Source organism: Rutidosis leptorrhynchoides, chromosome 4, assembly GCF_046630445.1.
Source record: "Rutidosis leptorrhynchoides isolate AG116_Rl617_1_P2 chromosome 4, CSIRO_AGI_Rlap_v1, whole genome shotgun sequence".
Taxonomy (NCBI): Eukaryota; Viridiplantae; Streptophyta; class Magnoliopsida; order Asterales; family Asteraceae; genus Rutidosis; species Rutidosis leptorrhynchoides.
The window spans coordinates 226,716,499-226,788,587 of NC_092336.1; the positions used below are offsets into that span (position 1 = coordinate 226,716,499).

At 33.4% G+C, this 72,089-nt stretch overlaps 2 protein-coding genes across 2 annotated transcripts in view; both read right to left on the reverse strand.

The window, feature by feature from the left end:
* Positions 1-5,886, reverse strand: part of LOC139843346 (flowering time control protein FPA-like) — a 9,635-nt gene extending 3,749 nt beyond the window's left edge. The window contains exons 1-4 of the mRNA XM_071833424.1: positions 5,470-5,886; positions 4,197-4,439; positions 3,331-4,082; positions 2,056-3,014 (exon numbers count right to left, since the gene is read on the reverse strand). Coding sequence (XP_071689525.1) covers positions 2,075-3,014; positions 3,331-4,082; positions 4,197-4,439; positions 5,470-5,694 — 2,160 coding nt within the window. The 5' untranslated portion in view covers positions 5,695-5,886 and the 3' untranslated portion in view covers positions 2,056-2,074. The remainder of the gene's footprint in view (positions 1-2,055; positions 3,015-3,330; positions 4,083-4,196; positions 4,440-5,469) is intronic.
* Positions 5,887-50,897: 45,011 nt separating this feature from the next.
* On the reverse strand, positions 50,898-58,065 carry LOC139845194 (glucan endo-1,3-beta-glucosidase-like). Its single transcript, XM_071835436.1, has 2 exons — positions 58,011-58,065; positions 50,898-51,871 (listed from the first exon to the last, which is right to left on the reverse strand). Exons 1-2 carry the CDS (start codon positions 58,063-58,065, stop codon positions 50,898-50,900), a joined length of 1,029 nt encoding a protein of 342 aa, XP_071691537.1.
* Between the last annotated feature and the right edge of the window lie 14,024 nt (positions 58,066-72,089).

Below are 72,089 nucleotides of genomic sequence, written 5' to 3' on the forward strand. Positions count from 1 at the left end.
TTTTTTGATCCTCACACACCAATTTAAAGAAATGGGGTATTATTAGAAGAGTAAAAGGTTAAAATAGGTGTGTGAGAATCAAAAAATAGTGTGTTAGAATCATCCCCCATAATTTAATGATTACATAAATAAATATATATTTTCTAATATATTACGATGATTTAGAGTTATAAATATGAACGATAAACGTAATTATCCGGCCTATTATTCTAATCATTGTTCCTGGATGCCAACGGCAATAGAGGTGATGCTTACACAACTTTTTGTATGTACGTGTTAAAATAATGAATCGAGAAATAGTATTCAAAACTAGCAATATAAACAATTGTGATTGAACAGTCGTATACGCAAAGTTACCATAAATGGGTAAAAAATTGTAATGTAGTCAGAAAGCTTTTGACCCATATTTACTGGTTATTTAAAACATACTGTGGTACTTTATGGAAAACCACCAGGTTTGGAGGGTAGTTTATGAGATCTTGTAAAGTATCGAGAAAAAGGCACCGTTGTATCAGTTTGCTTAATTGAATTAGATCAAGTGATCGAGACAAAAAGAAAATTAAGAACACGTGATCTAATTAACTAGAGTTGTTTAATGAATTCATGTTTCCATTCAAAAACTTTGGTAAAGAGATGCATCACGTGAAATGTTTCCATTCAAAAACTATGGTGAAATCACGTTGACCATTTTCAACCCTCAAATGAGCTTGTAAAAATGTATCATGTAGACTGTTTTGAACCCTTTAATCGTGAAAATATTTATTTTGTAACAAGTTAACGATTTCTTTATTTTACTTGCACTCTGCTTACGACGAGCAAAGGTTACAAAAACAAGGGCAAACATCAACTGACGGAAGATTTTGGGTGTAAATTATTAGCCTAACCATGTATGAGGTTCAGTTCCGAGTTTTCCCAAAGTTTTTAGGGTTCATTGATCTAATATACGACCTATGTTTAACTCCCATTTGAACAATAAAGCATTAAAATTATCCCATATCCTAGATCCATAATATAATTATAATTTATAATTTATACTCCGTATTAACATAATAATGTCTACATACGTGGAAGGGATATATATATATGAATATTATAACAAAATTACAACTTGTACGTATATCTATAGCTAAAAGTAAAAAAATTCAGAAAAGATAAGCGAAAAAAATACCAGCTTTGAGAGCGCTATTGGAAGCAACACTATGCAAGATGACAATATGCATAATATATGTACTAGAAGCTAAACAAAAAACAAGACATACATGATGCATTTATATCTAATAGACTAGTAGCAGATTAGTATAGAGAGCATATGATATCGAGATTAGCATTAACAGCATATCAGAAAGAAATTTAAGGGAAATATCGGTAAACCTGAAGAAATCTAGCACGTCAAAAGAATTGTTTAACTATGGCAAAAAAAAATTGAAAGAAGGCAATAGCTTCACTTTTTAACACACACCTACGCCTACGCCTATTATTTACTCGATAATTAAGATTTCTATAATCAACTTCAACCCATTCTAATGAGCAACTTTAATTAATATATTAGTGATTTTTTACCATTTAGAGTACTGGCTTAACTTTTAACTCTGCTTTCTACCATTTATCCAAGCATGACTCACATGAGAACTATAACAAGTATCTAAACGCTACAATGACCAACTTAGTTTAGACACACAAACTTATAAATCGGACAGAAAATACTAAGATTACCATGGTCAACAAGAAAGTCAAGGTTGGAAAAGCTACAAAAATCAATGCCTGGTGTGTGTACATTGTGCATATCTATATTATGTTTTCCATAGAAAATTTAGACTTCTTCTAATTTGAGTGTGAACTTATATGGATGTAGTTTATATTTATCCTTTAGTATTTAACATGTTATCAAATATGTTATAACTTTTTAGGCACTAATATCTTTAAATTCCCAAACAGGACGTAGAGGTTGGGGTCACAATGAGAATTTTCATCCATGCACATGCATATCTAAACAAGTCTAAACTAATTCATTCACAGATATATATATACGTAGCAGAAAGATGGGGTCAGTAATACCTTGACGAAAGAAACCACATTAGCGGTTCCCATCCGTTTCCGTCCCCGAACGCTTCTGTATCTGAAGCAACAGGTTAGCTGCAAATTGTAGCGTCGATTGATACCGCTCATTCTTATTGGCATCTAACTCCGACGTCTGCTGATTTGCTCCCATTAACGCCGATTGAACTTGCTGCATCTGTTCAGATATATCCATACCAGAGTTCACAATACTTTGTTGTTCATTAACATTAGTACCATATACCTGTTTTGCAGATTGAACACCATAAGATCCAGCATGAAACCCAGACGGACTATCCGTCTGCAAATAATCGGGCGGGTATTGCTGGGCGGCCTGCATGGGATGTTGATTAAGATTTACTGAATTAACAGTATTTGATAAATAAGCTGGTTTTTGCATGAACGGTTGACTCAAATTAGATGTATCATCTTCATATCTCTGTCCATTAAATTGCCTATCATTCACTAGTTGACCATTAGAGTTGACTTTGGCTAAAGACGCAAGAGTAGCAACAAGTTCAGGTGTCAAAGAAAGTCCATGTGAGGATGCTGATGTGGCAGTAACGGGTGGTACAGAGTACACAGGTTTGACATTACTAGTTACAGGATCTTGTAAATTTCCAGCATATTGAGGCTGGCTGATTGTGGGACCGGATGTTGTGTCGGGGTCGTTTTGTGGGAACTTAAGAACCACACCATAAAGACGTTCCGGACCAGAAACTTTTAAAACTGTTCTTAAAAAGTCAGATGGTGGAACCAAAAATAAGGTTGTCCCGTCATCAAATTTAACAACACCCGCTCGATCCCGGTCACCCATGAACTGTAAAAATTCAGTATATGACGCGAAATCTTCTTCACTGTCGGGTAGAAAGTAAACAATATCGAAACCGATAGCATCTGTGTAATGTTTAGCCAGCATATCCAATCCTGTTCTAGCAGAGCAATTTACGATTTCGGGGCTACATGACAAAATTTCAAAATGTCAAAATAAAATTGAGGTACTTTAATTTTGATAAGAATATAGACAAAATATCACAGATGGTCCTTGTAGTTTGTATCAGATTACACTCATGGTCCCTGTGTTTTTTTGTCATGGACGGTCACATGGACCATCCTTGACGGAAAAATGCACTATAGGGACCGCCGGTGATTTAGACCATCCTCGAAGGAATAAAAGCACAGGGACCATGAGTGTAATACGACACAAACTACAGGGACCATCCGTGATATGTTGTCAAGAAAATATAATCAAACATAAAAACAAGAAACGCTTACATCTCATATCCAATCCAATCTCCAACAGGAACACAACGTGCACGACAAACATGATTTCCCGCCTTAGCAATAACCCCTCGCCAAATATAGTTAACATTTGGTAGAGCAATGTTTGTGAATCTTGTGTTTGTTGCAACAACGCCTCTAGATGTTTGATCGGGTAGCAAAAACTGATCATTCAATCCATTTAAGGGCGACGTAACATTAGTTCTCAACCTTTTGGGATCCCTTTGAATAGTAGTCGGATCTAATCGTTTCTGACTCAAAGGAGAAGACATCTGATTAAGATTACCTATTGGAGTAATAAGATTAGGGTAAGACCCGCCCAAACCTAAATCTTGACCGGGGAGTATAGAATTAAAGCTACCCCCATGGAAGCTATTTAGCACTAATGGTTGACCAAATGAATCCAATTGTACTGGTTGGAATGATGCATCGGGCATTGGGCCTGTGGGTACAGTAAAATATGGGTTTAGTGATGGCTCGTTTATTGAGAACGAAATTAAAATTCTGGGATCGTTAAAAAGTCTTCCCTGCAGCCCATCTTTAGCGAGCTGAGCTTCTTCTACGCTTCTAAATTCAACAAACGAACAGTATTTTGATGGGACACATTTGATCTTTTCGATCTCGCCAAATAAAATCATAGCATTGTGCAACATTTGTTCATCGATATGAATAGTAGGAGGATAAGATATAAACAAAACGTTACTTAGTTGTTCATCTCCTTTTTGGCTTTCTAATGGCAGAATATTCTGTATAAAACATTACAGATGGTAAAAATATGGTTTACTTACCTTTTAACCGTCTAAATTTGTTAAATAAATATAAAAATTTAGATTTGATAGATGACAATATATATAACTTACTTTTCTGGAGTGAGATCTGGAATAATCCACACGAATTACACTTCCACCTTTAAACTTGCCATGCATACCTTTAAGAGCCTTTGAAGCATCTTCTACACTAAAATAATCGACGTAGGCACATCTTTTTTCCAATTGAAATGTGAAGTTCTGGATTTTGCCAAATTTAGAGAAATCTTCGAGTAGCTCTTCACTTGAAACGCACGTACTGATACCACTAACCCAGAGGCTATTACAAGGTTTAGCCTGCCACAAATTAATAATATTTAGAAAAGAAAAAAAATACAGCAAGTTAGTCACGAAGTAACAACACCAAAAAAGTAGAATACTAAATGCTTGGACCAGAGTAGTCCGACATCAGTAAAGACCTAATTAAAGACAAGAATTCAGTTGTAAATCAATGTGTGAAAGACAGGATAAATTAAAGAGCTTCTTTGATATCATATTGATCAGTTTAACACTGTATTTGTTCATTGAATCGGTTGAACATGTTTTATGGTCACGGTATGGTAGACATGTCCGTTTCTGCCCTCATTCAAATTGGGCAAATTTATGTATTCGGATACACATTAGTTAGTTACACAAATGTCGATGTTATATCATTTTATTTGGTCTTGTAATGTGATCACCAAACTTCCATCAATGTATAATCCATGGCCGAAGAAAAAGATGACACAAACGTATACGAAGATAGTTGTGTTTTGAAAATAAAATTACTAATTTGGTACATCATTTACGAACACTCAAATGGCCAAATACAATACGCTCTTGTGCCTTTGAAAAATATCATATCTTGGGCCATTTAGGCGTTGTTGAAAAGAAAAAAAAAATGGTATTAATAACATTACGTTTGAGCGTGTAACTCATTGCCTCCTCGGAATGAAATGTCGTCATTAACTAATTTGCACAATTCTCTTTGAATATTGTTTGATTTAAATTAATATTGTTTGATATATTGAAAAGTAATTGTACGGGTATATTTTGTTAAACAACAGTCTCGTTCTATAGATTTAATATCTGAAACGTGACGCGACGAACAAAATTTGCAACTACAAGAACTTCCTTCCTCCTCTTATCATATATTGCAATTTGATTTTGATTGCAGTGACTTATCTAATAAAATTTTATTGTTGATTGATTTTATGGAGTTAAATTTGAATAAGCAATTAGTCATCCGTTTCAATGACATCAACCAAACACTAATAAAAACAAAAACGCAAATACAAATCAATACATCCAGATTTGAAAATAATAAACCTAACAAAATAACACAAACCGATTTAGCAAATTCAATCTTCAACGGGCTTCCATGAAGAACAAAGCCTTGTAGATTATCCCTAGCCTTCACAGCATCTTCTGCATTCTTCAAATAAACAAAAGCATAATTCCTTGAAGGATAACACGATACGCTATCAACACCGCCGTATTTCGCAAACAAATTCTTCAACTCTGATTTCGTTACATCTGTGGACAAACTACCGACCCATAGGTTGTTAGACATCGCTTTCAATCACGTTCTTCGATACGATTCTTTCGTTGTAAAATTCGCATACGCCAAATCAAGGTTAGATGTTAATGAAATTGGAGAAACTGAATAAAGAATCGTCAAATTACGGTTGATAATTAAAGGATATTAGATGGATTACTTGTATTTTTTTAGGTTTTGTAGGCTTGAAATTGAAATTAGGGTTTGTAAATGGGGACGAAAGAGGTGAACGGGGGAGGATTAATGTGATGGTATATATACATCGCGTACTAATATATTTTCACGTGCACGACACGTGTGGTCTGACCTGTTAAGATGAGGGAATCCTAACACATAATCCATCTATCTAATCACCTATTACACCATTAATTATGTTTATAATAATAAAAAAATTCAACTCTCTAGATTAATATAAAAATATAACTATAAGTTTATAAAATAAAAGTATACATGAATCAAAAAGTGATGTGCAAGAATCACATCCTTTTTTTATAATGTTAGTTTTAATTTAAATTTTAGATTTTGATTACATTTTAGCATTAAAATTAGAATTTTTGCTTTTTAAATACGGAGGTGATTCTCATACACCATTTTTTGATCAATGTACACTTTATCTCATTAAGTTACAGTTATGCCCTTAGATTAATCTAAAAAGTTGAACTTATATTATTATTGTACGTATACGGGTACGAGTACGAATACGGGTGCATACGAGTAGAATTTGTTGATGAAACTGAACGAGGATGTAATTGTAAGCATTTTTGTTAAGTAGAAGTATTTTGATATGTGTCTTGAAGTCTTTCAAAAGTGTAAGAATACATATCAAAACACAACATGTATATACATTCTAATGGAGTCGTTAAGTCTTCGTTAGTCGTTACATGTAAGTGTTGTTTTGAAACCTTTAAGTTAACGATCTCAATTAATGTTGTTAACCCAATGTTTATTATATCAAATGAGATGTTAAATTATTATATTATCATGATATTATGATGTATGAATATCTCTTAATATGATATATACATTAAAATATCGTTACAACGATAATCGTTACATATAAGTCTCGTTTCGTAATTCTTGGGTTAGTAGTCTTGTTTTTACATATGTAGTTCATTGTTAACACACTTAATGATATATTTAAATATCATTTTATCATGTTAAATATAGTGTATCAATATCTTAATATGATACATATGTATTTAGTAGACGTTATCATAACGATAATCGTTATATATATCATTTCGAGTTTCTTAACTTAGTAATCTAATTTCTTATGTATATCACACATTGTTAATATACTTAGTGCGATACTTACTCATCATAATCTTATGTCAACCATATATATATGTCTATATATATACCACAACATGTAGTTTTTACAATTTTGTAACGTTCGTGAATCGCCGGTCAACATGGGTGATCAATTGTCTATATGAAACTTATTTCATTTAATCAAGTCTTAACAAGTTTGATTGCTTAACATGTTGGAAACGTTTAGTCATATAAATATCAATCTCAATTAATATATATAAACATGGAAAAGTTCGGTTCATTACAGTGCTCTAATACCAACTGAAATACAGTTGGGGACAACCACCGTCCCACCCAGTGCCTTCCATGCTAACCGCCTCGTGACCACTGAGTGTACCTCAGATACTGATTTTAGGGTCTGCCTCTCGGCTACTGCCAACCCTCGTAAGGGATCGCAATGAGTAAGAGCCAATGCTTCGTCACAGGTAACACTGTGAGAACCTCCTTTACGACTAACCAGCCACACATGGACGGCGTTATACCGGCTCTGACCAACTGAAATGTCCCGTTCATATTGATTATAAACGTTCCATATTAATTGATTTCGTTGCGAGGTTTTGACCTCTATATGAGACGTTTTTCAAAGACTGCATTCATTTTTAAAACAACCATAACCTTTATTTTATCAATAAAGATTTCAAAAGCATTACGTAGATTATCAAATAATGATAATCTAAAATATACTGTTTACACACGACCATTACATAATGGTTTACAATAGAAATATATTACATCGACATATGTTTCTTGAATGCAGTTTTTACACAATATCATACAAACATGGACTCCAAATCTTGTTCTTATTTTAGTATGCAACATCGGAAGCTCTTAGTATTCACCTGAGAATAAACATGCTTTAAACGTCAACAAAAATGTTGGTGAGTTATAGGTTTAACCTATATATATCAAATCGTAACAATAGACCACAAGATTTCATATTTCAATATACATCCCATACATAGAGATAAAAATCATTCATATGGTGAACACCTGGTAACCGACATTAACAAGATGCATATATAAGAATATCCCCATCATTAACAAGTACTAAAGCATCCGGTACTTTGGATGGGGTTTGTTAGGCCCAATAGATCTATCTTTAGGATTCGCATCAATTAGGGTGTCTGTTCCCTAATTCTTAGATTACCAGACTTAATAAAAAGGGGCATATTCGATTTCGATAATTCAACCATAGAATGTAGTTTCACGTACTTGTGTCTATTTTGTAAATCATTTATAAAACCTGCATGTATTCTCATCCCAAAAATATTAGATTTTAAAAGTGGGACTATAACTCACTTTCACATATTTTTACTTCGTCGGGAAGTAAGACTTGGCCACTGGTCGATTCACGAACCTATAACAATATATACATATATATCAAAGTATGTTCAAAATATATTTACAACATTTTTAATACGTTTTACTATTTTAAGTTTATTAAGTCAGCTGTTCTTGTTAGTAACCTACAACTAGTTGTCCATAATTAGATGTACAGAAATAAATCGATATATATTATCTTGATTCAATCCACGACCCAGTGTATACACGTCTCAGGCTAGATCACAACTCAAAGTATATATATTTTTGGAATCAACCTCAACCCTGTATAGCTTACTCCAACATTACTGCATATAGAGTGTCTATGGTTGTTCTAAATAATATATATACATGGGTCGATATGATATGTCAAAACATTTGCATACGTGTCTATGGTATCTCAAGATTACATAATATATTAGAATACATGTATAATACAATATAAGTTAGCTAGGATATGATTTGTATAGATTTGTTAAACATTTCCCGTAGCTAAAAAGATCAAAAATATTCAATCTTGTTTTACCCATAACTTCTTCGTTTTAAATCCGTTTTGAGTGAATCCAATTGCTATGGTTTCATATTGAACTTAAGTTTATGAATCTATACAGAAAAAGTATAAGTTTATGGTCGAAATTACAGGTTACAAGTCATTTTTGTAAAGGTAGTCATTTCAGTCGAAAGAACGACGTCTAGATGACCATTTTGGAAAACATACTTCCACTTTGAGTTTAACCATGATTTTTGGATATAGTTTCATGTTCATAAGAAAAATTATTTTCCCAGAAGAACAACTTTTAAATCAAAATTTATCATAGTTTTTAATTAACTAACCCAAAACAGCCCGCTGTGTTACTACAACGGCGTATATCCGGTTTTACGGTGTTTTTCGTGTTTTCCGATTTTAAATCATTAAGTTAGCATATCATATAGATATAGAACATGTGTTTATTTGATTTTAAAAGTCAAGTTAGAAGGATTAACTTTTGTTTGCGAACAAGTTTAGAATTAACTAAACTATGTTCTAGTGATTTCAAGTTTAAACCTTCGAATAAGATAGCTTTATATGTATGAATCGAATGATGTTATGAACATCATTACTCCCTCAAATTTTCTGGATAAAACTACTGGAAATGAGAAAAATGGATCTAGCTTCAAAGGATCCTTGGATGGCTTGAAAGTTCTTGAAGCAGAATCATGACACGAAAACAATTTCAAGTAAGATTTTCACTCGAAATAAGATTGTTATAGTTATAGAAATTGAATCAAAGTTTAAATATGAGTATTACCTTGTATTAGAAAGATATCTTACTGTAAATAAGAAAGATTTCTTGAAGTTGGATGATCACTTTACAAGATTGGAAGTAAGCTAGCAAACTTGGAAGTATTCTTGATTTTATGAAACTAGAACTTATAGAATTTATGAAGAACACTTAGAACTTGAAGATAGAACTTGAGAGAGATCACTTAGATGAAGAAAATTGAAGAATGAAAGTGTTTGTAGGTGTTTTTGGTCGTTGGTATATGGATTAGATATAAAGGATGTGTAATTTTGTTTTCATGTAAATAAGTCATGAATGATTACTCATATTTTTGTAATTTTATGAGATATTTCATGCTAGTTGCCAAATGATGGTTCCTACATGTGTTAGGTGACTCACATGGGCTGCTAAGAGCTGATCATTGGAGTGTATATACCAATAGTACATACATCTAAAAGGTATGTATTGTACGAGTACGAATACGGGTGCATACGAGTAGAATTTGTTGATGAAACAGAACGAGGATGTAATTGTAAGAATTTTTGTTAAGTAGAAGTATTTTGATATGTGTCTTGAAGTCTTTCAAAAGTGTAAGAATACATATCAAAACACAACATGTATATACATTCTAATGGAGTCGTTACATGTAAGTGTTGTTTTGAAACCTTTAAGTTAACGATCTCAATTAATGTTGTTAACCCAATGTTTATTATATCAAATGAGATGTTAAATTATTATATTATCATGATATTATGATGTATGAATATCTCTTAATATGATATATACATTAAAATATTGTTACAACGATAATCGTTACATATAAGTCTCGTTTTGTAATTCTTGGGTTAGTAGTCTTGTTTTTACATATGTAGTTCATTGTTAACACACTTAATGATATATTTAAATATCATTTTATCATGTTAAATATAGTGTATCAATATCTTAATATGATACATATGTATTTAGTATACGTTATCATAACGATAATCGTTATATATATCATTTCGAGTTTCTTAACTTAGTAATCTCATTTCTTATGTATATCACACATTGTTAATATACTTAGTGCGATACTTACTCGTCATAATCTTATGTCAACCATATATATATGTCAATATATATACCACAACATGTAGTTTTTACAATTTTGTAACGTTCGTGAATCGCCGGTCAACATGGGTGATCAATTGTCTATATGAAACTTATTTCATTTAATCAAGTCTTAACAAGTTTGATTGCTTAAAATGTTGAAAACATTTAGTCATGTAAATATCAATCTCAATTAATATATATAAACATGGAAAAGTTCGGGTCACTACACTTATGAATTTAAAATGATTCTAATTTCATTTTATTATTTGTCTATGAATAGAAATTGATTATGATGATGATTTATGTTGTTCATCTTTTGATAATAGAAAATGTCAAATTTGAAAAGGCTTAAATTTGCTCCTTTAGAATCAAGTGGGAACAACTACCTAACATGGGTTATGAATGTAGTAAAACATCTCGAATCAATCGGTATTTTAGAAACCCTGAATGAAAATAACAATTGTTCCGAAAAAGAGAAAGCAATAGCAAGTATTTTTCTTAGCAAACATATTGACGAGTCCTTATAATCTACATATTGTATGATCGAAGATCCACGTGTATTATGGAAAATACTCAAAGATAGATACGATATTAATTATCAAGAAATAACGGTGATCCATGAAAGAATAAAATTGAAGATGTTAGTAGACGCTCTTATAAGAATCCCGGAGATTCTTATTAATGATCTGGTAATGTGGATCATCAGTCTAGTATTTCTTGAATACATGAACATCTTGTTTAGCTCTACAAATAAGTCATAAAAGAAAAGAAAACGAGAGTAAATCTGTTGAAAAATCTTGATTAAATAAACCCTAAGCTACCTTGAGACTTGAATGGTTTGAATTTTCTAAGATGCCTAGCTTGTTATGTATCACTCATAAATAAATGGTTTTAGACCATAACGCATATGTTTATTAGGTGTTATCTTTTATGTACTTCGGATTGTAACTTGTTTGCAGGTAATATAATTTGATTATCTGGCTGAAATATTACTCATTATTTGCTTATCTTATTTGAAGTTTTAGTATGAATCTTGCTGAAATACATCATCAATTAAATGATAAAGACCTATGTATTGCAGATAGTAGTAACATACACACTATGATCAAATCTAAGAAATATTTCATTGATTCAAATCAAATGAAGGAATTATAAATACTATATCAGGTCTTGCAAACTTGATATAAGGAACGGAAAAGGCAAAAATTCATATTACCAAATGGTACGAATTTTCTGATAAACAATGCCTTGTTTTCTCCCAAATCAAAGAGAAATTTGTTAAGTTTCTCTAATATATATCATAATGGATATGATTATCAGTAAATGATAACCGGAAATGAGAAATATCTATGTAGCACCGAAAAGCGCATATGATGAAAAGCGCAGCGCATATGATTAAAAGCGCATATGATAAAAAGTGCATATGATGAAAAGCGCATATGATGAAAAGCACGGCGCATATGATGAAAAGCACAGTGCATATGATTAAAAGCGCATATAGTGAAAAGGATATATGATTAAAAGCGCATATAATGAAAAGCGCATATGATGAAAAGCGCATCGCATATGATAAAAAGCGCATATGATGAAAAGTGCATATGATGAAAAGCGCAGCACATATGATTAAAAGGGCATATGGTAAAAAGGATATATGATGAAAAGCGCATATGGTGATTAATGAAAAAGCACATATGGTGATTAATGAAAAACACATATGGTGATTAATGAAAAGCGCATATGGTGATTAATGATAAAGCACATATGGTGATTAATGAAAAGCACATATGGTGATTAATGAAAAGCACATATGGTGATTAATGAAAAGCACATATGGTTATTCCAAATAATATATATAGATGCGTCGATATGATATGTCAAAACCTTGTATACGTGTCCCGATATTTAAAGTGCGTAAATTAAATAACAGGAATTAAATGACGATAAATAAAATTGCGAGAATTAAAATTGCGATAAATAAAATGTAATCAGTTAGCTAGGAACAATTAGCTAGGAATAGTTAGCGTGGATTCTTAACAAAAAAAATTCTCATAGTTAATTTGTTTGTTTCTAGCAATTTTTATTTTGTCCAGTGTTTTCTTCATTATGCCACTTGTTGGATTCTGATAAGTCAAAATCCAATATGAAATTGAGTGAAAATGGTTATTCTGCGGTGAACGGATACGTATATCTGTGGATGTAAGTAGGATAGTAAATGACTGTTGAATCAGATTCGAAGAATGTACAGTGTAACTTATTAATGTGAAATCTAAATATTCCTCGGGTATTACCTACCCGTTAAAATATTTTCATCATTAATAGTTTGTACGAAAGAATTTTCAATTACAATCTTTATGAAAAAATATATATACATATATATTTTCTTCAGAGGTAATTATGGATTTAATGAGTCAATATGATATTAAACTCATTTGATTTTCGGTTTGAGCTAGAATAAATAATCTCTAAAACTTTTAGAAACCACATATTCTTCGCAGAATATTTCTTCAATGAAGTTATGAATTAATACTTCATCGTTCATTGTTGTTGGTACTCCTTGGTATCTATGGTGCGTATGACGTTGATGTTCGCGTGATAGATTGTAAAGTTGAGGTTTGCGATGCGGTTGTCGTTGGTGGTGGTAATGGTACTGTTGGCGTTGATGATGGTGGTACTGGTTATGCTGCTGGTGCTGTTGCTGGTGTTTGTAACCTTTGCACCATATTCTCCAAAGCTACTACCCGGGCGCGAAGCTCGTTGACTTCTTCTATTACATCGGGGTGATTGTCGGTTCAGATGAGCGGATAAATATGATCTAGAATTTGGTATAGTATATAATCGTGATGAGATACTCTGGAAATGAGAGAGAAAATGGTGTTTCGGACAGGTTCGCCGGTAAGTGCTTCAGGTTCATTGCCAAGAGGGCAATGTGGTGGATGGAAAGGATCACCTTCTTCTTGTCTCCAATGATTGAGGAGGCTACGAACCCATTTCCAATTCATCTAGAATAGATTATGGCTGATTAGTTGATCCATTCCGGTCACACTGCTTTCGGAGCTTGAATGGGATTCCATTTCGGAATCTGAGGGACTTGAACTAACGACGAATTTCATTTAGTACGGTTGAATAAAAGATTTTTTGATATGAAATGATTTTTCAGCTATCGGATGGTATTCAAATCACATAGGATATCTATATATATAGAGTAAAAGATTGCGTAGATTACGGATGAAATTACGAAATATGTCAGGCAAAGTTACAGTAACAGATACGCTAAGATATGAATTAGTAGATACGCTAAGATATGAATTTTATCTATATACTATTCATGCAATCAATGCAATAAGATGTGTCTAGACTAAGAATGATAAGCAAGTGATTCCCTAAGAATGATAAGTAGGTAATTTTTGACACAAAATGATAAGCAAAACTTTTGACATGCAGACACGGTCGAAGTCCAGACCCACTAATGCATCTAATCAACTATCAGTTAGACACACTAATGCAAGAACTGGTTAGCTAAGACCACCGCTCTGATATCAACTTTAATGACCCGTCCTAATCCATCTAGACGAATACATTACATTTGGTTTCATCGCGAGGTTCTGACCTCTATATGATACATTTTACAAACATTGCATTCGTTTTTAAAAGACAAACTTTCATTACATCGAATGTTGACGGCATGCATACCATTTCATAATATATACAACTATAATTGACTTAATAATAATCTTGATGAACTCAACGACTCGAATGCAACGTCTTTCGAAATATGTCATGAATGACTCCAAGTAATATCTCTAAAATGAGCAAATGCACAGCGGAAGATTTCTTTCATACCTGAGAATAAACATGCTTTCAAGTGTCAACCAAAAGGTTGGTGGGTTCATTAGTTTATCATAATCAATCATTATCATCATTTTAATAGACCACGAGATTTTTATTTTCATTTCTCATAAATATACGTCCCATGCATAGAGACAAAAATCATTCATATGGATTGAATACCTGGTAACCGACATTAACAAGATGCATATAGAATATCCCCATCATTCCGGGACACCCATCGGACATGGTAAATCGAAGTACTAAAGCATTCCAAATTCCAGAATGGGACTTGTTGGGCCCAATAGATCTAACTTTAGGATTCGCGTCAATTAGGGGGTCTGTTCCCTAATTCTTAGGCTACCAAGCTAAAAGGGGATATACGGCTTCGATCCATTCAACCATATAATGTAGTTTCAATTACTTGTGTCTATTTCGTAAAAACAGTTATAAAAGCGCATGTATTCTCAGTCCCAAAAATATATATTGCAAAAGCATTTAAAAAGGGAGCAAATGAAACTCACTATACTGTATTTTGTAGTAAAAATACATATGATGACATTGAACAACTGAACAATGCAGGGTTGCCCTCTGTAACATCCCGCATTTTTCCGTTAAATTTATTTTAACACCGTCTTTTTTTTAATAATACCTTTCATTATTTAAATTTGTAGTCTCCGTTGGCTAATGTTCATAATATTCCCGTTATTTAATTATAACATCACTCGTTTACTCGAGCGTTTTTAAAATATTCGTTTGGTTAATTCTCGCACCCGCTTTCAAACTTGAGGGACCAAAGTTGCAAAGGGGCCAAACTAGTTGACTAGGTCAACTAGTCAAACCCCACTCTCCACCATTCATTCACTCCATCCTCCACCTCCCCATTTTCTCTCTACTTCCATTTTATGAACTCAAACACCCAACTCACAAAATCATCATCTAAATTCGAATCAAGAAGCAAACATCAAAACAAATTACATTTTCGTGATCCTCTCTTCATCCTCTACATTTTGGTACCAATTTCATCTCGTTTGGGTAACATTTCTAAAACACTAGATTTCTCTAAATTCGTTTTATATACTTGAAATGGTGTTAGTTAGTATCTATGGATCGTGTATAACATGAATATATGTTTTGTTTTCTCGATTCGTTGTCTTGAGTAACTAGTTTGAACATTTGAAATGGGTGTGCTTAATATTTGATTTTGGATGAGTTAATGTTGTTAAATTGTTAAAGTTTATGTTTTAATTGTGTTACTAGTATCACTAGCTTCATTTTGATGCGTAGGTTGAGTAAGAATAACTTCAAACACATGATTATTGATTTTTGTGAATTTTAGTTAGGGTTTGATAGGCTTAAAACGAACTTTTGATGTTTCGAATGCCATGAAATGTTATTAGTAAGTGTTTAGTTGTAATGTATGTTTCATTACCTTCAAAACGGCATATCATATGTGTGAATTGAATTCCCGAATCTTAAAATGCATTTTGTAAACTTGAAACGATGATTTTGAACATTTAATGATCACTTGACGAGATTTCAGCTATTGTAAATGATGTTTTTGCTTGATGAAAAGTGGTTAGTTGTATTCCTTATCAAAATACCTTTCCAACGATATAAGATACTTGTTTTGGATGTTTACGGTTTATGATTTATGTGTATTTGAAGTTGGATTCGTGCTTGAGTGTGAAAACTGCCAGACTTGCTGATCAGTTAAATGGAGCGGCGCGCCATTTGGGTCTGTCCCAACTACTTTTTTTTTTTCACGTTTTCACCCCCGCTTACTCGTAACTCCGATTAACATGAAACTTGGCAAACATGATTATATATACTTTTAAATCACGGGAAATTTGTCGGATACCCGACCCGACCCCGTTGACTTTGAATTTGACTTGACCAAGTTTGACTTTTAGTCAAACTTAACCAAACACTTATGCAATCGTTTTAATCGTATTTTATACTTGATTCTTGCATGAAACTTGACAACGTGATTTACATGCTACATAATCGAGTCGTAACGAGCCATATGACTAATTGAACATCTTTGACCTATCGTGTTTACCGTTATTGATACGACCTATTTGTTTAGGTCAAGACTAGCATTGTTCTTTGCACACGTTACTTGTTGAAGTACTTTTATACTCGTGTACTCGAGGTGAGATCATAGTCCCATCTTTCAAACAACTTTTATGCTTTAAACTATGGGATGAGAAACATATACGTATCATACTTTTACACTTTGAACACAAGTACAAAAACGAACATTCCATGTACGGGTTTGAACAAAAATCCTCAATTCAATTATCATTAGTTACACTTGCAGGGTGTAAACGAGAACTTATATTATGTGATCACATGGGCTTGACGGGCCTCATTCGGACGGTTCGCTACCGTTAGCGGATGAAATATATTTTCGAGTATAGTGTATGTTCTAACACTATGTAACAGGGTACAAAACAGTTAAGTTTGATAATTGGGTGCCCGCGATACAAACAACAACTTTGGAATGCAAATGATTTTGATAATCATCATATATTAAATCTTGTGGTTCAAATACAACGTTTACAAACACCTATGATTTCACCAACGTTTTTCGTTGACAGTTTTCTATATGTTTCTCAGGTTCATACTTGGCTATTTGATACATGCTTCCGCGTACACTCATACTTGCTTGGGGTCAAGCATACTTGCATACACTCTGATTTCATGCTTGGGGTCAAGCATACATACATACATACATACATACGCTAGTGATAGTACTTTTGATTCAAACATATTGTTTACATACATACACTATTTATAGCAACCGTGATTTTAAACTTATTATGTCGCAAGTTATTTCATTTATACTTTATACTTTTGTAAACTTAAACTTGTTGTCGAACCGTTTGGTAAACTAAACTTTGCAAGTCTTGTGCGATTCAAATGAATGCGACATAATTTTGGTCAAACGAGTCTCATATAGGGACTACGACCACGTAACGGGACCTAAGTTAGCGGCACCGTCAATGACGATTTTTTCGGGTCGCTACACCCTCGGATTCACGAACCTATATCATGTATATATATATTAACACATATAATGATAATTGAATAAGTTTATATATATATATATATATATATATATATATATATATATATATATATATATATATATATATATATATATATATATATATATATATATATATATATATAATTTACTAATTATATCATTTTCATATTAATAATATATATGTCTTATATATTCATTTTGTATATAAAATCAGTAATTTTGTTATGTTATATGTATTAAATATATTTTTATATAAGTATATATCGTTTGTTTGTTAAAATAGTAATTATAGTAGTACTAATATTATATTCATAATAATAAAGATGATAATAATTATAATACTTAATATTACTAAATAAGGTTTTATGTTAATAACTATATTAATGATAATGATAATAATAGTGATACTTATAATAATAACTGTAAAATATTAATTTTTCAGTTAATGATACTTATGATAATGATTTTTAGAAATTACAGATTAGTAATATCCATAATAATAATGAATGATTCTTAATACCTATTTTAGTATTAATAATAATAATAACTAATAATAATTATACTCACAACAATAATAATAATTAATAACAGTAATAACAATAATGATAGTAGTAATAATAATAATAATACTTGTAATAATAACAATAATTAATAACAATAATATTAATATTAATAGCAACAATAATAATAATGAAATTAATAATAATAATGATAATAATAACAATAATAAAAAAAATAAGAACTACCTTAGAAATCCCTTTAAAAAAAATGCACCAAGCACGGATCAAACCTGAGACCCCTCGCTCACCCGCTAACATCCATAACTATCCCTCTGTCTCTCATTATCTGATTTACATCCTAACTGAAAACTTTTAAATATTGTTTCTGTATCTCCCTCTTCTTTATTAGCAGATCGACCCAAAGCCATAACCCATTCAGCTTAATTACTCTTTTTTTTATAGAATTCGAAATATATACAGAAACAGTTAGAAAGTGCATTAAATTATTTTAAACAGAAAAAAAATAAATGCAGAGAAGCTGTAGCAGTTCTGAAGATCGTGACCCAACTCGAAATCAATCTCAAAATTTATGGAAGTTTTAGACTACGATTATAACATGAAAGATGTTTCAAATCCCTCCTATAAACTATAGAAATCATTAATTTCAACAAAGACCTTAAAACAGAAACGAATTTTGTAATGAACACAGAGTTGACTTTTTAAGTTTAAAAGTTTGACTCAAGAATTCGCATTTGATATTACGAATTGGGATTTGGAACTTTTCAGAGAGCTTTAACATGAAATTCCTAATAACTCTGCATATCTAGTTTTTGAAATTTAATACGAATTCGAGTTTTGGACAAAATATCTCAAGAACAGAGGTATCGACTTATAAAAAAATTAATTACATTATCATATATTAAGAATCAATGGGTGTTATAAGTGGTATAAAGGGTGGAGAAAACGTAGGATTTTTATCAATTGTAATGAGGATCAATTGTTATGTACTCCAAAAATGTCAACAGGATTATTCGTTCCAGAATATAAAAAATAAATAAATAAATAAAATATATAAAGGGAAGTCGATTGGTACTGATTTTGGATGTACATGCTGATTTGATTCGATTTTAGTGACCAGAAACAAGAATCATAAAAGTATGATCACGATAGGAATTGATTTCTATGGATCGTACATATGATAATATATATTAATAATTAATAATTAATAATTATAATTATAATTATAATTATAATTATAATTATAATAATATAAATAATAGATTTAGTATTAATATTATTAATGTTATCAAATAATACTCAAAATGATAATAATAATATTATTAATGAGAATAATAATAGTAAATTGTATTATTTTCTAATAATGATAACGATAATAATAATTTATATTAATAGTAATAATTATTAATAATAATGGTAACAATAATACTTAATAATAATACTAATATTAATCATAATGACTAAAATCATAGTTACTAATTATAATAATAATGATATTAACAATGATATCTATAACATAACAATTCACATGTATCGAATTTCATAAAAATAATTTTCAAATATATATACCAATAGTACAAATATTAATGTTAATGATAATAATGAGTGTAATAATAATATATCAACTAAAATCAAACTTGTAAATACATTTGATTCATTAATATTACAATTTATTAATTATGTATTATTTATTAGCTATATAATATATAATAATTTTTATTGATTATTGATTATTTATAAATTTTATTATACATATCATAATAATTATAGAAATCATATATATATAGATTTCATTTTAAATTACACTTAATTATTTTGTATCATATTTTACATATTATCATATTTTACATATTTGAATCTAATGTTTAATTTTTACATTTTATAATATCAATTCATTATATATATACATATATATACATATATATATATATATATATATATATATATATATATATATATATATATATATATATATATATACATATTTATTTACAAGCAATTGTTCGTGAACAGTCGGGAATAGTCAAAGGTTTATGTAAACAGTTCAAAGATTTAGAAACTCAATTAAAATGACTTTGCTCATCGTGTCGAAATCATATAGAGATTTAGGTTTAAATTTGGTCGAAAATTTCCGGGTCGTCACAATATGTAACACACATGTACATATTTGTATAGTAATAAAAATTTGCTGCTTTTTTTTAAAATTTTTTTAGCTTTATTGATAATCTAAATATCTGTCCCAAAACTTAAAAAATAAAAACCAAATTTCAATAATAAAATCAAAAAGTAGTCCAAAGCTTAAAAAAATGACTCAAAGCCCAAACAACATAGATTAAAATACCATAAACTTTTCTTGGAAAAGGTAAGTAGCTTTGTTTAACTGGCAGTGATGAGAAGAATCTCGATTCGTACAGCTCTTAACGATAGAGGTACAGATTTAGATTCAACTCGTTGCCCAATGTGTAATGATGATTTACAGACCGTGGAATATTCACTAGTTATTCGCAAGCAAACATGATGTGTGGGTTCGTGTGTACAATTAGGGGGTCAAAATATCACTTCTAACCTAAGTGATATGACCGAAACGGACGGTTTTATTTATGCGGTGTCGTCAGGCCGTAAGGCGTCAGAATCAGCTGCTAATAGGGGGGTCAATAGTTTTAAATTTATATTTAACGGGGCCTAAATCGTATTGCTCCTTATTATGAGTAAGGGAAGTATGACCTAGGGTCGTATTTTTAAGATATCAGTAGAATCGAACCTATAATTAAAGCTTAAGATAATTCTAAAGTGAAGGAGTAGTGGTTTATACCTAATTTTTGGGTTTTCTAGTTTATAAGATAAAGTAAAGTAAATGCGATAAAATTTGTAATTCAGATAAGGTTAAAACAAGCGCATACTATGATTTCATCAGTTACTTTGCTGAGATTATGGAATGCTGACTCATGAATAGGTAGTGACCTTGTATTCATTACACTGGTCGTAAACTCCCCTGTCATAAGACATGTCATTGGGTAATGCGTTACGCTTGAAGATTCTGAATAGACAGCAACGTCCCTTACCCCCGACGCCCATGCAGTCTGACTACAGGCATACAAGTTCAGACGGCTCATCCAATTGAGCGACTCGGTTGGGTGACGTATTAACATTCCACAAAGGTATAAACTTTCTTAAGCATAATAGAATACATGGTTTGCCATATCTGAGAGGCGTGATGTGTTTTGATGCTTTCGTTAACGATTGGGTTAAAAAGATAGTTAGGCCCTTATAGGAGTTCAACCATAAAGAACACCATGTCCAAGTCAGGTTTGACTTCCATGAACACGTTCGGTTATCCTAACGGTCTACTCCTTTATGTGTTTAAACAAACAGTTCCTTAATTAACTAAGAATCCCTCAAGCGGGGTGCAATGCTTGAGACCACGTTATGGTGAAGTGTACTAATCATCACTGACCGGGTTCCATGGCCTTACGTAGCAGAGGTATAGCTTACAACAACCATTGTGCTTCAGCGTGTACATACAAAGTTTATATGCGTGGTGACTACACTAGCATGGTCTAGGACTGACAATATACTAGGGGTCTATTTATATGTTTCACTACGAAAGAGTCCTCGGTCGGAATCCAAGGCTCGGTGGACTTACTATAACTGGTGTGCCTCAGTCAAACTTACGTTGTATCCGATAGACATCTTTTACCAAGGGGTGACACAGATAGTGTACTCTGAATCGGGGTTCGCGACTTCCCAATAACAGAGCCGATAACTACGTTTTATTAGTTGGAAAAGCGATTGAGTTTAACGCATAATCGGAAAGCATCTTGACAACATGCACAAACCATAATATTATTTCGGCATTATAACTGACTACATCATAGCATACACTAAAGATAACTACTCGCTAATCATGGCAACAATATCACAAAGCATAATAATGGAAGACATTGTATAAAGACAAAGGATAGAAGTACCAGTAGATTGAACGAGTTTCGAATGCAAAGGTGACAACTTCAAACTCCAGAGCGCTCCTAATACAATCTTCGGCGTTCTTCTTCGGGTACTAGGTTTCCCGCACGAAGTCGAAGACCTTGAAAGTATGACTAATATTGTAGAAAGAGAGAGAAGGAAGTGAATTGAAGTGTGTGTAAAAATGGATGACAAAGACCCTTTAAATAGACTTGAGTTTGGCCTGCGTATGGCCGGCAAGCTGTATGGCAAGCCATTTTTAGTGCCCATTTGCACTGGTCAGCCGTTTTTGATGCCCATTTGTCTGGGCCATATGGCAGGCCATTTTCCCTTATGGCAGGCCGTATGGCAAACCCTTTGGCAAGCCGTATGGCCTGCTTTGGTTTGCTGATTTCACTGGTTCGCAACCTAATTTTCTCGATCGTAGCTTGGTTTCTTGTCTTTCACCGTTTTCGCTATAGAATATTCGTTTTAGCTCTGATTCTCTTGATTCTTTTTGCACCGTCTTTGTAATCAATTGATCTTCAATTTTAACTGACAAAGCGGGAATTTTGGCGATAAATCTCAAAACTTTATTGTTTTTGGGCCTTAATACCGGGGTAAAAACGTGAATTTTTAGCCGATATCACTAAGCGTAGCAGAAATGTTTAACGGATCCAGAAGTAATCTTTGTTTGAGTTTTGGTCAAAAAAAATGGAAAGTGTTGCAATGACTATTTAATTTGAAAGAGTCGCAAAGAAAAATGTTTTCGAGGAATGATGTAGACTACTCTTATGATGCTTTGCGAGATTCAAGTTAAATCATTTGATTGGAGTTCAAAGACTACTTCTAAGAAGAATTTGATGGCATGGGCGGTTATCTAGCTCAAGTGTCTTCTGTGACTCAATAGCAGACCGCACAGATGTGAGCCGATTCAATTTAATGTGGCATGAGTTTGTTATTTTGATCTTGTATGTTTGATTAATTATGTCATGTATGTATATAAATATCTTGAACTTCATTGACCGGGGTATCACATCTTGATTCCAGTTATGTACCATTGCATTTTGTAGTAATAATATATTCGCCTTTTACATAAAAAAAGTACCATAAATTTAATCATCAATTTATCCACCCAGTTGTTCCTTTCCAAAAACACATTAAACCTATTTGGCTTTAATTGTTTCTTTCTTTTCATCTCTCAAAAAATGACAATAAAAACAAAAGGACGAAAAAAGGAAAACAAAAAAGAACAAATGAAATGGGGCGTATGGGCGATAAAAACACCCCGAATGAAGTCAGTGATGAGGAGGTGACGGGGGTGGGGAGTCGGTGACAACGTCACTGCTGGATACGAGCTTAAGAACGGAGCTCATCTTCGTGTGCTCTTTGAGTACAAGTAGTGGTGACAAGTTATTTTGATGTTTAGTTCTAAGTTTAGCGGGAACTTATAAGGTGAAAAAATGAAAGAGTAGTTCAATGTTTAGTTCAAAGTTTTGTTAGCTGTGTATAAATAAAATAAATATTATTTTATATTAAAATTTTAATTTATTTAATTCAATCAAATTAATCAAATATAAAAATAAAACCTCCATGGACAATAACAAAACAACTTTATAAAAAAAATACAATTATAATTCTTAAATAATGTAATTTAATAAATTTATATAACTCAACAAATTATTTTTAGACACAAAAAAAATCAAAAATAAAAATCACAACAATAAAATATAAGCTCACAAACTAATTATGAAACTCTCACATTGAAAAAAAAAACCTACTGTAAAATTATGCAACAGATCACAATAAAACTTCAATCACAGGAGCCAAAATTCATTCAATCACCCAGAAACTAAGATTCAACAGTTTACAAACAAAAACTAAAAAAATCCTCTCTCAAATTACACATTTTACACAAACACACTTGTAATAGCCTAATCAACTGAATTCCAAACCAAGAACCACTCATCAAGATGATGAAGTAGCAGTCACCAAAAGAAACCCTAATCGGGTGTTGAGAGAGAAAAATAATTAACTGAATGAAAAATACAGAATAAATTAAATAAAAAGGATTAAGAAAATCCTTTTTATACTTTGATTTCATAAGTTAATGGACTTGAGCTCTTTAAATCTCTTTAGCCCAACAAGCTTTCTTTCCCAATCCAACTCTTGAGTCCAATAGCTCCTATGCCTAATAGAGTTCCATCTTTCAACCTTTGTCATAAACTAGATTTGTGGTCCGTGCGTTGCAGCGGATTTTGGTCAACGTTTGTAACATACATTTAAAAGGATAACTGGAGTACATAGAATTACATCATTTTGGTTGGTTTTATTTGTTACAGCCTAGGTTTACAAAGTTTAGGTTTCAAAAGGATCAATGCCATTATACCTTACTACATATATAAAGGGATGATACAAAAGCGTGGCTGTTTGCTGCACATAACTGTTTAGAGCGTTCGTACTCGAAGCTATGTCCTTTCTCGGTTAATGTTGCTATGTACCTGCAGAGGTATACGTCTATGTTTGTGAGACAGCTTTTTGGTCATTGGTTTAAAAGTGCATTCCTTGTTAAACGAATCTGCACAGTTTATAGCCAATCTACCTCAGACATAAATAATAAATTCCAAATTGAAACCTTAACGGCAGTTAAACAAAGGTATAATTAACGGAAATTAAAGAAAGTACAAACTAAAGATGTAGAACAACTCTTTATTATAAGCAAATAAAACACATTACTCTACACAAAAATCAGTAAAGGGCATGAATTCATTGTTACTGATAGTTTGGGTTGATAACAAAATAATGATATTATAAACTATTATGCTATGTAGGGAATGTGATGGTGAGTTTAACAGTTGTATATTTTGTGTATTCAGCGTCAGTTTACTTCGTTACCTGAGTTGTAGACTTGTTTGTTCATCGTGATTAACGCATTTGAAGGTTTCTTCAACACGAATAATTTTTGACCGTCCTTGGCTGCAAGAAAGTAAACAAATTGACATGTATCACATTCTATTTTCATTAGTTAATTCATTCATCTATCTATCTATCTATTATATTCATCTATTAGAATGAACACATTAATCACAACTGATTCCCTAATGGGAGGATGTTCATTTAAAGAGCTGTTTATTAACCTAGTGAAAGAATATATGTCACTAGCTTGATGTTTTGTATACACATATATTATATATCTATCTATAATAAAGTCATAAAAGCAAACATATTTAAGAAAGATGGGTAAAAATTGTCTGGTATTAACCAAGTAGTGTGCGTAATACATATACTCTCCTAATAGTTGGTCAATACAACTATAGTGACCCGAACTTTTTTGAACCTTTCTATGATTATATGTTTAATGAAAACTATATTTACATGATTAAATGTTTCCAACATGTTAAGCAATCAAACTTGTTAAGACTTGGTTAATTGAAACGGAAATTTTGTAAACGTCTGATTACCTAGTTTAACCAATGATTCACGAACGCTATAAGTTGTATATGACATGATGATACATAAATGAATAAATATATATGTTTAACATGATATAATGATCATCAAGTATCTCATTAAAAATAGTAACAATAAGTTATATACTTAAAAAGGAGACTATTGACGTATGAAACTCGAAACGATACATATAACGATTATCGTTATAACCACGTCTTACTAAATATATATGAAGCATATTAATACATTGTTATATTATATATAACATGATAATATGATAATTAAATATATCATTAAGTGTATTAACAATGAACTACATAAGTAAAAACAAGACTACTAACTTAAGGATTTCGAAACGAGACATATATGTAACGATTATCGTTGTAACGACATTTAAATGTATATATCATATTAAGATATATTAATATATCATAATATCATGATAATATAATAATTTAAAATCTCATTTGATATTATAAACTTTGGTTAACAACATTTAACAAGATCGTTAACCTAAAGGTCTCATAACAACACTTACATGTAACGACTAACGATGACTTAACGACTCAGTTAAAATGTATATACATGTAGTGTTTTAATATGTATTCATAAACTTTTGAAAGACTTCAAGACACTTATCAAAATACTTCTACTTAACAAAAATGCTTACAATTACATCCTCGTTCAGTTTCATCAACAATTCTACTCGTATGCACCCGTATTCGTACTCGTACAATACACAGCTTTTAGATGTATGTAATATTGGTATATATACTCCAATGATCAGCTCTTAGCAGCCCATGTGGGTCACCTAACATATGTGGGAACCATCATTTGGCAACTAGCGTGAAATATCTCATAAAATTACAAAAATATGAGTAATCATTCATGACTTATTTACATGAAAACAAAATTATATATCCTTTATATCTAATCCATACACCAACGACCAAAAACACCTACAAATACTTTCATTCTTCAATTTTCTTCATCTAATTGATCTCTCTCAAGTTCTAACTTCAAGTTTTAAGTGTTCTTCATAAATTCTACAAGTTCTAGTTACATAAAATCAAGAATACTTTCAAGTTTGCTAGCTCACTTCCAATCTTGTAAGGTGATGATTCAACCTCAAGAAATCTTTGTTTCTTACAGTAGGTTATCATTCTAATACAAGGTAATAATCATATTCAAACTTTGGTTCAATTTCTATAACTATAACAATCTTATTTCAAGTGATGATCTTACTTGAACTTGTTTTCATGTCATGATTCTGCTTCAAGAACTTCGAGCCATCCAAGGATCCGTTGAAGCTAGATCCATTTTTATATTTTCCAGTAGGTTTATCCAAGGAACTTAAGGTAGTAATGATGTTCATAACATCATTCGATTCATACATAAAAAGCTATCATATTCGAAGTGGTAAACTAGTAATCACTAGAACATAGTTTAGTTAATTCTAAACTTGTTCGCAAATAAAGTTAATCCTTCTAACTACACTTTTAAAATCAACTATACACATGATCTATATATATATGATATGCTAATTTAATAATTTAAAACCCGGAAACACGATAAACACCATAAAACTGGATTTACGCCGTCGTAGTTACAACCGGGGGCTGTTTTGGTTTGGATAATTAAAAACTATAAAAAACTTTGATTTAAAAGCTATACTTCTGGGAAAATGATTTTTCTTATGAACATGAAACCATATCCAAAAATCATGGTTAAACTCAAAGTGAAAGTATGTTTTTCAAAACAGTCATCAAGATGTCGTTCTTTCGACGGAAATGACTACCTCTTTCAAAAATGACTTGTAACTTATATTTATGGCTATAAACCTGTACCTTTTCTGTTTAGTTTCATAAATTCAAGTTCAATACGAAACTGTGTCCGCTTAAATCACTCAAAACGGATTAGAAACGAAGAAATGGCGAGCAAAACAAAATTGGTAAAAACTACTCATTTTAGCTACGTGAAAATTGGTAACAAATCTATTCCAACCATAACTTAATCAACTTGTATTGTATATTATGAAATTTTGAGATACCATAGACACGTATACAATGTTTCGACCTATCATGTCGACACATCTATATATATTTCGGAACAACCATAGACACTCTATATGTGAATGTTGGAGTTAGCTATACAGGGTTGAAGTTGATTCCAAAATATATATAGTTTGAGTTGTGATCAATACTGAGATATGTATACACTGGGTCGTGGATTGATTCAAGATAATATATATCGATTTATTTCTGTACATCTAACTGTGGACAACTAGTTGTAGGTTACTAACGAGGACAGCTGACTTAATAAACTTAAAACATCAAAATGTATTAAAAGTGTTGTAAATATATTTTGAACATACTTTGATATATATGTACATATTTGTTATAGGTTCGTGAATCGACCAGTGGCCAAGTCTTACTTCCCGACGAAGTAAAAAATCTGTGAAAGTGAGTTATAGTCCCACTTTTAAAATCTAATATTTTTGGGATGAGAATACATGCAGGTTTTATAAATGATTTACAAAATAGACACAAGTACGTGAAACTACATTCTATGGTTGAATTATCGAAATCGAATATGCACCTTTTTATTAAGTCCGGTAATCTAAGAATTAGGGAACAAACACCCTAATTGACGCGAATCCTAAAGATAGATCTATTGAGCCTAACAAACCCCATCCAAAGTACCGGATGCTTTAGTACTTTGAAATTTATATCATATCCGAAGGGTGTCCCGGTATGATGGGGATATTCTTAAATATGCATCTTGTTAATGTCGGTTACCAGGTGTTCATCATATGAATGATTTTTATCTCTATGTATGGGATGTGTATTGAAATATGAAATCTTGTGGTCCATTATTATGATTTGATAATATATAGGTTAAACCTAGAACTCACCAACATTTTTGTTGACGTTTTAAGCATGTTTATTCTCAGGTGATTATTAAGAGCTTCCGCTGTCGCATACTTAAATAAGGACGAGATTTGGAGTCCATGCTTGTATGATATTGTGTAAAAACTGCATTCAAGAAACTGATTGTGTGCTATATTTCATGCTATATGTAAAATAAGCGGTATTGTAAGTTTGTAAAATATTGTGTAAAAGTTTGAACGCGAAATATTATTATAATCAGTTTTTCATATAGAATTGTAGTAGTTGAATTGTATATTAGCTACTAAGTATGAACTTAATGGGTAGGTACTACCCGAATTTAAACTTATAAAATGCTAATATGAAGAAAAAGCTTTTATAAATGAGTTCATATTATGCTACGAGATACTATTGACTACTCTTAATATTCTGTATGATTAACTTGTTTCATTTGACTATTTTGAAGGAAATGGCACCAACTACTCGACACACCTTGAATATGAGCGAAGAGGAATTTCGTGCCTTTCTTGCTTCAAACATAGCCGCAGTACAGGCTGCGCTACATACCAACAATAACCTTGGATCTAGCAGTACAGGAAATCGTGTAGGATGCACCTACAAAGAATTCACTGCCTGCAAACCTTTGGAATTTGATGGAACCGAAGGACCGATCGGATTGAAACGGTGGACCGAGAAGGTCGAATCGGTGTTTGCCATAAGTAAGTGTACTGAAGAGGACAAAGTGAAGTACGCTACGCATACCTTCACAGGTACTGCGTTAACATGGTGGAATACCTATCTAGAGCAAGTGGGACAAGATGATGCTTACGCACTACCGTGGTCAGCATTCAAGTACTTGATGAACGAGAAGTACCGTCCCAGAACCGAGGTCAATAAGCTCAAGACAGAACTTAGAGGGTTACGAACCCAAGGATTTGATATTACCACGTATGAAAGACGATTCACAGAATTGTGCCTATTGTGTCCGGGAGCATTCGAAGATGAGGAAGAGAAGATCGACGCGTTTGTGAAAGGATTACCGGAAAGAATCCAAGAAGATATAAGTTCACACGAGCCCGTCTCCATACAATAGGCATGTAGAATGGCTCACAAACTAGTGAACCAGATTGAGGAAAGAATTAAAGAACAGGCGGCTAAAGAGGCCAATGTGAAGCAAGTCAAAAGAAAGTGGGAGGAAAACGGTGATAAGAATCACCAATACAACAACAACAGCAATTACAACAATAATCGCAACAACTATCCCAACAATCGCAACATCAATCGCAACTACAACAAACGGCCCAACAACAACAACAACAGCAACTACAACAATCATCCCAACAATAATAACAACCGCAACAACAACAATAATCAGAAGCAGCTATGCCAAAGGTGTGAAAAGTATCACTCGGGGTTCTGCACCAAATTTTGCAACAAGTGTAAAAGAAATGGTCATAGCGCGGCGAAGTGTGAGGTCTACGGACCAGGGGTTAACAGAACGAAAGGAACAAATGGTGTCGGAACGAGTAATGGTGGATCAAGTAGTGTCAGAGCAAGTTATGCCAATGTAGTTTGTTATAAATGTGGAAAACCGGGCCACATTATTAGAAATTGCCCGAACCAGGAGAACACGAATGGACAAGGCCGCGGAAGAGTTTCAATATTAATGCGGCAGAGGCACAGGAAGACCCGGAGCTTGTTACGGGTACGTTTCTTATTGACAATAAATCTGCTTACATTTTATTTGATTCGGGTGCGGATAGAAGCTATATGAGTAGAGATTTTTGTGCTAAATTAAGTTGTCCATTGACGCCGTTGGATAGTAAATTTTTACTCGAATTAGCAAACGGTAAATTAATTTCAGCAGATTATATATGCCGGAATCGAGAAATTAAACTGGGTAGCGAAATATTTAAGATTGATTTGATACCAGTAGAGTTAGGGAGTTTTGATGTAATAGTTGGCATGGACTGGCTGAAGAAGGTGAAAGCAGAGATCGTATGTTATAAAAATGCAATTCGCATTGTACGAGAAGCAGGAGAACCCTTAATGGTGTACGGAGAAAAGGGCAACACGAAGCTATATCTTATTAGTAATTTGAAGGCACAAAAACTAATAAGAAAAGGTTGCTATGCTGTTCTAGCACATGTCGAGAAAGTACAAACTGAAGAAAAGAGCATCAATGATGTTTTTGTCGCAAAAGAATTTCCCGATGTATTTCCGAAAGAATTACCGGGACTACCTCCACATCGATCTGTTGAATTTCAAATAGATCTTGTACCAGGAGCTGCACCAATAGCTCGTGCTCCTTACAGACTCGCACCCAGCGAGATGAAAGAACTGCAAAGCCAACTGCAAGAAATATTAGAACGTGGTTTCATTCGACCAAGCACATCACCATGGGGAGCTCCTATTTTGTTTGTTAAGAAGAAAGATGGTACATTTAGGTTGTGTATTGACTACAGAGAGTTGAACAAACTTACCATCAAAAACCGTTATCCACTGCCGAGAATTGACTACTTATTTGATCAACTACAAGGCTCGTCGGTTTATTCGAAGATCGATTTATGTTCTGGATATCATCAAATGCGAGTAAAGGAGGATGATATTCCAAAAACTGCTTTTAGGACACGTTATGGTCATTACGAGTTTATGGTTATGCCGTTTGGATTGACTAATGCACCAGCTGTGTTCATGGACCTTATAAACTGAGTGTGTGGGCCATATCTTGACAAGTTTGTCATTATTTTCATCGATGACATACTTATTTACTCAAAGAATGATCAAGAGCAAGAAGAACATTTGAGAAAAGTGCTAGAAGTATTGATGAAAGAAAAACTGTACGCTAAGTTTTCAAAGTGTGCATTTTGGTTGGAAGAAGTTCAATTCCTCGGTCACATAGTGAACAAAGAAGGTATCCAGGTGGACCCGGCAAAGATCAAAACCGTTGAAAAGTGGGAAACCCCAAAAACTCCGAAGCATATACGTCAATTTTTAGGATTGGCTGGTTACTACAGAAGATTCATCCAAGATTTCTCCAAAATAGCAAAACCCTTGACTGCATTAATGCATAAAGGGAAGAAATTTGAATGGAAGGATGAATAAGAGAAGGCGTTTCAGTTATTGAAGAAAAAGATAACTACGGCACCTATATTGTCATTGCCTGAAGGGAATGATGATTTTGTGATATATTGTGACGCCTCAAAGCAAGGTCTCGGTTGTGTATTAATGCAACGAACGAAGGTAATTGCATATGCGTCTAGACAATTGAAGATTCACGAGCAAAATTATATGACGCATGATTTGGAATTAGGCGCGGTTGTTTTTGCATTAAAGACTTGGAGGTACTACTTATATGGGGTCAAAAGTATTATATATACCGACCATAAAAGTCTTCAACACATATTTAATCAGAAACAACTGAACATGAGGCAGCGTAGGTGGATTGAATTGTTGAATGATTACGACTTTGAGATTCGTTACCACCCGGGGAAGGCAAATGTGGTAGCCGACGCCTTGAGTAGAAAGGACAGAGAACCCATTCGAGTAAAATCTATGAATATAATGATTCACAATAACCTTACTACTCAAATAAAGGAGGCGCAACAAGGAGTTTTAAAAGAGGGAAATTTAAAGAATGAAATACCCAAAGGATCGGAGAAGCATCTTAATATTCGGGAAGATGGAACCCGGTATAGGGCTGAAAGGATTTGGGTACCAAAATTTGGAGATATGAGAGAAATGGTACTTAGAGAAGCTCATAAAACCAGATACTCAATACATCCTGGAACGGGGAAGATGTACAAGGATCTCAAGAAACATTTTTGGTGGCCAGGTATGAAAGCCGATGTTGCTAAATACGTAGGGGAATGTTTGACGTGTTCTAAGGTCAAAGCGGAGCATCAGAAACCATCAGGTCTACTTCAACAATCCGAAATCCCGGAATGGAAATGGGAAAACATTACCATGGATTTCATCACTAAATTGCCAAGGACTGCAAGTGGTTTTGATACTATTTGGGTAATAGTTGATCATCTCACCAAATCAGCACACTTCCTGCCAATAAGAGAAGATGACAAGATGGAGAAGTTAGCACGACTGTATTTGAAGGAAGTCGTCTCCAGACATGGAATACCAATCTCTATTATCTCTGATAGGGATGGCAGATTTATTTCAAGATTCTGGCAAACATTACAGCAAGCATTAGGAACTCGTCTAGACATGAGTACTGCCTATCATCCACAAACGAATGGGCAGAGTGAAAGGACGATACAAACGCTTGAAGACATGCTACGAGCATGTGTTATTGATTTTAGAAACAGTTGGGATCGACATCTACCGTTAGCATAATTTTCCTACAACAATAGCTACCATTCAAGCATTAAGATGGCTCCGTTTGAAGCACTTTATGGTAGAAAGTGCAGGTCTCTGATTTTTTGGAGTGAAGTGGGGGATAGACAGATTACGGGTCCGGAGATAATACAAGAAACTACTGAGAAGATCATCCAAATTCAACAACGGTTGAAAACCGCCCAAAGTCGACAAAAGAGCTACGCCGACATTAAAAGAAAAGATATAGAATTTGAAATTGGAGAGATGGTCATGCTTAAGGTTGCACCTTGGAAAGGTGTTGTTCGATTTGGTAAATGAGGGAAATTAAATCCAAGGTCTATTGGACCATTCAAGATTATTGATCGTGTCGGACCAGTAGCTTACCGACTTGAGTTACCTCAACAACTCGCGGCTGTACATAACACTTTCCACGTCTCGAATTTGAAGAAATGTTTTGCTAAAGAAGATCTCACTATTCCGTTGGACGAAATCCAAATCAATGAAAAACTTCAATTCATTGAAGAACCCGTTGAAATAATGGATCGCGAGGTTAAGAGACTTAAACAAAATAAGATACTGATAAGGCTAAAAAGGAACATATATTTCATAGCAAAATCCCCCAAGAAAGACAAGATTTTAGTTGCAATTGTTCCATTTTCAAGTAATATTCGTTTATTTTAAATAAGTGCGAAGACAAAAGGCGAAAACGACGAATTGAAGACATAAAGGTCCAAAAAGCTCAAAAGTACAAGATACAATCAAAAAGGTTCAAATTATTGATGAAGAACGTCTAAAAATGACAAGAGTACAAGTTACAAAACGCAAAGTACACGATATAAAATTGTACGAAAGGGCGTTCGAAAATCCAGAACCGAGGCATGAACCAACTTTCAGCGCTCGACGCAACGGTGTAAAAATTACGAGTCAACTATGCACAAGAATAAAATATAATATTTAAATAATTCATAATAAGAATAATATTAAATAATAAAAAGTTGTTAATTGAGCATAGTTCAGGGGTCGTAAATGAAAATTTCAATTCTAATTTCACCTATAAAACTATGATTTACGATCAATTTTAGGAGACCCTTTTCGATATTTTTTCTATCTTTTTCTTATTTTTCTATCTATCAATATCAATATCTATAATTTATATCTATAATTCTCTATCATAATGTTAATGTAATCAGATATAACAATAATCTTAATTTTAATTTTAAATTATGATAATAATAAGATTTATGATAGAGATCGTTTGAGTGTGTAAGTCGAAATTCTGTCCGTGTAACGCTACGCTATTTTTAATCATTGTAAGTTATGTTCAACCTTTTTACATTAATGTCTCGTAGCTAAGTTATTATTATGCTTATTTAAAACGAAGTAATCATGATGTTGGACTAATTACTAAAATTGGGTAATTGGGCTTTGTACCATAATTAAGGTTTGGGCAAAAGACCGACACTTGTGGAAATTGAACTATTGACTATTAATAGATGGGGGGTATTGTCTAATTGAGTGACAACTCATTGGAGTCTGTCGAACCTATCTTCAAATTAATTAACCTAATAATTAATAATGATTATGGTTGTCCTATTTAGTGATGTTCATATGGAATCTGTTATAATCATTTAATTAATCAATTGGGTTGGGTAATTGATTATTCATTCTGATCAAGTGGATGAATTAATATTCATAAACTAATTAAAACAGGGGTGGATTACATACAGTGATAACTGGTGTAATTGTTGACAGAAGTGATAACTGCGTCACAGTTTAAATCCTTAATCAGTTGGAATATTTGACTTCGGGTATAAGGGTAATTTGACGAGGATACTCGCACTTTATATTTATGACCGATGGACTATTATGGACAAAAACCAGATAGATGTATCAAATAAACCAGGACAAAGGACAATTAACCCATGGTAATAAATTAAAATCAACACGTCAAACATCATGATTACGGAAGTTTAAATAAGCATAATTCTTTTATTATATTTCTCATCGTATCTTTATTTACTGTCATTTTATTACTCGCAATTTTATTTTCTGTCATTTTATTTATCGCAATTTATTTTACGCACTTTAATTTTTGTCATTTATTTTTACGCTTAAAATCGACAAACCGATCATTAAACGGTAAAACCCCCATTTTATAATAATACTACTACTTATTTATATATATATTTTTACAAATAAACTTAATAATATAGCGTTAACTTCACCAGCTCCCTGTGGAACGAACCGGACTTACTAAAAACTACACTACTCTACGATTAGGTACACTGCCTATAGTGTTGTAGCAAGGTTTAGGTATATCCCATCCGTAAATTAATAAAACTTGTGTCATATTTTGTAGTATTTTGTATTAAAAATAATACTATTTCGTACCCTCACGCTACATCATCAAGTTTTTGGCGCCGCTGCCGGGAGCGCTAAAACGCTATATTTTTAATTATAATAATATTGAAATAAAATATAATAATATAATAATATTGAAATAGAATATAATAATATAATAATATTGAAATAGAATATAATAATATAAAAATATTTAAGAATAAAAAATTTACGTAAATTTTAAAAAAAGTCGTATTTATTAAATACTTCAGGGGTATATTATGTAACTTATAATTAATAATTGCTATCATGTCGCTTTCATGTGAATAGTAAATTAATTAATTTATTTTCATTTACTATTCATGAATAGTAAATGAATTAAAAAAAAAAAGTTTTAAAAAAAAAATTATAATTATAAAAAAATTATTAATTTGTAAAAAAAAATCGTTTTAAAAAAAAAAAAAAAAAAAAAAAATCGTTTTTTTTAAAAAAAAAAAAAAAAAAAAAATTTCGTTTTTAAAAAAAAAAAAAAAATTTGTGTAAAAAAAAAAAAAAAAAAAATCGTTTTTTTTAAAAGAAAAAAAAATCGTTTTAAAAAAAAAAATTTGTAAAAAAAAAAATCGTTTTTTTTTTTTTAAAAATTAAAAAAAAAAAACGAAAAAAAAAAAAAAAAAAAACGTAAAAAAAAAAAAACGTAAAAAAAAAAAAACGTAAAAAAAAAAAAAAACGTAAAAAAAAAAAAAAAAAAATTATTAAAAAAAAATATATATATTTTTAAAATTTTGTCTATAAAAAAAATATTTTTTTAGTTTTATTACCTTTAGATTTTTAGACTATAGTCGCAACTTTTAGTATTAAGTTTAGTTTTGCCATAGTTATTTTTACTTCTAGAATTTTTAGGCTTTGCCGTAAAATCCCTTAAGTGCTTATTCCTTAGACTAAGATTTAGGTACTTTAGAATTTTGCGACGCCGTTATTCGCGCTACTTTCTTATTTTTATTTTTCGACGCCTATTTTTCGACCTTTTATTTTTCGACACTTTTCGACGCGCACTCTTTTTCTTTCTTATTTCTCGCCATTCTAGTTTTTAGGACTTAGAATTTTTTTCTACTTCTTCTCTAAATTTCTTAAAATTACGAAAATTTATTTTAAGTGGTTAAATTGATAGACATCAAAATTTTCTGGTTCGTAGTAATAGTTGGATTTGTACGTGGACCGGGTTATTGGAGCCAAACAGTCCTCAATTATATTGAGACCAAACGAATCCTGCCCCTCTGCTGCATCTTTTGGCTATTCGAAACGTGGGCAAAATCAGAAAAGTCTATTGGTTGGATAACTTATTATAATTTTTCTTTCCTTTTTAAAACTAATAGGATATTCAGTGAATGCACCGAGCAAGACGTTCACCACCTTTTGTACGTTCACCACCTGTAACTCGATCAAGACATCGTTTAACGAATATCGCCGCCGTTGATTTTTCTTTAGAATCGTCATCAAGTCGACCAAATCCTCAAACTCAAATTTCCGATAATCCAGTTTTTGAAACAAACCTCACAATTGAGAATCCGGAGAATATTCAGGAACGGTTTGTAGATCCCGAACCATTAAACTTTCCTCTGGAACCACCAATCATTCAAACAGAGATTGTTGAGGAAAGAAATCATTAAATCAGAATCCTCTAGTGATTCGGATACAACAAATCCAATCATGGAAAATCTAGAACCTCTAAGTATGGAAGAACGAATGAGAGCTAAGCGCACTGGCCAAGGTCACGCCATTATTAAACCAGAAGTTAATGCTCCAGATTATGAAATTAAAGGACAAATTCTACACATGGTAACTAATCAGTGCCAATATAGTGGTACGCCGAATGAAGACCCAAACGAACATCTTCGTACGTTTAATAGGATCTGTACACTATTCAAAATCCGAGAAGTGAAAGACGAACAAATCTATCTCATGTTATTTCCCTGGACTTTAAAGGGAGAAGCCAAAGATTGGTTAGAATCGTTACCTGAAGGGGCGATTGACACATGGGATGTTTTAGTTGAAAAATTTCTTAAACGATTCTTTCCGGCATCCAAAGCCGTGAGACTTCAAGGAGAAATTGTTACGTTCGCGCAAAATCCAAATGAAACATTATATGAGGCGTGGACAAGATTCGGAAGGATGTTGAGAGGATGTCCTCAACACGGATTAGATACTTTTCAAATAGTACAAATCTTCTATAAAGGCGTAGACATCGCCACACGAAAAGACATCGACATAACCGCTGGTGGATCCATTATGAAGAAAACCGCAACTGAAGCTTACAAAATTATTGATAACACAGCCTCCCACTCGCATGAGTGGCACCAAGAAAAAGATATCTTTCGATCATCTAAAGCGGCTAGAGCCGATTCTAGCCCTGACTTTGATTCCGTTTCCGCAAAAATAGATGCTTTCGAAAGACGAATGGAAAAGATGAATAAAGATATTCACGCAATACGAATCAGTTGTGAGCAATGCGGTGGATCACACTTATTGAAAGATTGTCACATTGAACCAACGATGGAACAACGAGAGAATGTTTCCTATATGAACCAAAGGCCGGGAAATAATTATCAAAATAATTATCAACCGCCAAAGCTAAACTTCAATCGAAATCAAAACATTCTTTACAATCCAAATGGACCAAACAACAACTCGTATAACCAACAAGGTCCGAATAACCAACCAACTCAAAACAACACTTTCAATCAACAAAGACCTAGCTTGTATAAACCACCACAACAAACCGAAGAGAAAAAGCCAAATCTAGAAGAAATGATGGCAAAGCTAGTTGAATCTCAAACACAATTTATTACATCTCAAACCCAAACAAATGATAGGTTTGATCAGTCATTAAGAACTCAACAAGCTTCCATTTTGAATCTAGAAAAACACGTAGGTACTCTTGCTAGCATGATGAGTGAGAGGGAACAAGGAAAGCTACCGAGTAATACTGAAGTAAATCCTCGGAATGAGAATGTTAATATGGTTTCAACGAATTCTGAAAAACCAGCACCAGAAGATGGGAAGGTTTTAGATGAGAGTAACAATGAAGAAGTTACACCACCACCACCCGAGTATGTAAAGCCAGTGGTGGCACCATACAAACCACCCATCCCGTTTCCAAGAAAAGGAGTTGAGTATGAGCAAGTGATAGGTAATAAAGATTGTGATACCTCTGGAAAGAAGAAGAAGAAAAAGAATAAGAAAGTGCAAGAAACAAAAGCCGTAAATATAAACCCGGTGAAGACAGTTCCACCAAAACCTCCACCTAGGGTAGGTGATCCGGGTGAATTTATTGTTCCTTGTCTACTTAGTGATTGTGTCATGTATGATGCACTAGCAGATTTAGGTGCAAGTGTAAGTGTTATGCCTCTTTCCTTATATAAGAGATTAGGTGTAGGTAAGTTAAGTCCAACGGATATGAGTGTTCGACTCTTTGATCAAACCATTAAGCACCCAGTTGGAATTGCTGACAACCTACCCGTTCAAGTAGGCAATTTAACCTTTCTAGTCGAATTTATTGTCATTGACATAGAAGAGGACCCAAACGTTCCTCTAATTTTAGGTCGGCCATTCTTAGCGTCCACCGGGGCGTTATTTGATGTAGGAAATGGAAGAATGACACTTAAAAGTGGTAACAAATCTATCACCTTTATGATTCGAAAGTCTAAATCTCCACCAACTAAAACCGTTGAACCAGTAAAAACGATTGGTAATAACCATGTTGTTTTACCAACTCCAACGGTAGTGCTTAGCAATAATAAAACGCCTAAGTGTGGGGAAAATGAAGTAAAATCTAATGATGACTTGATAATAAAGAACCCCGTTGTTGATACGAAATTAAATGACCCCGTTATTAACAGTTCAATGAAGAAACTTTTTAAACGGGCTATCGATGCTAGAAGTAAGGGGAACTTTAAGTTATGTAACCGGTTAGTATCCAATCTGTCGCCTAAAGAAAAGGCGAAACTAGTTGAATTTTGGGATATTACGGAAGAAGCCGGGCACTGGCTTAAAGAAAAAGTCACAGATAGGCAAGTTGATTATGGACCAAAAGAAATTGACGATGAAGTTAATCACAATTTCGACACCACAGCTACCTAAGTGTGGGGAGATTCAAATGTTCTAAGAAAATGTTATCTAGAGTTAGTTGTTCTGTTCTCGTGTAGTTCCGAGAATGGAATCCGATTGGTCTTTTCCGCTAGCAGACACTAAAGAACTAGTTTTCTCCCCCCATTCTGAATTTTTGTTTTTTTTAGGTTTTATATGAAATTAATATGCTTTTAAGTTTTGTGTGATATTTAAAAACAAAATTTACTTTATTTCATTAAGTTGAAAAAAAAAAAAAATGATTTATAAAATTCGTCGTAAGTTGAAGACTAGGTCATAGAGCCGAAATTACTTTACCCGAGGGCGGGGCGACAAATTTTGTTATCATTATTTTTAATTTTATTGATTTAAAGTATGCCAAAAATATTATACTTTATAAATTTTTGAAAAGTGGGGTTATAAACCAAACTTCAAAAATATATATACATATATATATGTTTGTATTTTATCTTATGTACAAAACAGAGTAAAACAATGCACTTTCAAAGACTGTCATTAAAGTTAAGCAAAAGGTACTAATTTTGACGACAAGACGCAAAACAACAAATATGATATAACAAATGAAGGAATGAACGATGAGGCGCCATCTATCATTCGACGAGCTTTGTAATTACAAACTCGGTATTTTTAATCACTTTTCTACGCTAATCACCCTCATGAATTTAAATTATAGTCTGATTTCATGCAAATGAGGGCATTGCATGATCTTAAGTGTGGGGAAGGGTTATAAATTCTCTCAGGTTTATACTTGGTTTATTTGCCAAATTTTGTGAAAATTTGAAAAATTTTCAATTAAATGAAGTCAAAATCATGTTTATACATATTTATGAACGGTGAAAACTAGGTGATAATACCGAAATTATCGTTACCTCGGAAAGGACATAAATTGAGAAACACCCTAAAACGCTTGAATTCATTTAAAATGAAATAAAAGAAAATAAAAAGGCAAAGAAAGAAACTAAGTGTGGGAAGAATGTACCAAGTTATTCAATTTAAAACAAATATCACATATTTTTGTACAAGATTATTGCAGGTACTTTTGCTTTGGACGATACTAATCAGTTTTACCCGGTTTACTGTAATACATTTGAAAGAAAGATGGATCTACACGATGAATCAATTCCATCATTAAAAGGAAGTAAAGTCTTCCGAAAAAGACACGCGCTTCTTGATTTAGGTCATGAAGTTGTCGTCCAGACCAGCTGTAGGTTGACGAAAAACCTAGAAAAGTCATCACTAAAATCAGCAGGAAATCCACGGACCTCAGCATCAAACAGGGTCGCCAAGTGGTCAGACTTATCCTAACCATGAGAGGGTCTGTCTTGTAAAATGGGGAGGGCACCGTGCAAATTAGCTTGATAAGACTAATGAATCAGATCCCCAGAAAGGATAATCTCCTTAAAGATTAAAAATCAGCTTTTAAGACTGATATTACTCAATCCTAGAGATTGACCTTAAAGATTGAGAATTCAAACTCATGGAATTCAATGATATCTAAACTCGAGCTTGAACGAGAAAATATTTTGATCAAAAATACAAACCGATTTGTTTTCTGAAAACCCATTTTCAATGCGTTCATTACCATTGAACGTAAAATCCTGAGAATTCATCAGAATTCATTAGGTCACCTGAACCAAATCGGGTGTCAACCGTAAGAACGGTGGTTGCATAGCATGGTCGGAGACAGGACCTTGTGCCAGACCGAAAAATCATAGGATGATCTTTACTATCGCTCCTACCAAGGATAGTTCTAGCATCCGACACGTTAAAAGACCATAATCAAATGCATGTCACGGGACATTGCCTTAACAGTTTCTTGTTCATCGCTTTCCTTTACAACCGGACGGTAGTTTACCGAAAGGTAATATACGGAACAAGTAAACTGGATGTGTGCTTTCCGATACCGGGATAGCAGTGGATTACACGAACCTAAATGTTTTTAGCCAAAATATTGATCCACAAATATATTTTGCAACACCGATGGTGGGTCAAATCAGAAAACTTGTCTAGGGTAAAATCTAGCTTGAATTTTCAAAAGATCAAATATTTTCATAAAGATCCAATTTCCTTAAGGATCTACATTTTTATAGTCATGTGAGACTGTAAACCGCCTTTCAAATGTGCACTTTGCTTTGGAAACCGAAAGTAAATCGGCTATTTGATTGTAAGTGTCGTTGACCTAAACCCAAGGCAACTGTGGATGACACACCCACCTTTAACCATGGTTCTATCATTACTATCATTGTTTATACCGCTCTATCAAAATCACTGATGTACAAAGTGTGAAGAATAAAGAAGTGATTCGTGTGATGTATTATATTATTTCAAGACTGTATTGCTTGAGGACAAGCAACGCTCAAGTGTGGGGATATTGATAAGGCTAAAAAGGAACATATATTTCATAGCAAAATCCCCCAAGAAAGACAAGATTTTAGTTGCAATTGTTCCATTTTCAAGTAATATTCGTTTATTTTAAATAAGTGCGAAGACAAAAGGCGAAAACGACGAATTGAAGACACAAAGGTCCAAAAAGCTCAAAAGTACAAGATACAATCAAAAAGGTTCAAATTATTGATGAAGAACGTCTAAAAATGACAAGAGTACAAGTTACAAAACGCAAAGTACACGATATAAAATTGTACGAAAGGGCGTTCGAAAATCCAGAACCGAGGCATGAACCAACTTTCAGCGCTCGACGCAACGGTGTAAAAATTACGAGTCAACTATGCACAAGAATAAAATATAATATTTAAATAATTCATAATAAGAATAATATTAAATAATAAAAAGTTGTTAATTGAGCATAGTTCAGGGGTCGTAAATGAAAATTTCAATTCTAATTTCACCTATAAAACTATGATTTACGATCAATTTTAGGAGACCCTTTTCGATATTTTTTCTATCTTTTTCTTATTTTTCTATCTATCAATATCAATATCTATAATTTATATCTATAATTCTCTATCATAATGTTAATGTAATCAGATATAACAATAATCTTAATTTTAATTTTAAATTATGATAATAATAAGATTTATGATAGAGATCGTTTGAGTGTGTAAGTCGAAATTCTGTCCGTGTAACGCTACGCTATTTTTAATCATTGTAAGTTATGTTCAACCTTTTTACATTAATGTCTCGTAGCTAAGTTATTATTATGCTTATTTAAAACGAAGTAATCATGATGTTGGGCTAATTACTAAAATTGGGTAATTGGGCTTTGTACCATAATTAAGGTTTGGGCAAAAGACCGACACTTGTGGAAATTGAACTATTGACTATTAATAGATGGGGGGTATTGTCTAATTGAGTGACAACTCATTGGAGTCTGTCGAACCTATCTTCAAATTAATTAACCTAATAATTAATAATGATTATGGTTGTCCTATTTAGTGATGTTCATATGGAATCTGTTATAATCATTTAATTAATCAATTGGGTTGGGTAATTGATTATTCATTCTGATCAAGTGGATGAATTAATATTCATAAACTAATTAAAACAGGGGTGGATTACATACAGTGATAACTGGTGTAATTGTTGACAGAAGTGATAACTGCGTCACAGTTTAAATCCTTAATCAGTTGGAATATTTGACTTCGGGTATAAGGGTAATTTGACGAGGATACTCGCACTTTATATTTATGACCGATGGACTATTATGGACAAAAACCAGATAGATGTATCAGATAAACCAGGACAAAGGACAATTAACCCATGGTAATAAATTAAAATCAACACGTCAAACATCATGATTACGGAAGTTTAAATAAGCATAATTCTTTTATTATATTTCTCATCGTATCTTTATTTACTGTCATTTTATTACTCGCAATTTTATTTTCTGTCATTTTATTTATCGCAATTTATTTTACGCACTTTAATTTTTGTCATTTATTTTTAAGCTTAAAATCGACAAACCGATCATTAAACGGTAAAACCCCCATTTTATAATAATACTACTACTTATTTATATATATATTTTTACAAATAAACTTAATAATATAGCGTTAACTTCACCAGCTCCCTGTGGAACGAACCGGACTTACTAAAAACTACACTACTCTACGATTAGGTACACTGCCTATAGTGTTGTAGCAAGGTTTAGGTATATCCCATCCGTAAATTAATAAAACTTGTGTCATATTTTGTAGTATTTTGTATTAAAAATAATACTATTTCGTACCCTCACGCTACATCATCAGATACCGATTGTTAAGGTTCGATGGAATGCTCGTAGAGGACCCGAGTTCACCTGGGAACGAGAAGATCAGATTAAGAAGAAGTACCCGCACTTATTTCCAGAAGATGAGCTAACACCTCCAATCGCTTAAAATTTCGGGACGAAATTTATTTAACGAGTAGGTACTGTAGTGACCCGAACTTTTTCGAACCTTTCTATGATTATATGTTTAATGAAAAATATATTTACATGATTAAATGTTTCCAACATGTTAAGCAATCAAACTTGTTAAGACTTGGTTAATTGAAACAGAAATTTTGTAAACGTCTGATTACCCAGTTTAACCAATGATTCACGAGCGCTATAAGTTGTATATGACATGATGATACATAAATGAATAAATATATATGTTTAACATGATATAATGATCATCAAGTATCTCATTAAAAATAGTAACAATAAGTTATATACTTAAAAAGGAGACTATTAATGTATGAAACTCGAAACGATACATATAACGATTATCGTTATAACCACGTCTTACTAAATATATATGAAGCATATTAATACATTGTTATATTATATATAACATGATAATATGATAATTAAATATATCATTAAGTGTATTAACAATGAACTACATAAGTAAAAACAAGACTACTAACTTAAGGATTTCGAAACGAGACATATATGTAACGATTATCGTTGTAACGACATTTAAATGTATATATCATATTAAGATATATTAATATATCATAATATCATGATAATATAATAATTTAAAATCTCATTTGATATTATAAACTTTGGGTTAACAACATTTAACAAGATCGTTAACCTAAAGGTCTCAAAACAACACTTACATGTAACGACTAACGATGACTTAACGACTCAGTTAAAATGTATATACATGTAGTGTTTTAATATGTATTCATACACTTTTTAAAGACTTCAAGACACTTATAAAAATACTTCTACTTAACAAAAATGCTTACAATTACATCCTCGTTCAGTTTCATCAACAATTCTACTCTTATGCACCCGTATTCGTACTCGTACAATACATAGCTTTTAGATGTATGTACTATTGGTATATACACTCCAATGATCAGCTCTTAGCAGCCCATGTGAGTCATCTAACACATGTGGGAACCATCATTTGGCAACTAGCATGAAATATCTCATAAAATTACAAAAATATGAGTAATCATTCATGACTTATTTACATGAAAACAAAATTATATATCCTTTATATCTAATCCATACACCAACGACCAAAAACACTTACAAACACTTTCATTCTTCAATTTTCTTCATCTAATTGATCTCTCTCATGTTCTAACTTCAAGTTCTAAGTGTTCGTCATAAATTCTACAAGTTCTAGTTACATAAAATCAAGAATACTTTCAAGTTTGCTAGCTCACTTCCAATCTTGTAAGGTGATCATCCAACCTCAAGAAATCTTTGTTTCTTATAGTAGGTTATCATTCTAATACAAGGTAATAATCATATTCAAACTTTGGTTCAATTTCTATAACTATAACAATCTTATTTCAAGTGATGATCTTACTTGAACTTGTTTTCGTGTCATGATTCTGCTTCAAGAACTTCGAGCCATCCAAGGATCCGTTGAAGCTAGATCCATTTTTCTCTTTTCTAGTAGGTTTATCCAAGGAACTTAAGGTAGTAATGATGTTCATAACATCATTCGATTCATACATATAAAGCTATCTTATTCGAAGGTTTAAACTTGTAATCACTAGAACATAGTTTAGTTAATTCTAAACTTGTTCGCAAATAAAGTTAATCCTTCTAACTACACTTTTAAAATCAAATATACACATGATATATATCTATATGATATGCTAACTTAATGATTTAAAACCCGGAAACACGATAAACACCATAAAACTGGATTTACGCAGTCGTAGTTACAACCGGGGGCTGTTTTGGTTTGGATAATTAAAAACTATGAAAAACTTTGATTTAAAAGCTATACTTATGGGAAAATGATTTTTCTTATGAACATGAAACCATATCCAGAAATCATGGTTAAACTCAAAGTGAATGTATGTTTTTCAAAACAGTCATCAAGATGTCGTTCTTTCGACGGAAATGACTACCTCTTTCAAAAACGACTTGTAACTTGTATTTCCGACTATAAACCTATACCTTTTCTGTTTAGTTTCATAAATTCAAGTTCGATACGAAACCGTGGCCGCTTAAATCACTCAAAACGGATTAGAAACGAAGAAATGGCGAGCAAAACAAAATTGGTAAAAACTACTCATTTTAGCTACGTGAAAATTGGTAACAAATCTATTCCAACCATAACTTAATCAACTTGTATTGTATATTATGAAATCTTTAGATACCATAGACACGTATACAATGTTTCGACCTATCATGTCGACACATCTATATATATTTCGGAACAACCATAGACACTCTATATGTGAATGTTGGAGTTAGCTATACAGGGTTGAATTTGATTCCAAAATATATATAGTTTGAGTTGTGATCAATACTGAGATATGTATACACTGGGTCGTGGATTGATTCAAGATAATATATATCGATTTATTTCTGTACATCTAACTGTGAACAACTAGTTGTAGGTTACTAACGAGGACAGCTGACTTAATAAACTTAAAACATCAAAATGTATTAAAAGTGTTGTAAATATATTTTGAACATACTTTGATATATATGTACATATTTGTTATAGGTTCGTGAATCGACCAGTGGCCAAGTCTTACTTCCCGACGAAGTAAAAAATCTGTGAAAGTGAGTTATAGTCCCACTTTTAAAATCTAATATTTTTGGGATGAGAATACATGCAGGTTTTATAAATGATTTACAAAATAGACACAAGTACGTGAAACTACATTCTATGGTTGAATTATCGAAATCGAATATGCACCTTTTTATTAAGTCTGGTAATCTAAGAATTAGGGAACAGACACCCTAATTGACGCGAATCCTAAAGATAGATCTATTGAGCCTAACAAACCCCATCCAAAGTACCGGATGCTTTAGTACTTCCAAATTTATATCATATCCGAAGGGTGTCCCGGTATGATGGGGATATTCTTAAATATGCATCTTGTTAATGTCGGTTACCAGGTGTTCATCATATGAATGATTTTTATCTCTATGTATGGGATGTGTATTGAAATATGAAATCTTGTGGTCCATTATTATGATTTGATAATATATAGGTTAAACCTATAACTCACCAACATTTTTGTTGACGTTTTAAGCATGTTTATTCTCAGGTGATTATTAAGAGCTTCCGCTGTCGCATACTTAAATAAGGACGAGATTTGGAGTCCATGCTTGTATAATATTGTGTAAAAACTGCATTCAAGAAACTTATTTCGTTGTAACATATTTGTATTGTAAACCATTATGTAATGGTCGCGTGTAAACAGGATATTTTAGATTATCATTATTTGATAATCTACGTAAAGCTTTTTAAACCTTTATTGATGAAATAAAGGTTATGGTTTGTTTTAAAATGAATGCAGTCTTTGAAAAAAGCCTCAAATAGAGGTCAAAACCTCGCAACGAAATCAATTAATATGGAACGTTTTTAATCAATAAGAACGGGACATTTCAACAACAACTATTTTTTTACAAAATAGTAGATGTTCAACATGTATGGTAACACAATAACCTTACCGAACCGCCCATTTATCACTTGCAGTTTGACTACATTAATCCGATGTTGCCTACTGCTCGATGAAGCACAAATTGATCTCCTTAATACCCCACTTGTGTCCTTTAACTTACCACGTCCACCAGTACAAAACTACACATATTAAATGAGATAGTTTGTTTTTCGACTAAAAAAGGTGACATCGATATAAATATACTAAAGAACGATACATTACCACGTCAACATGATATATTAAGACATGTAGGCACCACTGATTCATATTCAACTGAAAACGAAAACATTGACATCAGCGTACCTTTTCAACGTCATTTGGGTTCCCCTAATCCTTTTGGTACTTCTCTTTCACTTCAGCATCATCTTAGTATTAATATGGTTTTGTTGACTATCCATACTCAAACAGTTAGTACAGTAACATAGATAACCACTTGAATCTTTATAAGGTTCAATAATGTCCATTCTTCAGACGATCAATTATCAGTCTTGCTAAAGTCACTATTAACAAATTCAAAGAATTAGCGTAATTTAAGACATCTATACAATTGAGAAAAACAATCAAAATTCGAAACACTAATAACGATTAGAAGCTGATTTTTGTTCTTTGAGGTTGTAGAAGTACTACATGTAATTATAACATTCGTAGTGCAATTGAAGTTGGAAAAAATGAACCTACTGAAGTACACCAAACCTCAATTAGTATATTTCCAGGCTAGCAACAGTGATATTTTCTAATTCTTTTGGTTCACTTCCTTGCTAATCATGTTTTGTTCTAATTACATATAGCAACAATCTACTAAAGATTAAACCCCTTGTTATGTGTCTGATAACTAACCCACTCTCAATGGACGATTTAATTTCCGCTGGCCACCATCGTTGATGTCGATTGATAAAAATTATAACATGTCCAATCTAGTTGTACTTATACACCAAAGATATCAGGCAAAAAAGTCGAAATGCTTCAACTTAGCATATAACCTAATGAGTGTACTTCACTGTATTTAAAACATCAATCAAAATGGACAAAATATAAAAGAAATTATAGAATACCTCCGATGCAAAATTAAAAAAAATTGTGGATTCATGAGAACCATAAACACATGACCCTAATGCTATCTTTCCTGGAGCAAATAAAGCTAACTCATCCACTTGATTACGATTTCAATCGGAAATTAGAGAAAAACGCGATGGAGAAAGATTAATCTGCATCTTAACTTTTTAAATCAAATCGAAAAGAAAAATCAAAATTCACAACCAATTTAGGGCACAAAAAAGAGGCATTAAAAATAAAAAAATACCTAACTTAATTAAAATCGAACGTTTATTCGGCAATTTCGTCCCGACAACCTGGGTTTACGACGGCCTGAATCGGTTGGTGGCGGTTCAACGATTCTCGCTGACAGTGTTGATGATGGTGATTTGCCTAAGCGGTTGGTGGTGGTGTGCCGATCTCTAGATTAAGATGATGATGGTGATTAGCCTGGATGGATCTATGAAAAGAGATCTTGGTTGAGTTTTGAAAAGAGAGAGAGTGTTGAAGGAGGTTCTGGATGGCGTATTTTGTGCAGAGTGTTTGGTTTAAAAAAAAAAAACAAAAAAAACCCTGCTACAGTATAACAGTAAAGTGAGAGTACTGTTATACTGTAGCGGGCAACTTACGCAATTTAGTATATTGTATAATGGTCCTCCAACAATGCAGCAGAAAGCAGAAAGAACCTGGAAGTTTTAGAAACCACAAATGAGAACTCTCAACTTATAAATTATCAAACTAAGCTTGCTAAAATGATATTCATTTTTAACACCTACAATTAAAAAAAAATCAACAATTCAAAAAAAAAAAAAAGAAAAAAAAAAGAAAAAAAAAAAACCACACGCCTTTTTGAAACATACACCTTCTCCTTGTATTTTATCAAAAGTTCTAGGCAGCCTCCGCTATCTTTTATGTCCTTCTATAAGGAACCTATCACTGTTATAAAAAAAAAAATAGAGGCAATTCGAAGAAATTTTCCGTGGGATATTGAGGACGAAGGTCGTATTACATGGGTAAATTGGATTAAGATAAAGTCTTATCATGGTGGAATATCAACGACTAAATCCCGAACGGTGTTAAAAATGCTACGAGTGCTGCCAACTTCCAACTCAGGTCGCCTAATGCTAATAAAGCATTTTTCGCAACAAGGTTAACACTATTATGAGGTTGATTTAGAAATGGCGCAATAACTTTGTTCACTCCACAAGTGATTCTAGACGGTCAGTTTTGAAGGAAGATATGATGGTTCATCTCAAGTCGTTATCACATTTGTAGTTGGCTAATCGATCATCGATTCTACATGGCAGCTTCGAAGATTGGAGATCAAACCTTTCTAGCATAATTGTTTAATTTGGAGAGTCGTTGTATCCGTTTAGTATTTTTAGATTGTATGTAACTTGGTGATCTTTGTGATGCTCGTCTCTTGTGGTGGGCACTGCCCAGTTTTAATAAATATCTTAGCTTTCCGAAACGAAAGTAACAATAAGTTATATTATCTTTTGCGAATTTCATAAATAGTTATTTGTCTTCATTGAAAAAATTCAAAAAAAAAATAGAAAAAATCTAACATACTTGGATGACATCATAAATCAATTTAATTTACAATTAAAATTTAATCTTTACAATTGATTATTATTAAGATATAAATTAACAAAAGATGCAGCCTTTATTCCTTTTGTAATTTACAGAGTATTGGTTTTTTATATGGTAAATAAAATTACCTCTGTGCTCCGCAATATATTCACTAAATCAAAAAGCAGATACGGATATAAATCGTCGTCCTCAATATATCTCCTTTTTCCCAAATCAAATTAAAATCCTAGAAAACTCAAATGAATTGCACGCCTTTACGTACTATCTTTTACAAAGAATTCAAATTTATCTCCTCAAAAATAGTTTCATTCATCTTCTACACCATCTTTTAATAAATCTTTTCTTCTATTCTAAGCTTCATCACAAGTCTTTTCAGGTGAATCAATCTTTTGATTAAAGAGTTTATCAATTAGATTATCTTTGTTTAATTATTTGGTTATGAGTTTAGTGCTCATATCATTTATTGGTTCATGATATTTTTGAATTTAGCTAAATGTATTCCATCATAAATTTTTTTTATATAGTTTTCTGCTTATCTTAATTATTGGATGCATACCACATGTTCGATAAAATGACAGGAATGAATTTAATTTTTGTTAACATGAGTTGCTCTTCGTAAGGTTATGAATCCAGAATATACAGGTATGTGCAATAGTAGAACACTGACTGTATAATGAGATGTTTGTGTTCATGGTTAGCATTTAAAGTTCCGTTTAGCATCTCCAATTTATTGAGTTTTTTATATTTATTTTTCATTTATGTATGTGTGAAGGTATATGTACCAAAAAGTATGAATTTTTAAGTTTCAACTTTGATGAAAAACTACTAAAGTTTCTAATTGTACATCTATTGAGTTTCTAATTACTAAAAAAAAGTTTCAACTTTAATGAAAAACTGTTTCGTTTAACTAAACTCGTAATTTCATTGAAATAAAATGTCTACAACGACCACCGTGGTCCATATCAAAAGTAACATTATTATTATTATTATTATTACATTTCTAAAAAGTAACATAACGATAACGATTATAATTTATAATGAAATTAATAAAAAGATCAATACCAACAAGGCAACAAACTAAAAATAAAAGCAACCATTATGGGCTTCCACGTTTTACTAAGCACTTCAACAAGCCCACATATTAGACCCATACCAACACAACCTTTAAACTCATATCATCGAACAAAGACCTTATCAAAAGTTCAAAACCACAATTTTATTCCATTATTCTTATGAGAAACACTTGATAATGATTCTTCTAATTGAACTTCAGTTGATACTTAGACTGCTGATTTGGGGAGAAAACACCAAAATGCTTCTCAGTCTCTTTTCCCGGTTTCATATTTTCATCAAACATAGCAAACAAATAAGTTTCAATCGAAATTCCACGTCTAGCCGGTGTCCCATTTGACATTTTAACATGATTAATCAAGTTTCTATAATAAGTTCCCGCATTATTCACTGTGGCTGCTTGATGTCCCGCTGACGGCCATCCACTCTCTGACACAACAATAGGCACACTGGCCCCACCAAGTCGTGCCTGAGCCGCAAAATGAGCATCATACATAGCATAAAAAAGATTTGAATACTGACGATCATGACCATCAGACACAACAGTTCGTTGTGCAGTAAACAATGCATATGCTAGATCGATACAAGGAGTACCAATATAAGCAAAATAAGGGTAGATGTTAGCTAGCATTGGTGATTTGTTTTCTACTAGAAACTTTATAATCAGCTTGATAAAACCTACAACTTCGTCATCAAATTCACCATGACGTGGCGGATATGAGGTTTTTAAAAGACCGGTGTAGGTTGCGGTTGAGACTTTGATTTGTAGGCCCGCATCTCTAATGGCTTTGTGAACGGTTTGCATTGTTGGGAGTACAAATTTGGCAAAACGAGCGGTTTCTTTATTTGGATTGATTTCGTTTCCAACCGAAATGTACTTGAACTTGACAGTAGGATACGTTAAAATATTGGTTTGGACCCAAACGGTTGCAGCATTTTGATCGGTGAGGGATTCGAGATCACAATTTGGAATGTCGAGAATGAGCTCGATGTTGGTTCCCTCGAGGGCTCGAAAAACGTTTGGATTTGGATCGTAGATCCGCATCCGAGTTATGCCGTTGTTCTTGTAAAGGTTTATGACGTCTTGGTTAGATGGTAAATTGTGTCCACATTGCCCGTAACAAACACCAACTGAATTTGCATCTATTTTTGCTGCCATGAGTCCAATTTATGAAATTTGTGACAAGATTTATGATCATATACATACTTATGTATATGTATATTTTTAGTGCGTAAGGCCATTTAAAGGCAAAAGCATAAGACAGCTAAACCGCGTTGAATCCTAATGAACGCGGTAGGATTACGCAGAATATTAAAGAGTGCGAAGGATTCTCGCAGTGTTTGTGCGGAATTCCTAAGTGCCCGCATATCTTACTTCCGCGTAACTCCTGAATCTATAAATAGGGAGCTTGGCCTCTCATTTTAGGTTGTTGATTCTGGAAGAATTGCTCTAGCCATATTGATCTCTCGTGACTTTGCCCGAGACTTGATCATTGTTTGGTTAAGGTAATTTGCGAAGACCGGGACATGGTTGTTGATCATTTAGCACTTAACGAAATATGACAATAAGGTCCCAAAACCATAATTGACATCCATTATACCCCCTCATTGCACTCAATCCTTGATTAACCTTAATAGGATAAGCTAGGATTGATCAATTGGCGCCATCCGTGGGACACGAATAGAATTGAAATGAGAAATTTGCGTTCGTTATAATCGAGCTATTAAACTCATTTTCTAATTCTAATCGTGTTATTTTCTTCATTATGTTGCAGGAATATGCAATTCGTGTAACAATAGTTGTGAGCAAAGCGAAATGACGAGGCGACAAAAGCTTTTGGCTACTAAGAAAGTTGTAAATATGAATATGAAGGTGCATAAAGCACGCGACACCTGTTTAAACAAAAGTTTGCCAAAAGAACTGAAAAAAGTGCAAGATGCGCGAATAATAAGCACAATACACAAAAAAAAAAGGATTCAAAAAGCGAAAAGCAGTAGAAGTGTTTGAAAAATGGCAATTCGCGCCTATTACATTCCCATTTGCGCAAAATCGCGAAATGAATGACACGCCGTTAGTCAAATCTTGTAAAATCGCAAATACGTGGATCACAATTATGAAAATACATGTTGATACTGGTAGTAGTATAGATTTGATATACGAGCAATGCTTTCGTCAACTACAAGAATGTATCAAAGCATAACTAAAGCCAACCGCGATATCCTTATCTGGTTTTGCGGGTGAATCTGCCTGGCCCATGGGGCAATTATCATTAGAAATTGAATTGTGCGATGAAATAGAGGTGAAGTTGACAAGGCAAACACAGTTAGATTTTTATGTTATACGCGCTGCCTCGCTTTAAAACATGTTATTGGGAAGATCTGCGTTGCGAAGGCTTGGCATAGTGCCATCTACAATACACGGAATGGTTAAATTCACTACTTACAAGGGTGTGGCAACAATAAATTCTATGACTATGCCACCAATTTGTGCGGCTATAAGCACGCAAGACGCAGTTGTTGCGCATAAAATTGAAGAAGATAATACGGTCGTTGTAAATCCTAAGTATGTTGATCAAAAAATTAAAATTGGCGCTGAATTGAATGCGGAAATACGAAGGAAGATTGTGCAATTGCTTGTTGCGTATATGGATGTATTTGCTTGGAGTGAGCAAGATATGAATGGGGTTCCGCGTAACGTTGCAGAACATAGATTAAATGCTAATCCTGCGTTAAAACCTATTGTGCAAAAGCGTAGAGGAATGGCTCCAGATCGCATGAAGTGGTTATCTGCGGAAGTTGCTAAATTAGTTAATGCAGGAATATTGCGTGAAGTAAAGTATCAAACATGGGTTGCGAACCCTGTTTTGGTGAAAAAACCTGATGGTTCGTGGAGGATGTGTATAGACTTTAAAGACATAAACAAAGCTTGTCCAAAAGATAACTATCCACTTCCTGAAATTGATCTTAAGGTGGAATCTTTGCACGCTTATCCTTACAAGTGTTTTTTAGATGCTGCAAAAGGATACCATCAGATACCAATGGCGTTGGAAGATGAGGATAAAACCGCGTTCCATACTGGAAAAGGCATTTATTGTTATATTAAAATGCCTTTTGGCCTTAAAAATGCGAGAGCAACTTATCAGCGATTAATTGATAAAGTGTTTGAAGGACAGATAGGTCGTAATCTGGAGGCTTATGTTGATGATCTTGTTATAAAAAGCAAAACGCAAGAAAATATTTTGGTTGATATGAAAAAAACATTTGAAAGTTTGCGAAAAATCAACATGAAGTTGAATCCTTCTAAATGCAGTTTCGGGGAAAGAGAAGGCAAGTTTCTAGGATACTATGTCACTGAGCAGGGCATACAGGCAAATCCTAATAAAATTGCTGCAATTGAAAACATGACCGCGCCTACAACTGTTAAAGAAGTGCAAAGTTTAACTGGAAAAATCGCGGCTTTAACTAGATTTCTTTCAAAAGCTGCGGAAAGACAGTTGCCTTTCTTTCGCACTCTTAAGGGATGTTTGACGCAGAAGAACTTTGTCTGGACTGAAGAGGCAAATAAGGCATTTCAGGAGATGAAGCAATTGCTTGCTACATTGCCTACATTGATCGCGCCTGTTGATGGCGAAATATTGTACCTTTATATATCGGTTGCGAATGAAGCATTTGGCTCAGTACTTGTTGTGGAAAGGAACAAAATCCAAAAGCCAGTTTATTTCATTAGCAAGGCGCTTGCGGGAAGTGAAATAAATTATGCGCCGATTGAAAAATTTATTTACGCGTTAGTTTTGACGTCAAGAAGGTTGTGCAGATACTTTCAAGGTCATCCAATACATGTCTTAACTAATTTGCCGGTTAAGAATGTTTTGAGCACACCTGCGATATCTGGAAGACTTGCCAAATGGGCGATTGAGCTTGGAGCATTTGAAATATCGTATATACCGCGTACATCTGTAAAAGGTCAAGTTTTGGCAGATTACCTTGCAGAAATGACGGGTGAATTGGAGGTTATCCATGAAAGAACACAATTAAATCCACCTCAACTCGAAATCTGGGATTTATATACAGATGGTGCATCGTGTATTGAAGGAGCAGGGGCGGGATTAGTGTTGACAAATCCAAGTGGAGAAGAACACACATACGCGCTACGCTTTAATTTTGATGTAACAAACAATGAGGCTGAATACGAAGCATTGCTTACAGGATTAAATATGGCGCATAAGATGAATATTACGCAGTTGCGCGCATATGTTGATTCGCAGCTGGTGGCAAACCAATTCAATGGCTCTTTTGAAGCCCATGAGTTGTCTATGCAGAAGTATTTAAAACTTGTGCAGGAATCCGCGGAAAAATTTGAATTCCTTGAGTTATCACAAGTATCGAGAAGTCAAAATAAAAAGGCGGATGCGTTGAGCAAACTTGCTGCATTGACATTTTCGCACTTTCAAAAGCAGGTCTGGGTAGAAGAACTTCCCAATAAATCCATAGATGGAAGTTTATTTGTTGCGGCTATAGAAGAGGTTGAACCAAATTGGATGGGTCCTATTGTCAATTATCTGCGAAATGATGCATTGCCAGAAGATAAAAAGGAAGCTCGTTTGGTACGCGAAAGATCACCTATGTATGTGATTAAAAACGATGTGTTATATCGCAAATCGTATTTGGGACCATTAATGCGGTGTGTAGGACCCGCAGAAGCAGCAACAATTGTTGAGGAAGTGCATAGTGGATCTTGTGCTCTTCGTTCAGGTTATAAAACTATTGCTTCAAAAATAATGCGAATGGGTTACTTTTGGCCTACCCTATATCGCGATGTTGCGCAAACTGTTAAAAGGTGTAAAAGCTGTCAAAGGCACGCACCGCATAATCGCAAACCAAGGCATGATATGATTCCAATTGATTCGCCATGGCCATTTTATAAATAGGCCATTGATATTGTGGGACCCTTTCCACCAGGTGCAGGGAACGTAAAGTTCCTGATTGTAGCAATTGATTATTTCACTAAATGGGTGGAAGCAAAAGCCTTACGCACAATCACTGGCGTGCAAGTGCGGAATTTTGTATGGGAATACATTGTGTGCAGATTTGGTATTCTGCGGGAACTTGTAAGTGATAATGGAGCGCAGATTGCAAAAGATCCATTTTTAAGTTGGTGTACGGAATTGAATATAATTCAAAAGTTTACATCAGTGGCACATCAGCAAGCAAATGGGTTGTGCGAGGTCACTAATCACGACATTGTCAGCGGTATTAAAAAGCGTTTGAATGAAAAGCGGAATGGATGGGTTTATGAACTTTCAAATGTACTATGGGCTCATCGCACTACTTTCAAGAAAAGCACGGGCGAAACACCTTTTAGCCTAGTATATGGTTCAAAAGCAATGATCCCCGCGGAAGTCTTTGTTGAGACGCATAGAGTTGCTAATTTTGATGAAAGTGCGAATGCAGATGGCATTTGTGAAAACCTAAATTTCATTGAAGAACGCAGGCTTATGGCCGCAATACGTGAAGCAAATAATAAGCAACAAATTGCTAAGTATTACAACAAGAAATTACGCGCGTTAGCCTTTGATGTAGGAGAATGGATTTTGCGGAATAATGAAGCAAGTCGTGCAGAAAAACAAGGGAAGTTGGGACCCAATTGGGAAGGTCCATACCAAATAGTGGGAATTAATGCGGTAGGCTCTTATAAACTCCAGGACATTGAAGGGCGTAATATACCTAACGCGTGGCATGCTACTTTGTTGAAAAGATATTACATGTAATCAAAAGAAATGTGCGAAATTCTATGCGCATTCTAGGGATTCATGTTAATGCATAACAAATAAGTTTGCATTATTATGTGAAATGAATAAAGCTCAAGTTTCTGTTCATAGCAGCAATTGCGTGTTTATGCGTAGTTTGTAAGTATACTGCGTTTAAAACAACACCATAAATGAACTTAAACAAGTGATGGTAAAGACCACTTGGTAGTCAATAAACACAGTTTAGAGTGTATGCGAAAGGAAATCAGTTTGCTAACTTTTACCCAAAGTATTAGATCTAGCCATACTTGGATGCTTCACAATAAACACAAGTTTTTACCTAAGGATCGTTTCGGCGGACTTAGAAGATTCATAATGTGTAGAATAGCACGTGCATACAGGTTGTTTCGCATAAAGTAATTGTTTGTTATGTGCACAATAGTAAACAATGAAATTGCAAAGGACAATGCTAGTGATTATGAATAAAATGATGAAAAGCGCTATATAAATAAAAGCAATTGCAATTGATAAATGAATTTTTATTATGATTCCGCGAAAAGTACAGCAAATCGAATCATTAAAACGCGCTTCCAAATGCGCTTACAAATTGCGAAATCCTATTCCTTATTGGTTAAGTCTAAATCAATAATGTCTTCGACGGGAGCATCCTTGTTTTGACTTATAGCTTCTAATTTTAGAATAGGAATAACGCGGATTCCTTCCCTGGCCAATGCTACCATTTCTTCTGCCTCTTCAAGAGGGCAGATTAACTTCTCAATATACTCCGGCATTGGTTCCGGTAGAACAGTAACCTTGCTAATCTCCTGCAAAAACTTCACCCGCTCAAGCTGTTGAAGTGCGGTGACATACGTATCAAATCGCTGAGAAACGTCGGCATAATCCATAACTTTTTGCCCAAGTTCAGGCAGATGTTCACGAAGTTTCGCGTAGTTAGATTCCGCAGTTGTTTTCGCGGATAAAGCTGCGGATAGCTCGGTTTGAGTTTGAAGGAGCTTGGTTTTCATCGTATCATGGGCGGCCTGAAGATTATCCATTTCAATGGCTTTCTCAGACAGTTGTTTATTCAAATCATTCACAGAATTTTTTGTTGCTTGTAATTCTGTGGTGGTGGAAGACAGTTGAGACTGAACGATTGCATGCTTGGTTTGTTCCGTTTTTAGATACTCAGAAAACTTTTCTTGGCGAGACATTGCATCAAACGCGGATGCAAATGTCATGTACATGTTCTGGGCAAAACAGTTGAATGCGTCGCTATGCGAGAGTTTGCTAAACTCAGCGCGCAAATCATGAGGAAGGGCAAGCTTCATATGCTGCCGTTGATCCAGCGCAGCTTCTGGAGAGGCGCATAAATAGCCTTGAAGGCCATCCACTTTAATTGATTTTACAGCGCTGGGTGGAGTGCGCCAAATGTCTTCGTATTTGGATAAATCAAATGTTGGTGGAGAGCTTGTCTGTGTTGATGGTGGTGGAGTAACGGATGTTTCGGCTGTAAAAAAAAAAAAGAGACAAAGAGAAAGATATATTAACATAATCGAACACTATAGTTGTTACGTAAAGCAAAAATAATAATATACGCAATTTGAACATTACCAGTCTCGGATGCAGTGGGAATAACTGAACTAGACCTCGTAAACCTCTTTGCCGAACCTGTAAGAGGAGATGTAGCGGGTCGTTTGCTGGGAGTCGCAGTTGTCTGCTGGCTGCTGGTGGTGGGGGATTTTTGTACAGGTTTTGATGATGATTTCGATTCAGGGCTTTTTAGCCTCTCTGCGAGAAATTGTTTTGTGTCATCCTTCTTTTCAATCTCGGAAACCCTCATGATGATGATGAATGAATGTAACGGTTGTTTGTGTAGAATTAAAACACAAAGGGATTGTAAGGAAATGATCGTATTGATGGTTACTATGAGGGAGAGAGAAAGTATGATGGATAAAATGATAATCAGCTTCTATATATATGTTGAACAAATAACCCCAACGGTATTATTACTTACCGGCTATATATGCAAACAAAAATTCGGCAAATGGAAAAATAGCCGTTGTAAAAAATAAATAATGTCTTTACGCGAAACATTGTGCGTGAATCGTTTGCACATGAAGACAAACTGCAATTTTTATTTTTCAGAGTTTATTGTCTTACATTTTTTGCAAAAATGTAACACAATAAACTGGGGGGACTTGATCATATACATACTTATGTATATGTATATTTTTAGTGCGTAAGGCCATTTAAAGGCAAAAGCATAAGACAGCTAAACCGCGGTGAATCCTAATGAACGCGGTAGGATTACGCAGAATATTAAAGAATGCGAAGGATTCTCGCAGTGTTTGTGCGGAATTCCTAAGTGCCCACATATCTTACTTTCGCGTAACTCCTGAATCTATAAATAGGGAGCTTGGCCTCTCATTTTAGGTTGTTGATTCTGGAAGAATTGCTCTAGCCATATTGATCTCTCGTGACTTTGCCCGAGACTTGATCATTGTTTGGTTAAGGTAATTTGCGAAGACCGGGACATGGTTGTTGATCGTTTAGCACTTAACGAAATATAACAATAAGGTCCCAAAACCATAATCGACATCCATTATACCCCTCATTGCACTCAATCCTTGATTAACCTTAATAGGATAAGCTAGGATTGATCAATTTAAAAACCATACTTATAGTGAAAAGATACTACACTGTTATAAATGAATCAAGTCAATCGTTTCCTATTCTACAGTTATGCAATGAATGATATAATCAATGGAAACTTCTATATATTAACCTCACACAATCAATGAAATAAAGTTTGAAAACTGTCCGTATAACATATAACATAACATACAACTATACATTCTTATATACTCTAATTATTACGGAGAATTTACAGTATTATTTATCATTATATCATTATTTTATATTTACATAATTAAATTATTGTTATTGTTATCACTGTAGAACTATCGGTGGCGATTCCAGAAGCAAAATTTAATGGGATCCCGATTTTTTTTGGATTGATGTTATTTGAATGGTTGTGTAGCTTAAAGAAAAAAGTACAAATTCAAATTATATAGGGCTCCGACTAGTTTCTATACAGTTTAAAGAAAATGCTATTAATTCTAAAAACATATGGGGTCGTCTGTTAAATTTAATGATGTCTAATACATTTTAATGAGTATTTTCTACACAAAATTTTCAAAATTTTCAAACAGTAGTGTCCCGTGTCCCGTGTCCCACGGGTCAAAGCTTAGACTCGCCCATGCAACTATGCTCTTACGTATAAGAGGAGTCCCTATGGTTAGGGACAAAGCTCGCTATGGTTAGCCATGATTATGGCGTCATAGACACCAACTCTTCATGGAGTTAGCCAGGAGGTGTTAGCCATATCTATGATGGAACAGAGTGAAACAGAGGTGTACTCAGCTTTAATAGAATGTACATTTAGCTTATAAGGTTGTACTCAAACTTTCACTAATATATGTAGTGTTTTATTATATACGGAGTACATACTAGGAGAACACTATCCGTGCACATGCACGACCCAAAAGGATAAGGAACAGCCTATTCAAATAGCATGAGATAGTTAAGAAGGCATATGGATATCATTGTAGAATTACGTACTTAAGAAATATATGTCAAAACCCAAAACATCGAAAATTTGTACATCAGCTGGCTAGTATGTTATGAGTCCAACAAGTTACAAAGAGGATCGTCTTTAACTTTGAAGTAATTCATAGTGGCCGATCTAATTTAGAACCTCATAAGCATTTGATTTAAAAATCTCCATGCCCATTTCCATGTACATTGTTTGTACACCGAGCGCTGCTGGTTCTTCCACACCTCTCAGTGGTAAAATCATGAATTTGTTATCAAAAAGGCATACCTTTAACTGTATCTCAATACTTACTAATAACTCGCATATTGAAATCACGAATTTGTTACTGATAGTGTACCCATCTCCGATAGGTACATGATACCTGATGTCGAAGCTAAGTGTATAAGAAATAGTTTATATTTTACTAGGAAAAACTATTAAATACGATACAATTTTACACAAGATATTTATTTATTTATAGAATGGATATACTTAAACCTTGCTACAACACTTATAGGCAGTGTACCTAATCGTAAAGTAGTGTAGTTTTTAGTAAGTCCGGTTCGTTCCACAGGGAAATCTTTAAACAAAGCTTAACGCTATATTAGTTTACTTTTATAAAAATACAAACATATATATAAGTAATATTATTATTATAAAGGTGGGTTTTTACCGTTTAATGACCGGTTTGTCGATTTTAAAACTTTAGTCGCAGTTAAAACCTAATGTAAAATATAAAATAAATACAAGACTTAAATTAAATCGTAAAGTAAATAACAATAATGAAATTGCGAATAATAAAAGTGCGATAAAATAAACTTACGATAATTAAAAAGTACGATAATTAAAAGTGCGATTAAATAACAATAAATAAAAGTGCGATAATTAGAAGTGCAATTAAATATAAAATAAAGGAAATTAAATATGAAATAAAAGAATTATGCTTATTTAAACTTCCGTAATCATGATGTTTGACGTGTTGATTTTAGTTTTATGCCCATGGGTTAATTGTCCTTTGTCCTGGATTATTTAATCTGTCCGTCTGGTTTTTGTCCATAACAGTCCATCAGTCATAAATATAAAGTGCGAGTGTCCTCGTCAAATTATTATTATACCCGAAGTTAAATATTCCAACTAATTGGGGATTCGAATTGTAACAAGGTTTTAATACTTTGTTTAATGAATACACCAGGTTATCGACTGCGTGTAAACCAAGGTTTTACTACTTTGTTAACAATTACACCAATAACCCTTGAATGTAATTTCACCCCTGTTTTAATTATTCTAGTGGCTATTAATCCATTCCCGTGTCCGGTTAAATGAATGATTATTCGTACATATAAATACCCCGCCCATCGTGTCCGATCGAGTGTATATGGTAATTTATAGGGACGCCCAATTGTAAATCTTTATATTAACATTAACAAACTATCATTTAGTTAAACAAATATAAAGCCCATTAATAGCCCATAGTCTAATTTCCACAAGTGTCGTTCTTTTGTCCAAACCCCAATTATGGTACAAAGCCCAATTACCCAATTTTAGTAATTAGCCCAACATCATGATTACTTCGTTTTAAATAAGCATAATAATAACTTAGCTACGAGACATTAATATAAAAAGGTTGAACATAACTTACAATGATTAAAAATAGCGTAGCGTTACACGGACAGAATTTCGACTTACACCCTTACAACATTCGCTAACATACCCTTATTATTAGAATTAAAATTAAAATTAAAATATAAATTATATATATATATATATATCGTTTACGTATGATAAGAAGAAAAAAAGATTATCAATTGCGATCAGAATTCGGTTGCTTTTATAGGAAAAGTCGAATTTTGGGGCTCCGCGACTCGCGGTGAAAACCTCTTCAAACTCCGCGAGTCGCGGAGGTTACTTTTACAGCTCAGAGGAGTTTGGCTCTTTGTTTACCGACGGTTTATAATATATATATAATATATATATAATTAATATAATTAATTATATATTATATTATATTTATATGCATAGTTAACTTGTAATTTTTAGTCCGTTGCGTCGAGCGTTAAGAGTTGACTCTGGTCCTGGTTCCGGATTTTCGAACGTCCTTGCGTACAATTTTATATTTTGTACTTTGCGTTTTGAATCTTGTACTCTTGTGATTTCGAGACGTTTCTTATCAATAATTGGAACCTCTTTGATTGTCTTTTGTTCTTTTGAGCTTTTTGGTCGTTTGCGTCTTCAATTCGTCGAATCTGTCTTTTGTCTTCACCTTTTATTATTTAAACGAATATCACTTGTAAATAGAACAATTGCAACTAAAAGCTTGTCTTTCTTGAGGAATAATGCTATGAAATATATGTTCGTTTTTAGCATTATCAAATATTCCCACACTTGAGCGTTGCCTGTCCTCAAGCAATATCGTCTTGAAATACAAGAATCACTTCTTTATTCTTCACACTTTGTACATCAGTGATTTCTATACGGTGATATAAACAATGGTAGTAACGATATGGTTTACAGTCCCACATGACTATAAAAATTTAGATCCATTAAGGAAATTGGATCTTTATGAAAACATTTGATCTTTTGAAATCTAGTTTTTACCCTAGATAAGTTTTCCGGAATAACCCTTTACCGGTGTTTGCAAAATATTTTTGTGGGTTTGGTGGGTTTCAGATTTGAAAATTTTAGCTCAAAACTTGCGGTTTTGTGTCACCCACTTGCTAACCTTGTATTTGGAAAGCAACACGTCCAGTTTACTTGTCCCGTATATTACCTTTCGGTAAACTACCGTCCGGTTGTAAAGGAAAGCGTTGAACAAGCAACTGTTAAGGCAATGTCCCCTGACATGCTTTTAATTATGGTCTATAACGTGTCGGACGCAATTACTATCCTTGGTAGGAGCAATAGTAAAGCTCACCCTTATAATTTTTCGGTCTGGCACAAGGTCCTGTCTTTGACCATGCTATGCAACCACCGTTCTTACGGTTGACACCCGATTTAGTTCAGGTGACCTAATGAATTCCAGGTGAATTCCTAGGATTTTACGTTCAATGGTAATGAACGCATTGAAAATAGGGTTTTCAGAAAACAAATCGGTTTGTAATTTTGATCAAAATATTTTCTCGTTCAAGCTCGAGTTTAGATATCATTGAATTCCATGAGTTTGAATTCTCAATCTTTAAGGTCAATCTCTAGGATTGAGTGATATCAGTCTTAAAAGCTGATTTTTAATCTTTAAGGAGATTATCCTTTCTGGGGATCTGATTCATTAGTCTTATCAAGCTAATTTGCACAGCGCCCTCCCCATTTTACGAGATAAATCCTTCTCATGGTTAGGATAAATCTGACCACTTGGCGACCCTGTTTAATGCTGAGGTCCGTGGATTTCCTGCTGATTTTAGTGATGACTTTTCTAGATTTTTCGTCAACCTACAGCTGGTCTGAAAGACAACTTCATGACCTAAATCAAGAAGCGCGTGTCTTTTTCGGAAGATTTTACTTCCTTTTAATGATGGAATTGATTCATCATGTAGATCCATCTCTTCTTTTCTTTCATCGGGTAAAAACAGTTTAGTTTAGTCCAAAGCAAAAGTATTTTCAGTTATTTGTTACAGATATATGTGACATATGTTTAAGATAACTTGGTAAATTTTCCCACACTTGGCTTTTATTTTCCTTTTTATCGTCCTCTATTCCATTTTAAATGAATTTTAACATTTTGGTTTGTTTCTTAATTTATGTCCTTTCCGAGGTAACAATAATTTCGGTGTTAAAACCTAGTTTTATCGTTCATAAATATGTATAAACATGATTTTGAATTCATTTAATTGAAAATTTTGAAAAATTTTACTAGAATTGGGTAGTCAGTATATAAGACTAGGGCTGTTCTTTTTTATCAGAGAGCGCTAGATTCTAATACAACTACTGCTTTACTAGTATTTTTAATGGTCACCAAGTGTATAAAGTAAAAAATTTTAAAATCCGAAAGAATTTAACCCCTTCCCACACTTAAGATCTTGCAATGCCCTCATTTGCAAGAAATCAGTAACAATTTAAATTATTGAGGGTGATTTGTGTGAAAATGATTAAATTTTACCAAAGTTTCCAAATATATTGGCGTTTGTTTGCTGAATGATAAATGGTGCACATCATTTGTTCATTCCGTCTTGTTGTTATTTCACATATATTTTGCATCTTGTCGTCAAAATTAGTTGCTTTTGCTGAACTTAATGCCAGTCTTTGAAAATGCGTTGTTTTACCCTGTTGTGTACATAAGATAAACTGCAAACATATATACATATTTTTGAAGTTTGGTATATTACCCCACATTCAAAAATTATTAAAATCTAAGAATAAAAGTTAGACAATTATAAAAATGATTACAATATTAAAAAAAGTATTAAACGTATCAATAATTACAAATTACAAAAAAAAATAATAATAAGTAAACTAAGGATGATATTGGTACCAATAGGGGTTCCAGGCATAACCATAGGTGCTATAGAATGCTTCGGCAGGGTCATACGTAGGATACGGTGGCTGCATCTCTATAGACCAGGGAGGGAAGATGGGTTTCGGTGTAGGAATATAGTTTCTACCTATATGTTGGCAATGAGCTATGATTTGGTTCTGATGAACTTGCCAATCTTCAAATGCTCTCTGTCTAGCATTTTCGTATTCCTGAGAAGCTATAAACCTATGCATTTCTTGCATCTCATTCCCCCCTCCTACATTACCTTGCTGCTGGTTTCTCTCCACCTGTGGATGTCTACCATGGTATCGTACTGCGGCGTTATTTCGCCTCTTCAAAACTTTCGCACCATGGTATACATTTAAACCTATAGTATCGCGGGGTTCTGGTTCTTCTACTAATAATCCCCCCCGACTTATATCCACACCAAGATATTCACCAATCAAAGTAATAAAAATACCACCTCCTATTATGCTATGCGGTCGCATCCCCCGAACCATAGCTGATAAATAATAACCCACACAATATGGTATACTTACAGCGCTTTGTGGGTCTCGAATACTCATATGGTAAAACAAATCCTGTTCATTTACTTTTTCCTTGTTCTTACCCCTTTGTGTAATCGAATTAGCTAAAAACCTATGTATCACTCTTAATTCAGCTCTATCTATATCCAAATAAGAGTAATTTCCCCCTTTGAAACGGTGATGGCTTGTCATTTGACTCCACACACCGTGTGTATCAAAATTTTCATCTATCTTTCTACCGTTTAGTATCAATCCTCTACAATCGGCAGACGCTAACTCCTCAGGCGTATATATCCGTAAAGCCTGAGCCATGTCCAGTAAAGACATGTGGCGCATCGAACCGCCTAACAAAAATCTAATAAAAGAACGATCGGTTAAACTAGCTACCCGATCATTCAACTCTATACTACATAACAATTCTTCACACCATACTTTATATACAGGTCTACGTATGGTGAATAAATGTACCCAGTCATTAAAAGAAGAATTACCATACCTCTGTACAAGTAATTCCCTAATTGGCCCGGCCAATTCTACAGCTTCTAAGGGTCCCCATTCTATGACCCTTGGTACCTCAACAACCTTAGAATGAAGAGTATGCAAACCCCTTTGATATTTTGGATAATCTATCCAAAGTCTGTCAAATCTCAGGTTCGGGTGCAACTCTTCCAAGTGCATATCGGAAAAGGTCATGACTGGATGAGGTATATCCTGCTTGTAGTAGTTATCCACCTCCTGTTGTTCCAAATTCTCAGCAGGAGCATTGCGGGCTTGGGATGAGATTCACCCCTTTCATTCTGCAAAACACATCAAACACAATTTTTGTGCATCCAAATATGCATTAGTGTCAGCAAAATCATCAATCAAAATAATTACAATGACATTATCAATTTATATCAAACTTAAGCTCATTTTCACATTTTTATCAAATCTACACTTTTTCAAATAAGCATATACGAAAATGTTCGCCAAGTTCATAAGCATTCAACTCAAATAACATGTCAAAATAATCATTACTAGCAATTAAACAAGTCTCAAATGGCATTATCTTTCAAAAATCAAGTTCATGAATTTTAGACTTGAAAAAGTCCACTTTAATTCTCAAAATCATGTTTAGGCTCAAAGTTTGGATCATTTAACTACCTAGACATGTTACACTACTCAATTTAGCAACAATTCATGACAAAAATCGGCCATAACCTGTTTATATCAAAAAGCCCCAAATTTGCTCAAGAACACAAACCCTAGATTACTCAAAATTTGAAGTTTAAGGCTTCTAATCATGTTAAACAGCATCAATCTAGGTTATACAAGCATAATACATAAACAATTTAAGCCTAATTACACTAAAAAGCATCAAAATCAAATTGGGGAAAAAAATTGCTCAAGAACATCAAATTTCGAATTAAATGGTGTTTAGGTGTAGAAATTTACCGTTTTTCTTGAGTAATTCTTAGATAGCATCCTTCTCAACATGATTTTAGCAAAAGATTTGGTGATTAACGGTTAAAAATTGTGATTTTTGGGGTGTTTTTGGGTGGTTTTTCGGAGTTTTTTCGCTGTTATTTTTCGCAGTGTTTGAGTTGTGTGGTGCACTGATCGTTCAGCTATTTTTATTTTTTTTTTCTGATTTTCGGTCCCTCCGCGAGTCGCAGAGATTTAAGCTCCAAACTCCGCGAGTCGCGGAGTTTGGTATTTTTTTTTTTATAATCATTAACTTATTAAAACAATTAAGTAATTAATTTTAAAATTTTGTTTCCCTTGTTATTTAGGACGAGGTCGTTTCGGATTGATGTCCTAGTCCGTCCCTCTACAAAATTTTAAAATTTGTCTTTTTGTAGCGATCGTTTTAAAAGCTAAGATTTTTGGGTTTTTTCAATGTTTTTGGCATACTTTAATTCAATAAGATTAAAAATAATGATAATAAAAGTTCTCGTCCCTCCCTCGGGTAAAGCAATTTCGGTTCAAAGACCTAGTCTTCAACTTACGACGAATTTTAAAAATCATATTCTTAACTTAATGAGATAAAGTAAATTTTTGTTTTTAAATTCACACAACTTAAATATAAAATTCAAAATTATTATTAAAAATTCACACCAAACTTAAAATTTGAAATGCATAAAATTAAAAATTTATATTTTAAAAATTCACACCAAACTTAATTTAAAAATTCATAAATTCATATCAAACTTATATTAATTTTTCAAATATTTACAATTTTAAATATATTGTTTTTACAAAATTTACAATATTAATTTAAGATTTAAATATTAATTTTAAAAACATGGTAAAAATAAATTTAAAAATCTTTTTGTCTTTTTATCCCACTTTAATCAATCAAATATTATCAAAAATATGCGCCCCTCTTTTCGGTAAAGTAATTTCGGTTCGAAGACCTAATTTAACTCATGACGAATTTTTGAAATATTTTGGTTTGATTGATTAAAGATATTTATACCTTAAGAATAAACGTTAAATTTCGCAGTGATGTAATAAATTTTTGAATGATATCAATAATTTCGGTCGCCAAACCTAATTTTATTCAATACCAATTTAATACTTTTTAGCGAACAAATTAGCATTTATTATCAAAAGGTTAAAAATAAAAATAAAAATAAAAACTGTACAGACATACCTGTGAAATAGATTTCTTAGTTATATGATCTATCCCATTCATAAGATAGTCGGTTTAATTGGTTTTCCATGGCTACATAGGCGTAACCTCGAGCATTCAGTATCTTTTCTTCTAAACATATGAACGGTCCGTCTCTGCATAAAGTAAAAAATTCGGTATTTGAATAGGTTTGATTATTTGAACATTTACCTCCATGTGACCATTTTCCGCATTTGTGACATCTTTCTAGGTGTCGTGCTCTTCTTTTCGCTGCAGATTTTGATTTTCCTTTACCAAATTGTAACTTATTATCTTCGCATCTGGATTCTTTTCTAACTCCGTCCATTCTTTCTCTGATTACTGATACTATTTCACTCGGGAGTATGTCATTATTACGTTTAGTGATCAAAGCGTGTAGCATTAGACCATGGTTTAGTTCACAGGCAGTCTTCATTTTGTAAAAACCTAAAAAAAATAAAAATTCAGAATGGGGGGAGAAGACTAGTTCTTTAGGGTCTGCTAGGGAAAGACCATACGTGTTCCATTTTCGAGAACTACACGAAAACAGACAATCTAACTCTAACAGAAATACATATTATCCTTTAAAGACTTGATTCTCCCCACACTTAGTTAGCTGTGGTGTCGAAATTGTGATTAACTTCGTTGTCGACTTCCATCGGACCATGTATGTAATGTTTAACTCTATGACCATTAACTTTAAATTCAATCCCATTTGAATTTATTAATTCTATCGTTCTGTATGGGAAAACTCTTTTGACTATGAATGGTCCAGACCATCTTGATTTCAATTTTCCAGGAAATAGCTTGAATCGTGAATTGAAAAGAAGAACTCTGTCTCCTTCTTTAAATTCTTTTGAACTTCTGATTCTTTTATCATGCCATTTCTTCGTTCTTTCTTTATAGATTAACGAATTTTCGTATGCTTCATGTCTTAATTCTTCTAATTCATTTAGTTGACTTAATCGTAGACGTCCGGCTTCATGTAAATCAAGATTACATGTCTTCAAAGCCCAAAATGCTTTGTGTTCAATTTCTACTGGAAGATGACATGCTTTTCCATAAACAAGTCTAAAAGGTGTGGTTCCAATTGGAGTTTTGTAGGCTGTTCTAAAAGCCCAGAGTGCATCCTCCAATTTAATGGACCATTCCTTCGGATTTGATCCTACGGTTTTCTCTAGAATACGTTTTAAAGCTCGGTTGGTATTTTCAACTTGTCCACTTGTTTGTGGATGATATGCGGTGGAGATTTTATGAGTTACTCCATATCTTTTAAGAACTTTCTCAAGTTGATTATTACAGAAATGAGTACCCCGATCACTTATTAAAGCTTTCGGTGTTCCAAACCTTGCAAAAAGACGTTTTAAAAAGTTGACTACAACTCGTGCATCGTTAGTTGGGAGAGCTTGTGCTTCCACCCATTTAGATACATAATCAATGGCTACGAGTATATATAGATTATTATTAGATTTTGGAAATGGACCCATAAAGTCAATACCCCAAATGTCAAATACTTCACATACTTGGATGACATTTTGTGGCATTTCATCACGTTGACTTATTTTTCCGGCCCTTTGACATGCATCACAGGATTTGCAAAGAAGGTGTGCGTCTTTGTAAATTGTAGGCCAATAGAATCCAGCTTCATAAACTTTTCTTGCTGTTAGTTGAGGCCCATAATGCCCTCCTGTTGGTCCTGTGTGACAATGGTTTAAAATTTTACTAGCTTCATCTCCAAATACACATCGGCGTATTATTCCATCGGGACAACTTTTAAACAGATGTGGATCTTCCCAAAAATAGTGTTTTATATCACTGAAGAATTTCTTTCGTCTTTGGTACGATAATCCTTTTTCAAGGAATCCACAAACTAAGTAGTTTGCATAGTCTGCAAACCATGGGATTTCTTTATAATCTATCTTCAATAGATATTCATCAGGAAAGTTGTCTTGTATGGCTGATTCATTTAGAACTTCTAATTCGGGATTTTCAAGACGAGAAAGATGATCAGCGGAGAGATTTTCTGCTCCTCTTTTATCTCGGATTTCAATATCAAACTCTTGTAAGAGTAAGATTCAACGGATTAATCTTGGTTTAGCATCTTGTTTTGAAAATAGGTATCTAAGAGCAGAATGGTCGGTATAGACCACCGTTTTTGCTAGAACGAGATATGATCGAAATTTGTCAAAAGCAAAGACAATAGCAAGGAGTTCTTTTTCAGTAGTTGTATAGTTTGTTTGTGCTCCTTGTAACATCTTACTAGCATAATATATAGGTTGAAATCGTTTTTCAATCCTTTGTCCTAAAACGGCTCCCATTGCAAAATCACTTGCATCGCACATTAGTTCAAATGGTAGATTCCAATTTGGTGTTATCATGATCGGCGCATTAGTGAGTTTCTCTTTAAGAATATTAAAAGATTTGATACACTCATCTGAAAAGATGAATGGCGCATCCTTTTCTAGGAGTTTATTCATAGGAGTGGCAATTTTAGAAAAATCTTTTATGAAACGTCGGTAAAAACCGGCATGCCCTAGAAAACTCCTAACTCCTCTAACATTGGTGGGATGTGGAAGTTTAGCAATTATATCTACTTTAGCTCTATCCACTTCAATTCCTTCTTTTGAAATTTTATGTCCAAGAACGATGCCTTCTTTAACCATGAAATGGCATTTCTCCCAATTAAGTACTAGATTTGATTTTTCGCATCTAATTAGCATTCGTTCCAGATTAACTAGACATGATTTAAATGTATCACCGAAGACTGAAAAGTCATCCATGAATACTTCCATGCATTCTTCTATCATGTCGTGAAAAATCGCCATCATACACCTTTGAAAGGTTGCAGGGGCGTTGCAAAGTCCAAATGGCATGCGTTTGTAAGCAAAAGTACCATAAGGGCACGTGAATATGGTTTTCTCTTGGTCCTCGGGTGCTATTGGAATTTGAAAATATCCGGAAAATCCATCTAGAAAACAATAGTAACTATTTCCGGCTAATCTTTCCAACATTTGATCTATGAAAGGTAAGGGAAAGTGATCTTTTCTGGTGGCGTCATTTAATTTTATATAATCAAAACATACACGCCATCATGTTACAGTCCTAGTAGGAATAAGCTCATTTTTCTCATTTGTAATGACAGTCATGCCACCCTTCTTAGGTACGCATTGAACTGGGCTTACCCATGGACTATCAGAAATTGGATATATCAAACCTGCATCTAGCAGTTTAATAATCTCTTTCTTAACTACATCTTGCATATTAGGATTTAGTCTTCGTTGGCGTTGCACATACGTTTTATGACCTTCTTCCATAAGGATTTTATGTGTGCAATACGAAGGACTTATTCCTTTAATATCATGAATCTTCCATGCAATGGCTGGTTTATGAGCTTTCAACACAGAAATGAGTTGTGATTTCTCATTTTCAGTAAGAGAAGACGATATTATTACAGGTAATTCAGATTCACCATGTAAATAAGCGTATTCCAAATGGTTTGGAAGTGGCTTTAACTCTAATTTCGGAGGTTCTTCTATCGATGATTTATATCGATATCTGTCTTCTTCTTTTAGCATTTGAATTTCTTCTGTTGTTGGTTCATATCCATTAGCTATAAGTGTAGCTAACATTTCAGCTTCATCAATTGGTTCATTACCTTCTCCTAAAGAACATTCTCCTGTTCCTTGTAATTCTGGAAATTCTTCTAATAATTCTGCATGTGCATCTATAGTTTGAATATAATAACATGTATCATCTGCAGATTGTGGTTGTTGCATTGCTCTATCAACTGAAAAGGTAACACTCTCATCCTCTATACTTAGGGTCAGTTTCTTACCGAACACGTCTATCATTGCTTTAGCCGTGTTTAAGAATGGTCTTCCTAATATGAGAGGAACTTGAGAATCTTCTTCCATGTCCAAAACAACAAAATCTACTGGAAATACTAAAGTACCAACTTTAACTAGCATGTTCTCCATTATCCCTCTAGGATATTTTATTGATCTATCGGCTAGTTGTATGCTTATTCTTGTTGGTTTCAATTCTCCAAGGTCTAGTTTAGCGTATAGTGAATACGTCATTAGATTTATACTAGCACCTAAGTCTGCCAATGCTTCTATTGAACTAAGACTACCCAGAAAACATGGAATTGTGAAACTTCCTGGATCAGATAGTTTTTCTGGTATCTTATTCAACAGCACTGCTGAACAATTAGCATTCATAGTAACAGCCGAGAGTTCTTCCATTTTCTTTCTATTTGAGATTAGATCTTTCAAGAATTTAGCATATCTTGGCATTCCTGAAATCACATCAATGAAAGGAAGATTTACATTTATCTGTTTAAACATATCCAAGAATTTGGATTGCTCGGCTTCAAGTTTTTCTTTCTTCATTTTACTCGGGTAAGGAAGTGGT

Bases quoted from the DNA above. Each gene is read 5' to 3' on its own strand.
- LOC139845194 (XM_071835436.1), bottom strand. From the start codon at position 58,065: ATGTTCAAATTGCGTATATTATTATTTTTGCTTTACGTAACAACTATA. The intron at 51,872-58,010 runs ATTATGTTAATA...CATAAATTGGAC, and splicing joins CGTAACAACTATAGTGTTCG to TCATGGCAGCAAAAATAGAT.